Below are 52046 nucleotides of genomic sequence, written 5' to 3' on the forward strand. Positions count from 1 at the left end.
TATACATGCTATGCAGACTGCTTCTGTTACTTAACAACAAATCTTTGACAGTTTCCCAGGCTCTGGAGCGTGAGGTACAAACCCAAGCTGTCCTGTTCTCTAACTGTGTAGTCCTAGGCCAAGTTCTCTCCGTCCCTCAGTTTTTCATCTAGAAAATGGGGTTGAGCAACTGTATCTACCTCTTAGGGGTGCCTGGAGCATTAAATGAATCAATACAGTAAAAATCATTAGGAGTTTAAAAATTTAGCCATATTTATTTTTTGCATATATCTTTATTATCATTACGATCCCCACAGGCACACACAAAGACACAGGATACAGAGTGGTGTTTATTCACAATCAATGACATTTGGGGTATACGGTTAGTGAGTGTGTTTGTTTCCTAGGGCTGCTGTTACTAATTAACAGGAACTTCGTGGCTTAGAACAACAGAAATGCATTATCCCATAGTTTTAGAGACCGGAAATCTGAAATCAAGGTGTCGGCAGGCAGCGGCCATGGCTCACGGGCCCAGCAGCTCCGCGGCATGTGGGATCTTCCCGGACCGGGGCACGAACCCGCGTCCCCTGCATCGGCAGGTGGACTCTCAACCACTGCGCCACCAAGGAAGCCCCAGAGGAGAGTTCTTCCTTTCCTCTTCCAGCTTCTGGTGGCACCTGGCTTCCCTTGGTTTGTAGCAGCATAACTCCAGTCTCTGCCTCTGTCTTCACATGGCCTTCTTCCCTCTGTGTGTGAAATCTCCCTCCTTTCTTTTATAAGGACATTAGTCATTGGGTTTAGGGACCATCCTAAATCCAATCATCTCTTGAGATCTTTAACTTAATTATATCTGCAAAGACCCTATTTCCAACTAAGGTATGGGGGTGTTATGATTTGGAAATATTGGGGGGCACCCAATTCAACCCACTACAGTGAGATAAGTTATAAAATTAAGCATAAGATGAGATCTTATGATTTGTATGTAAATATATAAATGTATGCATACATGTATAAATATATAATACCTGCATAAGTATAATTCCGGAGGAATATAATGCAGATGAAAACATTAGAAGGGCTTTTTTAAAATAAAATATTTATTAATTTATTTAAAATAACAATGATAAAACCATTATATTCAACCCATAAAATTAACAGAAATAACATTTTTATGAAAATAATTATACTTCTAAAATGAAAATAGTAAGAAGAGTAGCATTGTTTTATACTTTGGGCAGATCTCTTTAATGTCTGGCGTAATAGGAGATAGTGGAATTCTCATACCTGCTTCTACAGTCAGACTATTGTTATATGTTGCTTTGGTTGAGTCATATAAGAAAATCTAGCCTCACACAAATATGTAGCTGGAAAAGGGGAAAGTATTTTAACAGCCTTGTTAAATAATTGTGGATTTTCTTCTTTGCTGCTACATGAAAACTCAGCAAGAACTTCCTTCCAAAGAGTTCACTATGGAAAGAGGGGGAAAAGAGTAACTTTATAGTGGAGACAAACACTACCTCAGACAAGTGTGATCAAGGTTAACATCAACAGTGTTAAGTCACATTGATCTTATGTGCCCTTGATATGATCTGATGAAAATAGCACTTGACCTCTGTGGTCTTCCTCCCAAAGCCCACAATTCCAGTCAAATCATGAGAAAAACATCAGACAAATCCCATTCGAGGGACAGTCTACAAAATAACTGACCAGTATTCCCCAAAACTGTCAGGGTCATCAAAAAGAAGGAAAGTCTGAGAAATTGTCACAACTAAGAGGAATCTAAGGAGGCATGATGCCTAAAGGTAATGTGGTATCCTGGATGGGATCTCTCTCACATAGCTCTTCAAATGTGCAGTCGGCAACGGTTCCACAGGCTTTATTCAGCCGCAGCTCTCTGCCTTGCACTTTTAGAATCCTTGGTCTAGTTAAATCACTTTGTTTCTGAGCCAGCTCATCAAACAACTTATCCATGACAGCCTCCACATCAGCTTCACTTGTGCGATAGTAGAGTTCTCCTGCAGCAGGAAGTTGCCTTTTCTGATAATCTATCCCAGAATCTAGCTGGACCATATTACAGTATTCCAGAAAGAAATACAGCATTGCCCACATACATGCATTCCACTCTCTCATTGCCTCAGAGACCTTCAGGACAGCTATGAATGGTACAAAGTTAGCTCTTTGGGGTCCATTTTAATAGAGAACATCTGGTGGCCTGTTGGATGTTGCCACAACAACGACCCCATTTTTTTTTTTTTTCGGTACACGGGCCTCTCACTGTTGTGGCCTCTCCCGTCGCGGAGCACAGGCTCCGGATGCGCAGGCTCAGCGGCCATGGCTCACAGGCCCAGCCGCTCCGCGGCATGTGGGATCTTCCTGGACTGGGGCACGAACCTGTGTCCCCTGCATCGGCAGGCGGACTCTCAACCACTGCGCCACCAGGGAAGCCCGACGACCCCCATTTTTGAACAGATTTTCAAAAAGCTGTTTCAGAATCATGGCATCAGCAATGTCAGTGACCTGAAATTCATCAAAGCATAAGAGACGTGCTTCTTCACTGATTTCTTCAGCTATAGGAGCTATTGGATCGTATGATTTAGCCATGAGTCCTGGTTTCCTTTATGGCAAACTCTGTTTAAGGCGGTGTATTCTTTTGTGAACATCTAGCATGAAACCATGAAAATGAGCCCGTTTTTTCCTCTTCGTTTCCACATAAGCATAAAACACGTCCATCACCATTGTTTTCCCTGTACCTTAGAAAGAAAAGGCCTTCTGCCGCTATACTGTATCCTTTAAGGTCCTCATGTAATTCCTGCAAACACTGTATGACTCTTCTGTGATGTTCATCGTCCTTTAGCTCACGAGCTTTGATCAGAAAGTCACAGAGGTCCAGTGGTCCATGGCAAACAGCTAAAGCTTTTGAATAAACCTCTGTAGCAGCAGTTGGAGACATACTCTCGGGGGTCTGACTGAACTGTATAGGCTTTACAAAAGGGGTTTCCAGGGGCGGTGACCGAAGGGGCGAGGGCAGCAGCCCAAGCCCTGCACCCAACACATCTTCCTCTCAGCCGGCTCGGCGCTAAGCGCCTAGAAGGGCTTTTCTTCAGATGGTGGGCTTTGAGGTATTATTATCTTATTTCCCTTTGTATGTTATCTATTTTTAACTGTAATAAATTCCCATTGCCCTTGAAATTATACAAAATATTAAAAAGGCTGGAGAAACATAAACATTTTCCGCTCCAAGCACAGGGAAGTTATCCACTTTAATAGGGGAACATCCCTGAGGCACAGGAAAGGAGACAGAATGTTGGAGGAGCCCCTTCCACAATATAACGGGACACAGGTCTCCAAATTCCAAACCACACTGATTAAGATCTGTTGTTTAAACTTTTGCCCAGCTAACCAAGAAAAAACCATGGGACGTTAGTTTTATTTCGCTGTGCCCTGATGAACAGTAATGTTATCAGATGAGAAGCACTAGTGTGCACTAGTTAGGTGTGGGGCTCAGCTGCCACGCAGAATTGGTTCATATCTTAATCTTGTGACTGGCTAGCACTGCCATCACTGTGCCTCAGTTCCCTGATGGTTACAGTTCAGAAACAGTAGCTTCTCCTCACAGGACGTGGTGGGAATTAAATGACCAAGTATAGGTTTAGCACTTACAACACTGTAGGGCCAGAGGAAGTCAGTAATAATATTAACCATTCTTATTATTATCATACCTAAATTGACCATGAGTGCTTAAGGCTATTTTATTATTATGTGGGCTTATACTGATTGGCTTGAATTGACCTCCATAATATGATGTTTGTAGAAAAAAAGCAGTTTACAAAACCGTATGTAGGGTATCATCTCATTGCTCATCTTAAAACTGCAGGTTATATTTGCATAACAAAATTTCTGAAAACAAATATACACTCACCTCTTAAGAGTACTTATCCATGAATAGTAGACACCAAGGTTTTCTAATGATTTTTGCTCTTTTTATCTCTTCTTGAGATCCCCAAAGTAACATGGGGTTATAGATAGTTTAAGAGAAAGGGACATTTGACTAAATGGGATCACAGATCATTATGGAACAATACTTAATTATCTATTTAACCAAAGTGACAATAAAAGAATTTAAAAGCAAATACAGCAGGTTACATAGTTGTGAGCAAAACTTAGCTATTTTAATACTGAGAAGACAGTTTTCTTATGTAATTAAAGACATGATAAACACAACATGAAGCACAGGAAATTATTTTGGAAAGAGAAAAACGATCACCTTTCTAGGCAGATTATTTAAAAGGTACAGAAAAACCTTTCCCAATCTCTTATCAAGAGCAGACCTACAGTCAAAGAAACCCTGTCTTCATAGCAGATGAAAGAAAATTAAGTTTTATTTTAACATAAATATACTATTGATATTAAAGCTTATTATTTAAACATTTATGGAAGATTGGCTCAAGATGGGGGAGTAGAAGGATGTGTGCTCACCCCTTCTTGCCAGAGTACTGGAATCACAACTATCTTCTGAATAACCATTGAGAGGAAGACGCTGGAACCCACAAATAAAGATACCCCACATCCAAAGACAAAGGAGAAGCCACAATGAGATGGTAGGAGGGGCACAATCATGAAAAAATCAAATCCCATAATTGCTGGGTGGGCAACTCACAAACTGGAGAACCATTATACTACAGAAGTTCTCCCACTGGAGTGAAGGTTCTGAGCCACGTGTCAGGCTTCCCAACCTGGGGGCTCGGCAACAGGAGAAGGAATCCCCAGAGAACAGGACTTTGAAGGCCAGCAGGATGTGATTGCAGGACTTCCACAGGACTGGGGGAAACAAGAGACTCCACTCTTGGAGGGCACACACAAAGTCTCATGCACACCAGGACCCAGGGGAAAGGAGCAGTGACCCCACAGGAGACTGAACCAAACCTACCTGCTAGTGTTGGAGGGTCTCCTGCAGAGGTGGGGGGTGGCTTTGGCTCACCATGGGGACAAGGACACTGGCAGCACCAGTTCTGGGAAGTACTCTTTGGTGTGAACCCTCCCGGAGGCCCCCGTTAGCCCCACCAAACAGCTTGCAGGCTCCAGTGCGGGGTTGCCTCAGGCCAAACACCAACATGGAGGGAACACACCCCTCCCATCAGCAGACAAGTGGATTAAAGTTTTACTGAGCATGCCCTGCCTACCCACCACCAGTTCCACTCATCAGGAAGCTTGCACAAGCCTCTTAGATAGCCTCATCCACCAGAGGGCAGACAGAAGAAGCAAGAAGTACTACAATCCTGCAGCCTGCAGAATGAAAACCACAACCACAGAAAGTTAGACAAAATGATTATGTCCTAGATGAAGGAACAAGATAAAACCCCAGAAAAAGAACTAAATGAAGTGGAGATAGGAAACCTTCAAGAAAAAGAATTCAGAATGGTGAAAGTGAAGGTGATCCAGGATCTCGGAAAAAGAATGGAGGCAAGGATGGAGAAGATGCAAGAAATGTTTGAAAAAGACCTAGAAGAACTAAAGAACAAACAGAGATGAACAATACAATAACTGAAATTAAAAATACACTAGAAGGAATTAATAACAGAATAACTGAGGCAGAAGAACGGATAAGTAACCTGGAAGACAGAATGGTGGAAATCACAGCCGTGGAACAGAATAAAGAAAAAAGAAATGAAGACAGCCTAAGAGACCTCTGGGACAACATTAAACACATCAACATGCGCGTTACAGGGGTCACAGAAGGAGGAGAGAGAAAGGACCCAAGAAAATATTTGAAGAGATAATAGCTGAAAAATTCCCTAACATGTGAAAGGAAACAGTCAACCAAGTCCAGGAAGCGCAGAGTTCCAGGCAGGAAAAACCCAAGGAGGAACACGCCGAGACACATAGTGATCAAACTGACAAAAATTAAAGACAAAGAAACAATACTAAAAGCAACAAGGGAAAAATGACAAATAACATACAAGGGAACTCCCATAAGGTTATCAGCTGATTTCTCAGCAGAAACTCTGAAAGCCAGAAGGGAATGGCACAATATGTTTAAAGTGATGAAAGGGAAGAACCTATAGCCAAGATACTCTACGCAGCAAGGCTCTAATTCAGATTTAATGGAGAAACCACAAGCTTTACAGACAAGCGAAAGCAAAGAGAATTCTGCACCACCAGACCAGCTTTGCAACAAATGCTAAAGGAACTCCTCTAGGCGGGAAAGAGGCTAGCAACTTAAAACAACCCTGTACATATATAGACGGCTATATCAAAACCTCATGCGAACAGCAAACCCAAAAACTACAATAGATACACACACAAAAAAGAAAAAGTAACCCAAACACAACACTAAAGATGGTCAGCAAATCACAAGGAAAGAGAGCAAAAGAGGAAGGGAAGAAAAAAGACCTACAAAAACAAACCCGAAACAATTAAGAAAATGGCAATAGGAACACACATATCGATAATTACCTTAAATGTAGATGGACTAAATGCACCAACCAAAAGACCCAGACTGGCTTAATGGATACAAAAACAAGACCTGTATATATGCTGTCTACAAGAGACCCACCTCAGACCTAGGGACACATACAGACTGAAAGTGATGGGATGGAAGAAGGTATGCCATGCAAATGGAAATCAAAAGAAAGCTGGAGTCGCAATACTCATATCAGAAAAAAGTAGACTTTAAAATAAAGACTGTTATAAGAGACAAAGAAGGACACTACATAATGATCAAGAGATCAATTCAAGAAGAAAATATAACAATTGTAAATATATATGCATCCAACATAGGAGCACCTCAATATTTAAGGGGAATATTAACAGCAATAAAGGGAGAAATTGACAGTAACACAATAAGAGTGGGGGACTTTAATACTCCACTTTCATCAATGGACAGATCATCCAGACAGAAAATCAATAAGGAGATACAGGTCTTAAATGACACATTAGACCACATGGACTTAATTGATATTCATAGAGCATTTCATCCAAAAGCAGCAGAATACACATTCTTCTCAAGTGCACGTGGAATATTCTCCAGGACTGATGACATGCTGGGCCACAAAGCAAGCTTTGGTATATATAAGAAAATTGAAAATATATCAAGCATCTTTTCCAGCCACAATGCTATGAGATTAGGAATAAACTACAAGAAAAAAACTATAGAGACCACAAACACATGGAGGCTAAACAATATGCCACTAAACAAGCAATGGTTCACTGAAGAAATCAAAGAGAAAACTAAAAAATACCTAGAGACAAATGAAAATGAAAACACAATGATCCAAAACCTATGGGATTCAGCAAAGGCTGTTCTAAGAGGAAAGTTTATAGCAATACAATCTTACCTCAGGAAACAAGAAAAATCTCAGATAAACAACCTAGCCTTACACCAAAAGCAACTAGAGAAAGAACAAAGAAAACCTAAAGTTAGTAGAAGGAAAGAAATCATAAAGATCAGATCAGAAATAAATGAAATAGAGACAAAGAAGACAACAGCAAAGATCAATGAAACTAAAGGCTGGTTCTTTGAAAAGATAAACAGAATTGATAAACCTTTAGACAGACTAATCGAGAAAAAAAGGGAGAGGACTCAAATCAATAATATTAGAAATGAAAAAGGAGAAGTTACAACTGACACCACAGAAATACGAAGGATCATGAGACATTACTACAAGCAACTCTATGCCAATAAAATGGACAACCTGGAAGAAATGCACAAATTCTTAGTAAGGTTCAGTCTCCCAAGACTGAACCAGGAACAAATAGAAAATATGAACAGACCAATCACAAGCACTGAAATTGAGACTATGATTAAAAATCTTCCAACAAACAAAAGCCCAGGACCACATGGCTTCACAGGCGAATTCTATCAAACATTTAGAGAAGAGCTAACACCTATCCTTCTCAAGCTGTTCCAAAAAATTGCAGAGGAAGGAACACTCCCAAACTCATTCAAGTGAGGCCACCATAACCCTGATACCAAAACCGGACAGAGATACCACAAAAAAAGAAAATTACTGGCCAATATCACTGATGAACATAGATGCAAAAATCCTCAACACAATACTAGCAATTCGAATCCAACAATACATTAAATGGTTCATACAACATGATCAAGTGGGATTTATCCCAGGGATGCATGGATTTTTCAATATCAACAAATCAATCAGTGTGATACACCACATCAACAAATTGAAGAATAAAAACCACATGATCATTTCAATAGATGCAGAAAAAGCTTTTGACAAAATTCAGCACCCATTTATGATAAAAGCTCTCCAGAAAGTTGGCACAGAGGGAACATAGCTCAACACAATAAAGGCCTTATATGACAAACCTACAGCTAACATCATACTCAATAGTGAATAGCTGAAAGCATTTCCACTTCAATCAGGAAGAAGACAAGGATGTCCACTCTCACAACTTTTATTCAACATAGTTTTTGGAAGTCCTAGCTATGGCAATCAGAGAAGAAAAAGAAATAAATGGAATCCAAGTTGGAAAAGAAGAAGTAAAACTGTCACAGTTTGCAGATGATACTATGTATAGAAAATCCTAAAGATGCTACCAGAAAACTACTAGAGCTCATCAATGAATCTGGTAAAGTTGCAGGCTACAAAATTAATACACAGAAAACTGTGGCATTTCTATACACTAACAATGAAAGATCAGAATGTGAAATTCAAGAAACAATCCCATTTACCATCACATCAAAAAGAATAAAATACCTAGGAATAAACCTACCTAAGGAGACAAAAGACCTGTACTCCAAAAACTATAAGATGCTGATGGAAAAATCGAAGAAGAGACAAACAGATGGAAGGATATACCATGTTCCTGGATTTGAAGAATCAATATTGTCAAAATGACTACACTACCCAAGGCAATCTACAGATTCAATGCAATCCTTATCAAATTACCAATGGCATTTTTTCACAGAACTAGAACAAAATATCTTAAAATTTGTATGGAGACACAAAAGACCCTGAATAGCCAAAGCAATCTTGAGAAAGAAAAATGGAGCTGGAGGAATCAGGCTCCCTGACTTCAGACTATACTACAAAGTTACAGTCATCAAAACAGTATGATACTGGCACGAAAATAGAAATATAGATCAATGGAACAGGATAGAAAGCCCAGAAATAAACCCATGCACCTATGGTCAATTAATCTATGACAGAGGAGGCAAGACTATACGATGGTGGAAAGACAGTCTCTTCAACAAATGTTGCTGGAGAAACTGAACAGCTACATGTAAGAAAAATAAAATTATATCATTCTTTAACACCATACACAAAAATAAGGTCAAAATGGATTAAAGACTTAAATATGAGACGGGACAACTCCGAGAGGAAAACATAGGCAGAACACACTGACATAAATTGCAGCAATATCTTTTTCAATCTGTCTCCCAGAGTAATGGAAATAAAAAGAAAAATAAACAAATGGGACCTAATTAAACTCAAAAGCTTTTGCACAGCAAAGGAAACCATAAATAAAACGAAAAGACGACCCACAGATAGGGAGAAAATGCTTGCAAATGATGTGATTGACAAGGGATCAGTCTCCAAAATATACAAATAGCTCATGTGGCTTAATATCATCAAAACAGACAACCCAATCAAAAATGGGCAGAGCACCTAAATAGACATTTCTTCAAAGAAGACATACAGATTGCCAACAAACACAGGAAAAGATGTTCAACGTCGCTAATTATTAGAGAAATGCAAATCAAAACTACGATGAGATATCACCTCACACCAGTCAGAACGGCCATCACCAAAAAGTCTACAAACAATAAATGCTGGAGAGGGTGTGGAGAGAAGGGAACCCTCCTACACTGTTGGTGGGAATGTAAATTGGTACAGCCGCTATGGAGAACAGTATGGAGGTTCCTTAAAGAACTAAAAATAGAGCTACCATATGATCTTGCAATCCTACCCCTCGGTATTCATCCAGAGAAAAACATGGTCCAAAAGGATGCACACACCCCAATGTTCATTGCAGCACTGTTTACAATAGCCAAGACGTGGAAGCAACCTAAATGTCCATCGACACAGGAATGGATAGAGAAGTTGTGGTACAGATATACAATGGAATATTACCCAGCCGTAAAAAGGAATGAAATAATGCCATTCGCAGCAACATGGATGGACCTAGAGACTGTCATACTGAGTGAAGTAAGTCAGACAGGAAAGAGAAATATTGCATGATATCGCTTATATGGGGAATCTAAAAAGAAATGATACAAACGAACTTATTTCCAAAACAGAAACAGATTCACAGACTTACAGAACAGACTTATGGTTACCAGGAGGGAAGGATGGAGGGAAGGGATAGTTAGGGAGTTTGGGATTGACATGTACACACTGCTATATTTAAAATGGATCACCAACAAGGGTGTACTGTATAGCACAGGGAACTCTGCTCAATGTTATGTGGCAGCCTGAATGGGAGGGGAGTTTCGGGGAGAATGGATACATGTATATGTATGGCCAAGTCGCTTTGCTGTGCACCTGAAACTATCACAACATTGTTAATGAGCTATACACCAATATAAAATAAAAAGTTAAAAAAATATATCCAAAAAAATAAAATAAAAAATTAAACCTTTATAATAAATTCATTCAACTTTAGCCAGCTCGACCATACAAAGTAAATTTCTCTTTCTCTCTCCTCTACTTTCTATATCCATTTAGTGTGTCCTGTATTCTCCTCTTTCTCATTCTGAAACAACAAGTCCTTCTACTGTAGGACAAAATTACCTTTTCCTTTACCAAAAATGCATATCCATACCTCACACCTTTTCTTATCCCCAAACATCCTACTTTTCTTACATACAGAGATGAAATAATTTCCCATAGTAATTTTAGCAGTTTTAATTATATGTATTAATTAGAATTCTTAATGCTTACAAACCGTAAGCTCTAGTGAAAACTAGGAAGTAAGCAATTGTGAACTGTCTGTTCCATACCAACAGTTTGTAGATTGGCAAATTTATGAATACATTTGATAATTTTTAAAAGCATGTGCTTCCTCATAGTACAAACTTTCAACGTGGCACAAGACATTTTTGCTAACAAGACCAAATATCTTTTGTTCCTTTTTAATAAGGGGACAAAAGTAGGTAAACCTAGACGTACGTTTAGCCATTAATGTTTCAGTGTATTATTTTGAAATGATCTAGATATTACAAGAATATCCATAATTTAACTCAGCAAAAGTCTAAGGTTGTAAGTTACTAAAAGTTACTAATTTGGGAAACTATTTTTAAGGAGACATTATAAAACATAATTACTCCACAACTACAGAGCCCACACACTCTGGAGCCCATGCACCACAACTAGAGAGTCTGCGCACCCCAACTACTGAGCCCACGTGCTCTGGAGTCAACACACCACAACTAGAGAGAAGCTCGCGTGCTGCAATGAAGAGCCTGCGTGCCACAACGAAAGATCCCACGTACCACAACTAAGACCTGACACAGCCAAAAATAAATTAAATAAATACTTTTTAAAAAAATAATTACTGTTTGAAAGTTCTTTTATACACTTTTATCTTATGTACATTTACTTAATTCACTTGCTCTTAACAATTATGTTGAGATCACTCATGAAATTTTAACAAGACATTAAGCAGCTAGCCATAATCTTGTTATTTTTCTTGCTGGCAAATATTGTAAGACATAACGTGAACTTATGGCTCGTACATCTAGGTAGAACAAAAGTTGTATCTGCATTATATTTAATGTTGATACCTCTGAAGACATGTCTGTCTTAATTAATCCAACAAACAAACTAGTTTTTATTTACTTTAGATTATCTCAGATCATGTGAACTTGAAAAACATTTGTGTTAGTTTCTATTTTATTTCTGAGAGTTTAGCGATACTTAATTTATATAAGTACTTATTTTACTTTAAGCCAATCAAATAGAGATCTTTTACAAATCTTTTACCATTTGGAGGTAGAGAAGTATCACACATCTCTAACATACACATAGACATACAGACAAATAAAGATATAGCTTTCATTTTAAAATTTAGCAATGATATAGGTACAATAGTTTAAAACTCACTAATTTATAATAAAACACTTGGATTCAAACTGTGTTTCTGGCAGATGGAAAAGTTAAGGTTATCTGCTCAGGTGGCTAAAGCTTTTTACCACTATTTGTAGAGAAGACTTTTAAGATTTTTTCATTTGTCTAGTTTCCAAATAGCTCCTTTTTTATTTCTTTAACTTCTGACAAGAATCACCTCCCTGAACTTTGCATTTAAAAGGGATGCCCTCAGGTCCTAGAGAAGACAGAGTTGAAAGTCAACATCTCAAAGGCACTGAGAAAAGATGTAAATTTTCTCTAAGAATGAGTTTTGGTGCATATTTGCCTATTATCAAAGGCCTAGGATAATTATTGTTTAAATGTTCCTTCTTTTTCTTTGTCATTTGTTTCTATGTATTTTTTTAATTTCCTCTTTGATTTCTTCAGTGATCTCTTATTTAGTAGCATATTGTTTGGCCTCCATGTGTTTGTGTTTTTTATATATATTTTTTCCTGTAATTGATTTCTACTCTCATAGCATTGTGGTCAGAAAAGATGCTTGACATGATTTCAATTTTCTTAAATTTTCCGAGGCTTGATCTGTGACCCAAGATGTGATCTATCCTGGAGAATGTTCCGTGTGCACTTGAGAAGAAAATGTATTCTGCTGCTTGTGGGTGGAATGTCCTATAAATATCAATTAAATCTATCTGGTCTACTGTGTCATTTAAAGCTTGTGTTTCCTTATTTATTTTCTGTCTGGATGATCTGTCCATTGGTGTAAGTGGGGTGTTAAAGTCCCCCACTATTATTGTGTTATGGTCGATTTCTTCTTTTATGGCTGTTAGCATTTGCCTTATGTATCAAGGTGCTCCTATGTTGGGTGCATAAATATTTACAATTGTTATGTCTTCTTCTTGGATCGATCTCTTGATTATGTAGTGTCCTTCCTTATCTCTTGTAACAGTCTTTATTTTAAAGTCTATTTTATCTGACATGAGTATTGCTACTCCAGCGTTCTTTTGATCTCCATTTGCATGGTATATATTTTTTCCATCCCCTCACTTTCAGTCTGTATGTGTCCCTAGGTCTGAAGTGGGTCTCTTGTAGACAACATATATATGAGTCTCGTTTTTGTATCCATTCAGCCAGTCTGTTTCTTTTGGTTGGAGCATTTAATCCATTTACATTCAAGGTAATTATCGATATGCCCCCTAAGAGTAGGCAACAGTCAGTAGGACACTAGCTGCAAATGGGGTGCAACCCACATTTCTTTCTGACTATATTCTTGGGGCCTACATCCTGACATTCGAGCCACCTGCACACACAAGAAATGACAACCTATGTGCCCTGGGCAGGCAGAAAGCCAAGCCAAGTTCTCAGAACATACAAGACAAACAGGAAAGTGATAGCTGTCCCTGGGAGGAAAAGGATCAATAGCCAACGGGTACCTAAAACCAAATTCACCAGTCACAATTCAAAGAATTAAATCTTACAAATGTCTTTCTTCTGCCAATTGGAATTTGGAAATGAAGAGACACTGTAAGATTTTAACCTTCCCCTCTTGACTGGACACTACAGGCAGAGATCCAAGAGAGCTGACTTTGGTAAGAATTCTTACCCTTAGCCAGCTTCTGCCAGTTTTTCAGGATCCCATCTGTAGACTCCAGAGCAAGTGAGGTGCCCCAGTGGAGCCCTTCATGGTTGCCAAAATGGTAGGAGAGGAAAAATAATTTTCCCTTTACCCTTCAGAGCTCTTGGCTGAGACCCCCTGTAATAAAAGACATTAACAAGAGAAAAACAAATAAGTTTGTTAATATGTATACCTCATGTACACATGGGAGATACCCAGGGAAACTGAATAACTCCTTGAGATGGCCCATGCCACCACCTTAAAAACAATCTTCAGCCAAAGGCAAAGAAAGATGTTGGGGGTGGGAGGAGAGGCCAGTTATTCGAGGTTACCAAGAAAAGCAAGGTTAACAAGGGTAAGGTTTGTTATGCCGATTAAAGTTGGTGCCTTCTCCATTGACAAGTGTTTCATGTGATTTCAAGTCCTCCTTCAGAGGGAAGAACAGAGAAGGAGACACTTACTAGTGGAGATTTCCGTTATAAATGTAAATGTTCCTTACAAAAGGGTAACTTCTACTCTGTTTTTAGAGATTTTCTTGTGTCTGCTGTTTCTTAAAATAATCAGCTCAAAATATTCCTTACACCACAGAAGCACATTTTGGGTGGCATGTTCTGCTACCCTTCACAGCAATGGATAGTACAAATATAAATGGAGTATTCATGTAAAGAACAATATATATACCAAGTACCATTTGAAGACACATTAGCTAACAAAATACATGAAAACATAAAGAGCTGTTATTTTCAATGAAAAAAAGGCAAGTTGCAGAATATGAATAATGGGATTCTATACTGAAAAAGAAAACATGTATGAATAAATATTTTTGTGTATCTCTGATTACGATAATATTTCACCTACAGACAAACACATCTGGAGAAAATGCACCAATCTATTGAGAGTGGACACCTTTGGGTCAAAGGCCAGGTATCAAGCAGAAGGGAGAGTCAGGGTAATTTCATATTATAAACATACATTTCTGTATTGTTTGAAGAATTGTAAACAGGAAAATTTATTAAGAGAAAAATTTGAAAATAGAAAATACTTTTTACAGATAAATAAGTTACTTGAGATTTTAGTGTTTTGGAAATATATTCAAGGAGTACCCATTTATGGAGGAAAGAAGCTGAGTACAATTTTTGATAATGCATTTGTATGTGTAAGTGTGTCTCAGTTTGGGTTTATGTGGCTGAAACTTGATAGTTAATCTGTGTGCTTCTGTGCCTCAAGTTCTATCACCCTAAATATTCATGGGCTCTGGAGCCATGCTATTTGGGTCCAAATCCATGATGTGTCACTTTCTAAGTATGCTAGCTTAGGCAAAGTACTTAACCTCCCAGTTCTTTACTATCTTCATCTGTAAAATAAGGATGAAAAATGTCACACTGCAATTCTGAGAATAAATGTTACTTGACCCAAAACAAATGTTGGCTAATTTTAATACTTTCATGTTTTTATGGGCCATTAGTATTCTTGTAAGCACTGAAATTATGATGCAAATGGATGTTTATTGACATTGAATGACATTCAATTTGTGTTGCTAGTGAAGAAAGGCAGGGTATAACACTGTAAGAAAGATGAAATTTTATTTTTAGACAGAAGTATGACTATACCTGCAGAGGAAAAGGAACAGGATGGTAAATATCTGGGAAAAGATAATAGACTATTCTTCTTTTCTTGAGTTCTGTTAAAAGATAAACTGAGGCATATTAAAATTTTTACAAATTTAATTGAACAAAGATTGATTCTAATTGAGCACCAAATGGGAAGTGAATAGGAGTGCTCCACTGACAGGAGCCAGGAGAATGGGTTACTTAGGAAAGGTACGGAAACAAAGAGAAGAAATTATTTGGCTGGCAACAGCTTAAAGCTCACTTGGCTGTTTGTGGTTGGTTGTCCTTGGTTTTTGATTTTGTAACCTTGAGGCATTTACAGGCTTAGATTTTGGTTTGCTTACATGGGCCACCATGGCATTAGGGCCACCTCTAATGGCCCCCTTGTTTAATTACTTTAACAATTCCACCTTTTGGTATGAGTGGCACTCTCAGTCACCATCAGAATTGTTCCTGTCTCACCATGAAAACTTGTAGATTATCATATCAGGTCCACAGAAGAATTACTTTTGCTATTTATCTCATTGTTCATCTTGTTCCTGTTTCTTCAAGCACAGTGAGACCATCTGATGGCTGTGAACATGCATTTAAGACCTTTGAGAGAACACAGAGCACCAGGGAGACTACAATGATGACTATCAGGAGGATAATACCAAGAGAGTAATGTATACTCTTTAGCTAGGGCCCCCATGAACCAAACCAGTTGGCATCAAATAAATCAAAGAATGTACCTGGAAAGGCATCAACTTGTTTTAGCTAAGTGTCTTGTTTGTTAATTCCTTGTATTGGCTACAATACCAGAGGTGTTTATCCAGGTACCATAATAGGTATTTGTCATGGCACAGACTGCTCCTTGTTCAGCCAATAAGTAATCTAAAGGAAGTCTCTTATCTAAAGCCATCTTAGCAAGAAAAGTCTAGGGACTCTGTTGTATAACTATGGCCTTTCTTTTGTATTCAGCAATAGTTGCCAGAGTTAAGAGGCATTGTCTTCCCATGCATTAACAGAGAGAAAAAGCAAGTACCAAAAAGGCAAGAGGAATAAAAGTTTCATATTGGAGATGAGGATCTTGACCTGTGATCTTGGGAGAGCTGTCCACCTCTAGATGCCTCAAGATGCTGAGGAACCTCCCTAGTCAATTTTAAGTTTAGATCTCCAGCCCTTATGCAGTTTCAAGAGTCTGGAAGTGATTCCTGAAACTTGACTCTTGAATCTTGGGTCAAGATCCGAGTGCCTGCAGTTTGGCTGCTATCTGGATAGTGAGGGGGACATGGTATGATCCCTTTCAAGGAGGTTGAAAGGAAGTCTTTGTTCTTATTGATTTCAGGTCAGAAGGGTGGGAGAAAATTGGAAGTGTTAGTTTGGAGAGTTGTAGCCAGTATCTGAGGAAACTGGAAGAATTCAGGATCCAGTCCAATTTACAGGTAGATAACAAAACCTCAAAGATAATGAACATGAATAGAACCTGATATCCACAAGGATGTCTTATACGTTTTTACTAAACATCTTCTTCTCTCTACAACCACTCTCTCACTTCTATTAAAGATAATCACAGTAAGACCAATTTGTTTGCAAAACAGGTCTAGTCTCATTAATCTCGGCCTGATGTTTACATAACTGTAGCAAGAGTAGTGACTGACCACAGAGGCTATTTTAAATTTTTCTTTGCTGGAACTTTTTATAAATTCCTTATGAAATTGGAATTTTGTAAAATCTCAGTTGGACATTTAAAAGCCTCTTGAGGCTAAGAAGCCAAGCCTAAGACTTGCCATCAAACTTTGCCTACAATACCTATAGATCTGGGTTAATTCCTTTCTTCTTGAAGTCTCCTCAATTTCTTGAGGTTTCCGGGCCTGCAGGAAGAGACCTTCCTTCCTTACCTGGGAAAGCTGCTGGGAACCCAGCAAGCAAGGTAACAGGCTGGTTTTCCAAGAGGCTTTACTGGCTCCATAAAGTCAGCCTCAGTTCCTTAAAGTTGTGTGGTCTATATTCTATGCATATTCTGAATTATGATATTCTGTCAAAGCCATAATATAAACAATGTTTCAAATTGTATTCTAAAAACAGATTCTTACTGAATTTATACAAGTAACTAAATAGCCATGAAAATAAGAACACTCAACAAATTTCCTAATTCTGGAGGGATCAGATATGGAGAAAAATGAAATGTTTCAATTCTGTTTACAAAGGTATACTTTATCAAATTGCTATACATCATAGACAGCTTAAAAGAAAAAGGTTTCTTTAAACTTGTAAATAAAAACATTAAAGAACCAGCAGTGTTTCACATAAAAAGTCATAAAAATTATAATCATCCCCATCAGTTCATTCAACCCATGTTATTAATTCTTGTTCTGCTTGAATCTAGTTTTTCCATTAGAGCTCTGGAAATTCTTACCCAGTCAGTAGTATGTCCTTAAAGTTTTCAGAAACCTGTATTCTATAGTACTTTTCAGAGTTTTCTCCATGAATCTCTCTGAAGATGAATCACTTTTGCAAAAGCATCAGAGTAAAACAACAACTGTCTGTAAATGACAAAAATTTTTTTAAATGCCCATGATTAAATACCTGATGAAAGTTTATTATAATGAAATTGACTATGAAATTTGGTTATTTATGTGACATAAAACATATCAAGATAATAACCAGAATTATGACTGATAACATTATACCAGGACATACTAGATTTCTAGGACTTTCATACAATTTCTGGAACACATATTAGAAACATATATCCATACAGATATAACCTAAGAAGGTTTAGTATCACTTATTTGACAATGCTTCCCATGTATTTCACCATATCCAATAAACCTAATAATTTTAACATCTTACCAGGTGAGAGACAAAACCTTTGAAATTTTCCAGAAGCCCTCTGGGAAATCTCAAAGTTAATTTAAGGTTAAAAAGATTCCATTCATAATTTGGTTTTGGGAAGTTGTCAAAAATGTCAAAAGGTTTGAGCATTTGATTAAATAGGATCATAGATCATTATGAAATAACTAATTATTTATTTAACCAAAGTGACAATAGAAGATTTTAAAGGCAAATACAGAAGGTGACATAGTTGTGAAGAAAACGTCACACTTTTAATATCGAGAAGACTCAGTTTTCCCAAGTAACCAAAGACCTGATAAAGACAACAAGAAGCACAGGAAATCATTTTGGTATGACATAAAATCTTTGTTGACCAGGCAGACTACGAAAAGGTAAAGAAAAACCTTTCCCAACAGCTATCAAGATAAGACCAATAGTCCAAGAAAATGTTTTTTTTTAACAGACAGAAAACCAAATTCTGATTTTACACCAATGTAATTTTGATATTAAGACTCATTCTTTAAAAACAAAAATAAATTCATTCCAATTTAACAAGCTTGACCACACATACAATTATTTTCTCAAGATTCCTTTTCCACAAACCTTCTATACATTCAGGTTTTGTACTGTATTTTCTCTTCTCTTTCATTCTGGAACAGCCAGCCAGTCTACTTTAGGACAAAATTACTTTCCTTTTCCCTCAGGAAAAAAACATGTCCTTCATACCTTTCCTTATTCAAAAAACACGTTCTAATATCCTTACCCACTTTTCATAAACAGTTGTTTTCTTTTGCCCTTATTACTTTGAAAGTTTTAATTACATACACTGATAAGAATTCTTAACCCTTAGAATTCTTAATTTCTAGTTAAAACCAAGAAGTAATCGTGGACTGCCTGTTACATTACCATTCTGTGGATTAGCAAATTTATAGATACATTTCATAATTTCTAGAAGTATATTCCTCTTTATAGTAAATTTTTTAATTTGCCATAAAATATATTGACTAATTGACCCAAATATCTTTAGTTCCTCTGTAATAAAAAGTAGGTAAGCCTGTGTTCAGTAACCAATGTTTCAGTATATTATCTTATATGGAAATTATCTAGATATTCAATGAATATTCATCATTTAACTTAATTTAGTTACTTTAAGGTTTCAAGTTACCAAAAAGATTTTGGAGACTATTTTTAAGTAGATATACCATAAAGCATAGTTATTCTTGAAATGTTCATTTGTAAACTTTTATCTTACTTACCTCTATTTATTTTACTTATTCTTAACAATTAGGTTTAGATCACTCATGAAAATTTCATGAGGCATTAAACAGCTAACCATCATCTTGTTAAAAAACAAAATTCAACTGAATATATTTTAAAGATCTTATTGGCTTTATTCAGTGATTTATGAATTGGGCAGTATCCAATCTAGCAGATAGAAAGTAGCTCTGAAGAGCTGTAGAAAATGACTTATACATGGAAGAGAGTAGGAATAAGGAGGTTATATAGGCAACAAAGTAGATTGGTTATTGCCAGATTACTTTTCTTCAGAGGACAGAAGAGATCTATTAGGCAGATTACCAAACAAGTGCTGATCAGGCAAGTCCTGATTGACTGGTATAAGGTTCCATTTCTGGGAAAGCCAAAACAGTAATGAAGTCTTGGTTTGGCGGGGCTTACCATAAGTGACTCCATTTTGGACCTGTTGCCACGTTTTAAAGAATTTTAATTTATTTTTCTTGCCAACAAATTCTGTAACAGATAACTTGAACTTATGACTACTATACCCAGATAAAATGAAAGTTGTATATCTGCATTATATTTAATAATGATTACTCTGATGTGTTTATTTTAATTAAACCAACAAATTTAGCTTTTTATTTACTAAAGATTAACCTAGATCACTTGAATTTGAAAAATATTTCAGTTAGTTTCTATACTTCTGAAAAAAGTGTACTTAATTTATATAAGTACTTTTTTCTGTTTGTTTTTTGTTGTTGTTTTAGTATTTGTTTACTTACTTATTTATTTACTTTTGGCTGCATTGGGTCCTCATTGCTGCATGCGGGCTTTCTCTAGTTACGGCGAGTGGGGGCTACTCTTCATTGCGGTGCGTGGGTTTCTCATTGCAGTGGCTTCTTTTGTTACGAAGCACATACTCTAGGTGTGCGAGCTTTAGCAGTTGTGGCACACGGGCTCAGTAGTTGTAGCTCGTGGGCTCTAGAGCGCAGGCTCATTAGTTGTGGCACATGGGTTTAGTTGCTCCGCGGTGTGTGGGATCTTCCTGGTCATGGGCTCTAACCCATGTCGCCTGCATTAGCAGGCAGATTCATAACCACTGCACCACCAGGGAAGTCCCTGTTTTCATATTTAAAAAAATTTTTTATTCAGTCTTTTGAGATCTTTGTGTTTTATAACATATTTTAATTTTTTATATATTTCCATTTCTACTTTCCTCTTCTGTTGTTCTGTGTTTTTTCCCTTTTCATTTTATTTTATTTTTTTAAAATCAGTTTTATCAGATCGTTCTGTTTCCTTGTTTTATTCTTCAATTGGCACACTGCTATGGTTTTGTTTTTAGGTTTTGTGTTTTTCTGAGTTCTGACTCAAATTGTTTGATTTCGTTTGGGGGTTCTGTTTGTCTGGTGGTTCTCTCGCTTTTTGTCTTATTTGGTTCTGTTTTTGTTTCTTTTGCATGTGTGTGTTTCCTTGTTTCTCTTTTTGTTTGTTTGATTTTGTTTTTACCATTTCTCTGGGGGTTTTTTTTGTCTTTTTTTCATTCTTTAATATATATATTTTTTAGTTTTTATGTTTCTATTTCTACATTGCTTTTCTATTGTTCTGTCTTGTTTCCCCTTTCTCTTTTTTTGATTTTTTAAAATCATTTTTGTCAGTTTGTTTTTTCTTAGCTTCACATATCAGTTGGTACTCTGCTTTGGTTTCGTTTTTGGTTTTGTTTTTTTTTTACTTTTCTTTTAAATTGGTGATTTTGTTCTTTGGTTCTTTTGTTTTTGTGGTTGTTCTCTTGCTTTCTGTTTTATTTGGTTCTGTTTTTGTTTCTTGTGTGTGTGTGTGTGTGTGTGTGTGTGTGTGTATTTCCTTGTTTCTGTTTGTTTGATTCTACTTTTTACCATTTGTCTGGGTTTTTGTTACTCATTTTTTTTTAATCCCCTTTACTGCCAGGACGAGTGACTTTTGGGGTGTTGGTTCCTCGACCGGAAGTTGGGCCTGAGGATCTGGGGTGGGAGCACCAAGTCCAGGACGCTGGAACAGTAGAGAATTTCTGGCCCCAGGGAAGATTAATCACTGAGGGCTCTCATGGAGGCCTCTCTCTGAATCCAAGACCCAGCTCCACCCAACTGCCTGCAACTCCCAGCGCTGGACACCTCACACCAAACAGCAAGAGAGAGAGGAACACAAACACACCCATCAGCACACAGACTACCTAAAGTCATACTAAGCTCGCAAACACCCCAAAATGCACCACCTGACACGGGCCCTGCTCATCAGAGGGAAAAGACTTAGCTCCACCCATCAGAACACAGGCAGCCGGCCCTCCCATCAGGAAGCCTACACAACACACTGGGTCAACCCCACCACCGGGGCAGAGAACAGAAGCAAGAGGAACTACACCTCTGCAGCCTAGGGAAAGGAGACCTCAAATACTGTAAGTTAGGCAAAAAGAGAAGACAGAGAAATATCTTGCAGACAAAGGAGCAAGATAAAAACCCACAAAACCAAATAAATGAAGAGGAAATAGGCAATCTATCTGAAAAAGAATTCAGAGTAATGATAGTAAAGATGATCCAAAATCTCGGAAATAGAATAGAGAAAATACAAGAAATGTTTAACAAGGAACTAGAAGAACTAAAGAGCAAATAAAAAGTAATGAACAACACAATAAATGAAAAAATACTCTAGAAGGAATCAATATCAGAATAACTGAGGCAGAAGAACGGAAAAGTGAGCTAGAAGATAGAATGGTGGAAATAACTGCCACAGAGCAGAATAAAGCAAAAAGAATAAAAAGAATGGACGACAGTCTAGAGACCTCTGGGACAACATTAAGGGCACCGACATTAGCATTATAGGCATCCCAGGAGAAAAAGAAAAAAGAAAGGGTCTGAGAAAATATTTGAAGAGAATATAGTCGAAAACTTCCCCAACATGGGAAAGGAAATACTCAATCAAGTCCAGAAAGTGCAGGGAGTCCCATAGAGGATAAACCCAAGGAGAAACACACCGAGACACATATTAATCAAACTAGCAAACATTAAACACAAAGAAAAATTATTAAAAGCAGCAAGGGAAAAGCAACAAATAACATACACTGGAATTCGCATGAGGTTAACAGCTGATCTTTCATCAGAAACTTTGCAGGCCAGAAGGGAGTGGCAGGACATATTTAAAGTGATGAAAGGGAAAAACCTACAATCAAGATTACTCTACCCAGCAAGGATCTCGTTCTGATTCGATGGAGAAATCAAAAGCTTTAGAGACAAGCAAAAGTTAAGAGAATTCAGCACCACCAAAACAGCTTTACAACCAAAGCTAAAGGAACTTCTCTAGGCAGGAAACACAAGAGAAAGAAAAGACCTATAAAAACAAACCCAAGAGGCTTCCCTGGTGGTGCCGTGGTTAAGAATCCGCCTGCCAATACAGGGGACTCGCGTTTGAGCCCTGGTCTGGAAAGATCCCACATGCTGTGGAGCAACTAAGCCCGTGCACCACAACTACTGAGCCTGTACTCTAGAGCTGGCGAGCCACAACTACTGAGCCCATGCAACACAACTACTGAAGCCCAAACGTGCCTAGAGCCCATGCTCCACAACAAGAGAAGCCAACACAATGACAAGGCTGCACACCACAATGAAGGTGGACACCCCCCCCGCAACTAGAGAAAGACCATGCACAGCAACAAAGACACAACACAGCCAAAAATAAATAAATTTAATAAATTAAAAAAACCCACAAACCCAAAACAATTAAGAAAATGGTAATAGGAACATACATATCAATAATTACCTTAAATATAAATGCATTAAATGTTCCAACCAAAAGACACAGACTGGCTGAATGGATACAAAAACAAGACCCATATATATGCTGTCTACAAGAGACCCACTTCAGATCTAGGGACTCATACAGACTGAAAGTGAGGGGATGGAAAAAGATATTCCATGCAAATTGAAATCAAAAGAAAGCTGGAGGAGGAATACTCATATCAGACAAAATAGACTTTAAAATAAAGACAAGAGACAAGGAAGAACACTATATAATGATCAAGGAATCAATCCAAGAAGAAGATATAACAATTGTAAATATTTACACACCCAACATAGGAGCACCTCAAAACATAAGGAAAATGCTAACACCATAAAAGGGGAAACCGACAGTAACACAGTAATATTTGGGGACTTTAACACCCCACTTTCACCAATGGAAAGACCATCCAAACAGGAAATAAATAAGGAAACACAAGTTTTAAACGACAATTAGACCAAATTGACTTAATCAATATTTACAGTACATTCCATCCAAAATCAACAGAATACACTTTCTTCTCAAGTGCAAACGAAACATTCTCCAGGATAGATCACACCTTGAGTCACAAATCAAGCCTTGGTAAATTTAAGAAAATTGAAATCATATCAAGCATCTTTTCCAACCACAACACTATGAGACTAGATATCAATTACAGGAAGAAAAACTGTAAAAAATACAAACACATGGAAGCTAAACAATAAGCTACTAAATAACTAAGAGGTCACTTAAGAAATCAAAGAGGAAGTCAAAAAACACCTAGAAACAAATGACAATGAAAACACGATGACTCAAAACCTATGGGATGCAGGAAAAGCAGTTCTAAGAGGGAAGTTTATAGCAATATAATCCTACCTCAAGAAAGAAGAAACATCTCAAATAAACAACCTAACCTTACATCTAAAGCAATTAGAGAAAGAAGAACAAAAACCCCCAAATTTAGCAGAAGGAAAGAAATCATAAAGATCAGATCAGAAATAAATGAAAAACAAATGAAGAAAACAATAGCAAAGATCAATAAAACTAACGTCTGGTTCTTTGAGAAGATAAAGAAAATTGATAAACCATTAGGCAGACTTATCAGGAGAAAAAGGCAGAAGACTCAAATCAACAGAATTAGAAATGAAGAAGGAGAAGTAACAACTGACACTGCAGAAGTACAAAGGATCATGAGGGACTACTACAAGCAACTATATGCCAATAAAATGGACAACCTGGAAGAAATGGACAAATTCTTAGAAAAGTACAACCCTCCAAGACTGAACCAGGAAGAAATAGAAAATATGAACAGACCAATCACAAGCACTGAAATTGAAACTGTGATTAAAAATCTTCCAACAAACAAAAGCCCAGGGCCAGACGGATTCACAGGTGAATTCTATCAAACATTTAGTGAAGAGCTAACACCCATCCTCTCAAACTCTTCCAAAATATAGCAGAGGGAGGAACACTCCCTAACTCATTCTACGAGGCCACCATCACCCTGACACCAAAACCAGACAAAGATGTCACAAAAAAAGAAAACTACAGGCCAATATCACTGATGAACATAGATGCAAAAATCCTCAACAAAATACTAGCAAACAGAATCCAACAGCACATTAAAAGGATCATACACCATGATGAAATGGGGTTTATCCCAGGAATGCAAGGATTCTTCAATATATGCAAATCAATCAATGTGATACACCATACTAACAAACTGAAGGATAAAAACCATATGATCATCTCAGTAGATGTACAAGAAGCTTCTGACAAAATTCAACACCCATTTATGATAAAAACTCTCCAGAAAGTGGGCATAGAGGGAACCTACCCCTACAGCCAAATTCATTCTCAATGGTGAAAAACTGAAACTATTTCCACTAAGGTCAGGAAGAAGACAAGTGTGCTGACTCTCACCACTATTTTTCAACATAGTTTTGGAAGTTTTAGCCACAACGATCAGAGAAGATAAAGAAATAAAAGGAATACAAATAGGAAAAGAAGAAGTAAAACTGTCACTGTTTGCAGATGACATGCTGCTATACATAGAAAATCCTAAAGATGCCACCAGAAAACTACTATAGCTAATCAATGAATTTGGTAAAGTAGCAGGATACAAAATTAATGCACAGAAATCTCTTGCATTCCTTTACACTAACAACGAAAAATCTGAAAGAGAAATTAAGGGAACATTCTCATTTACCATTGCAACAAAAAGAATAAAATACCTAGGAATAAACCTACCTAAGGAGGCAAAAGACCTGTATGCAGAAAACTTAAGATACTGAGGAAAGAAATTAAAGATGATGCAAACAGATGAAGAGGTATACCATGTGATTGGATTGGAAGAATGAATACTGTGAAAATGACTATACTACCCAAAGCAATCTACAGATTCAATGTGATCCCTATCAAATTACCAATGGCATTTTTCACAGAGCTAGAACAAGAAGTTTTACAATTTGTTTGGAAACAGAAAAGACCCCGAATAGCCAAAGCAATCTTGAGAAAGATAAACAGAGCTGAAGGAATCAGGCTCCCTGACTTCAGACTATACTACAAAGTTACAGTAATCAAGACAGTATGGTACTGGCACAGAAACAGAAAGATAGATCAAGGGAACAGGATAGAAAGCCCAGAGATAAACCCACACAGTATGGTCACCTTATCTTTGACAAAGGAGGTAAGAATATACAATGGAAAAAAGATAGCCTCTTCAGTAAGTGGTGCTGGGAAAACTGGACAGCTACATGTTAAAGAATGAAATTAGAACACTTCCTAACACCATACACAAAAATAAACTCAAAATGGATTAAAGACCTAAATGTAAGAACAGACACTCTAAAACTCTTAGAGGAAAACATAGGCAGAACACTCTATGACATGATTCACAGCAAGATCCTTTTTGACCCACCTCCTAGAGAAATGGAAATAAAAACAAAAATAAACAAATGGGACCTAATGAAACGTAAAAGCTTTTGCACAGCAAAGGAAACCATAAACAAGACAAAAAGACAACCCTAAGAATAGGAGAAAATATTTGCAAATGAAGCAACTGACAAAGGATTAATCTCCAAAATATACAAGCAGCTCATGTAGCTCAATAGCAAAAAAATCAATCAACCCAATTCAAAAATGGGCAGAAGACCTAAATAGGCATTTCTCCAAAGAAGATATACAGATTGCCAACAAATACATGAAAGGGTGCTCAACATCACTAATCATTAGAGGAATGCAAATGAAAACTACAATGAGGTATCACCTGACAACACTCAGAATGGCCATCATAAAAAGTTCAGATACATATATTATGCAATAGCCACACGATGTAATAATATACTATACACTAATGAGAATGAATGATCTACAACTCTAGATGACAGTAACGTAAATCACTCATACATACATCATGTTGATTAAAAGGAACCATACTCAAGAGTACATGCTGCATATTTCCAGGAAATTTTCCTCTGGCCTCACCTATCAGACCATCCCTGCCTCCCAACCAGTGAAGCCTAGAGCACAGAGCAATGTGATTCCCATTTGAAAAGCACCTTGAGTTCATAAAAGGGAAAATAATTCATAATGGAAGTCCAAGTAATTATTTTAACATCCAAGTTGTCTAATGCATAGGAACTATAATTATTATTCCCTTTATCCATTTGTTTTTATAATTATTGCCCTTGACAGAAGACGTAAATAGACATTTCTCCAAAGAAGACATACAGATGGCCAAAAACCACATGAAAAGATGATCAACATTGCTAATTATTAGGGAAATGTAAATCGAAACTACAGTGAAATATCACCTCACTCTGGTAAGAATGGCCATCATTAAAAAGTCTACAAATAATAAATTCTGGACTTCCCTGGTGGCGCAGTGGTTGAGAGTCTGCCTGCCAATGCAGGGGACACGGGTTCGTGCCCCGGTCTGGGAAGATCCCACATGCTGCGGAGCAGCTAGGCCTGTGAGCCATGGCCACTGAGCCTGTGCATCCGGAGCCTGTGCTCTGCAACGGGAGAGGCCACAACAGTGAGAGGCCTGCATACTGCAAAAATAATAATAATAATAATAAATGCTGCAGAAGGTGTGGAGAAAAAGGAACCCTCCTATACTCTTGGTGGGAATGTAAATTGGTGCAGCCACTATGGAAAACAGTATGGAGCTTCCTTAAAAAACTAAAAATAAAGCTACCATATGATCCAGCAATCCCACTCCTGGGCATATATCCAGAGAAAACCATAATTCGAAAAGATACATGCACCCCTATGTCCATTGCAGCACTATTTTCAATAGCCAGGACATTGAAGCAACCTAAATGCCCATTGACCTATGAATGGATAAAGATGTGGTACATATATACAATGGAATACTACTCAGCCATAATAAAGAATGAAAAAATGCCATTTGCAGCAACATGGATGCAACTAGAGATTATCATATTAAGTAAAGTAAGTCAGAAAGAAAAAGACAAATACTGTATGATATCACTTATATGTGGAATCTAAAATATAATATAAATGAACTTATTTACAAAACAGAAATAGACTCACAGACATAGGAAACAAACTTATGGTTAACCAAAGGGGATGTTGGGGGAGAGAGATAAATTAGGAGTTTGGGATTAACAGATAAAAACTACTGTATATAAAATAGATAAACAGCAAGGTCCTACCATATAGCACAGGGAACTATATTCAATATCTTATAATACACCATAATGGAAAAGAATATGGAAACAAATATACACATATATATATGCATAAAACTGAATCACTTTGCTTACACCAAAACAAACACAACATTGTAAATCAACTATACTTCAATAAAAATAAATAAATAAATAATTATTGCCCTTGAAAAAGATTCTCTCCTTGACCAAACACTAGTTACACTCCTCTTAGCTCTCTTTTGAACCAGGCCTCAACCTGGCCAATAGTCTTGAACAAAACACTAACGTAGTTTCTAACAGCTCAAGGCTGCATCCCTAAGATGACCCTAAATTCCCTTAAAGTGATTGCCTGAGAACACTCAAGCCTTCCAGGACAATTTACTATTTGTTCCAGCTAACACAGGAGGAGAGGACCTTCTCTCCCAGACTCTGTGGGAGGGTAGAAATCTAACTTGAATTCAAGTGCCAGTTAGAAACCCAAATGGGTTTCACATGGATGAACACCCCTTTCCTGTTTTTTGTAATTTTTACTTCCCTGGCTGTATTAGCCCCTACTTACCCCCTCCCTTTTCCCTCATGCTCACTTTGAAAAGCCTAGTCACCTCTGTACAAATTGAAGTTGGGGTCAGTTCACGCTGGACTCTTTTCCCTGTCATAATAGTATATTACTGATTAAAATATGTCCTTACCACTTTAACTAGGGTCTGGCTTTGTTCATCTTTGACATTTTTTTCCTATAATCATTACCTTTTTATTAAATAAATACCATCTGGTACACAGCAAAATGCCTAACAAAGCATAGTTTCCACCCAAAGAGATATGGATGGCCCTAACCTAACATCACCCATCATGGGCTGACATAGTTCAACAAATGTCTCCTTCTTCCTAAGTGTATTGGTTAGGAGTGTGGGCTATGGAGACAGACCAGGTCCAAACCGTCCTTCTGCCACTTATAAACTGTGTGAGTTGGAATACTCTTACTTCACCTTATAGTCACTCAATGTATGAAATTGCCTTATGTATAAAATTGGGATTGTGCAGTACTTACTGTAGAAGACGAAATGTTTCTAAACAAATATGGCTTTGTGTTTTGGTCTTTACAATGATAAATGGCCCTGAATACCAATATTTTAAAAATTCTACTGCAGAGATATTGGGATACCTGGCTCTCTGTGATCTTGGGAGATTGAAAGAACCACTCTGCGCTTCAGTTACCGCTTCTGTAAAAGGGGGAAAACAACCATCCCTACGTCATGGGCTGCTGCTTTGAGAACTGAGTTAATACATAACCATTAGAACAGTGCGAGGCACACAATAACAGCTCACTAAATGCTAGCTGCTTTAAACAAATACTGAAAATATGATATTTTTATAGTTTTATAGTTTACACATATGTTTAATAAAGCTTAATAGTCTTACAACTGAATCCTATTCATCAAATGTTAGATTTTGTGTATCATGAACTTTCACTGTTAACCACTGTTGGATACCTAACTAATTATGAGAATATCTCAAAGTACTTGGAACAACTGATTTCAGGAAATATACCACCATTTCTGCACATGGCCAAACATAAAGCTGAGGTCCCATGCAGGATCCTGCCTTATCCTCACATACCTCCCGTGCACACCCACTGCAGGTCCCTCCTGCCCTACCTCCAACAGGCCCTGTCCAGGCCACCCATCCTCTGCACACCACTGCAGCTCAGGGCCGATCCACCCTCGTCTCTCCCCGGACCCTGCAAATTCTCCTAACGGTTATCCCCATAGCTATCCTGTCCCTGTCCAGTCCATTCCCCACACAGCAGCCAGAGTTGCCTTGAGAGCACGTGAATCAGAGCATGTCACTAGGGACCTTGCCTGTCTTGTTCTATGTGCTGTGTCCCTGGTGCCTAGTTCAGTGCTTCACATATAAATCTCTGAATAAATATTACTTACATGAAGGAACTGTTACCTATTTGACATATAGGAGCAGAGACAAATATTTAAGACTGAGGTACAGGAGAAGTTGACAAGGAAATTAGACATTAAAGGATTCAAAATTTTAAGAGTGTTTGTTGCAAATCTGCAGCAGAGCTGTTTAAAATGGGATGAATACCAGAAACACTGGAGTTGTTACTCAAAATGTAGACACCTCGCATTCTACCTCCCTGGTTTTGATTCAGCAGACCTGGGGTGGACCCAGGAATCTGGGATTTTTAACAAGACCCCAAGTGAGTTTAATGAAGTGCTTTGAGGATCCCACTTGGAGAAATCCTGACCCAAACAGCTAACATTTGTGTAGCATTAATTTAATGCCTACCATGCAGAGTTCTATGATATCTGGGGTGTATCTGTTAATGTTATTACTTGAAAGTGCACTGGTCCTTCCCTCCCACCTATGAGCACAGATTGTTTTCCCACATGGGCTCAGACCTAAAGCCCACAATACTCCTGGGTGGTCAGAAACATTGAGTACTGTTATCCTGATGTATAGAAGACAATGGAGGGAAGGGTGGTGACTTACCTTACACTCTTGTTCCAGGAACCTGTCTAGTAGACTCGACATCACACTTGGTTCTTCTCTATTGGATCCTGCTCCTGGGACTCGAAGTCCACACCCTTCTCTGATGTTCCACTGTAAGGAGACAAGACAGCACATGAAATAGAGAGGAAAGAGAGATGAAGGGAAAGTACATGAAACACAGGGGAAGAGGTGAGGATGTTCTGCCTGCTCCCTCTCAGTTCACTGGAAGCTGTGCAGTGATGCTTTTCCTCTTCCCCAGCTCCATCACACAGCCCCCTCTGCACACACAGCAGTGACACTGAGGCTCACAGGTCATGGGCATGTGCGCTTATCCCTGCTTATGTTACATGTCCAAGTACTCTCCCTGGAGGTCATGCTACTATGGTAATGCCAGAGGCATCATATTGACAGAATGAAGTAAGCAAAGTTGGAATGGGGAACTAACATTGCTGAGGGCCTAATAGGTGCCACACACTGAAGGCTGTAATTATCAGACTTTTTCTCTTCAGTTCCTCAAAGGGATGTTCTGAGGTGGGGATCATAATTTTCTTTCTACACATTAGGAGATACTCAGGTTTAGAGAACAAAGTACATGTTCAAAGAATTCTAAGGAGGTGTCAAATAGACACAGAAGCCAACTTAAAGCAGCCTCTATTGGCCGATTCCGGGACATTTTGGGCATCAAAATAAATATAGCATCAGATGGTAGCCCTCTGAGCAAAATAGGAATCTATGAGTCATACTGATATAAATATTAAAACAGAGAGAAGAGAAAGCTCTACCTCCAGTCAAATTTCAATGAACAAACGGAAAGGAATGAGCAAATCAGAAAAGCAACACTTGACAACTATAATAGTAATAAATAATTCAGGTTAGAATTATAAAATGATGTTCAATCTGCGCCAAATCCCACAGCAGTCACTGAGTCACCATGGTAACCATGCTGGCCAAGTGAAGCTGGAAAAAAAACGAACAACAACCACTGTGATTTGGTTCCAATTATGTGCTAGGAAGTTAACAGGACTGACATGACCACAGGATTAATCTCAAGTATTCCTTATAATAAAGATTCCTGGCAGCTTCCCCAATATACATACAAACGTACATGCTCATATACATACATGCTCTCTCTTTCTGTCTGTTTCACCACCCGATAACCCAGGAATTCATTGAGGAAGACTTGCTGGGGGACAGAAAAGAAGAACCCCACAATTAAATTGGTTCAATTCTAACCACACACATGAAGTTAAAAGCTACCGTAACTATTTTCTTTCAGTGGCTAATTTTTCTGGAGATGTCATGTAGAATTATCTCCATGACATTTTCCTGCCTAGTTTCAGCACATTGCCAATAACGTCTAAAAGCTGATATAGAAACACAGTCAAAAGCATGTTATGCATTAAGTAGCTTTTCCACCCTAGGGTAGCCTGTGCTTTCAACCAAAAAGTTCCTGCAATGGCTATGGTTAAGCATCTGGCTGCTGACAGTTCAGTGAAAATATAGTAATTGAAAACTGTATTTACAAAATAATGCTCTTTACAATAGCATCAAAAAGTCTGAAATACTTATGGATAATCTGTCCACAAATGTGCAAGGCCTGTACTGAACACTACAAACCATTGCTCAGAAAAATTAAAGAAGACTTAAATAAATGGAGAGACAACTGTCTTTAAGGGTCAGAAGATTCAGTATTGTTAAGATGGCACTTCTCCCCAAATTGATCTATATACTCAGTGCAATCCCAATAAAAATCTTAGAAAATATTTTTTAAAAGAAATTTATGGGCCAATTCTGAAGTTCATGGGGAAATGAAGAGGCCATGAACTATGAAAAACAACTTTGAAAAAGAATAAGGTTGAAGGATAAACACTCCCAGATTTGAAGACTTACTATAAACCTACGGCAATCAAGGCAGTGTGGTATTGGAATCAAGGTAGATAAGCAGATTGAAGGAAAATAATAAAGAGTCCAAGAATAGATGCAAACATACATGGAAAACTGATTTTTGAAAAAGAGGCAAAGGCAATTCAGTGGAGAAATGATAAGTCTTATCAACAAACGGTGCTGGGACAAGTGGATATTATATACACAAATATAAACTGTGACGCACATATAACATTATACACAAAAGTCCACTCAAAATGGATCATAGACCCAAATATACTCTAAAGCTATCAACCTTCTAGATGAAATATAGGAGAAAAATCCTTGTGACCCTGGGTTAGGTGAAGATTTCATAAATGAGACACCGAAACTATAATCCATAAGTGAACTAATACATACACTGGACTTCTAAGTTAAAAACTGCCCTTCCTAAGATACTGGTGTGAAAATGAAAAGTCAAGGCACTGAGTGGGAGAAAATATGTGCAAATTACATATCTGACAAAGGACCTATAGCCAGAATATAGAAAATCTATCAAAAGTCATTTAGGAAAACAAAGACACTACAATAAATAAATGGGGGAAATTTTTGAATAGAAATTTCACCAAAGAAGATATAGAATTAGCAAATAAGCACATGAAAATATGCTCAACAACATCATTAGGGAATTGCAAATTAAAACTACAATCTGATACCACTACATCCACATGAGAGTGGCTAAAATTAAAAAGACTGATCATCCCAAGCATTGGCAAGGTTGTGGAGGATGGAACTCTCACACACTCCTGGAGGGAATGAAAAATGGTGCAACCAGTTTGGCAGTTTCTTAACAATGTTCATCTTACATCTACCATATGATCCAGACACTGCACTCTTAAGTATTTACCTGAGGGAAAGAAAGCATATGTCCATGCAAAAACTAATACACAAATATTCACTGGAGGTATAATTAAAAAACAACAACAAATTTCAAACAAATTGCAGTATATCTGTATACTGGGATACTAGTCATCAATAAAAATAATGAACTATTGATACATGCAACAAAAGGGATAAATCTGAAATAAATAGGCTGAATGAAAGAAGCCAAACCAAAACCAATGAACTAAAAAAACCTTTATGATTCCATCTGAATAAAATTCCAGGATATGAAAACTAATCTATAGTGAGAGAAGTTCAGTGGTTACCTCGGTACACTGCAGAGGGAGGGGAGGGAGGCCAGGTAATAAAGAGCTGAAACTGTTATGTACTGGGAAAGTAAACGTAACTATATTTAAGAGTATTTGGTTATTTTAGCAGATTAATAAGACACTCTAAAGTATTTATTTAAAAATATAAATTCTTAAAACATATTTTAAACTTACATTTGGAAATTTTCTGCCTTCTTAAAACTTTTCATTATAGAATGGATAAAAACATGGCTTCCAGGGAAGAAACTATATTACAATCTCAAATCGCTAGGAAGACTTTCTAACCAAATGCATATTTCAACAACCACCTGATAGAAACATGGGAATCACTGAATAATATTTACCCAGTGAGAACAATTTAGGTATATTTATTCCAAATGCATGTTAAAGATCAAGTTCCTCCCTCAGACTGGACAAATAATTGCTTTCAGACAAAAGAAGACATTTCTAATGGACCTCAAGGGCTATTACAAAGCATGCAGCTGCTGATAGAATGGAGTTCCACCTGCTAAAACTCTTCTTCCATGATAAGATCAAAGTAGCTTCTCTACTTTTAGGCTAGTTTGTGAACCTCACAGGAGCTATTCCACAGCATGCTTTTATCAGATCTGTGAACTCACTTGAGCCAGGCGGCATAACCAAATAAAGATGTGAACTGTTGGGTTCTCCTGAAGACTGTTGCCTTTGAATCTGGAGTAGAAGCTCCAGCAGCCATCAGGACACAGATGCTCGGAACCTGCCCCCTTCAGACACCTGATATGCGCAAGGCCACCGGCATGAGGAGCTGCACAGGGAGAGACAGATCCAGCAATCACCGTGCTTTACTGGTGTAACTGTGTGCCCCGCACCGTGCTAGGCACTGCGTTAGAGACAAGGACACTGAAACAACTGGGTAGTGATTGTAACAACCCAATGTTACAATGGGCCTCTCATCAGGGCTTTTTTTTTTCTCAGTTATTCCTCTATCTACTACTTAAAAACAAAAAACAAAAAAATATTGAAAAGGAATAAGGAGTGGCCTGAATTCATACCCGCACTCATGATCCTGCAACAACCACAGGGCCGCTGGCTTATTCATGTGTTATCACTGAATGTTCACAGCGACCCTGTGGGGAGGGCATTCTTATCTCCATTTTACAGAGGGGAAAGCTGAGGCTCAGAGAGAGTCGTTACCTGTTTCACCTCCCGCGCCCCTGCCTTTAGAAGGAAAGTGGCTCCAGGACACCCCTGGAGCAGGACACCGCACCCACTGGGGCCAGGAGGGACCCCAATGGCTTTACCTACGAGACAGCGGAGGCACCAAGCCCCAAAGCGGGAAAGAGGTGACTTGGATGTGGATCCCTTTATCTCCCCACACCCCAGGGCGGCCCAGCCCCCACCTCACGGACCCACACTCTCAGCTGAGTCCCAAAAACCTGAAGGCGGGACCTGCTTCTCTCATCAAACAGCGTCCGTCTGTATTAAAAAATCGTCACGGTCGCCATATTGACGTCAGGTTTCTATGGCAACCGCGAGGCGCAGGCTTGTTTCTCCACATCGGAAATGCCTCTTCACAGCCATCCATCCACACCCTGGATTTCGCCGAAAGCAGAGTACCTTTGCTCTTCAGGCTGCCACCGGAGAAATAGAGGCACTAGACTGGGACCCGGGCGTTGGCGAAATTCTGCCCACGTTGTTGTAACAAGGCATGTGCCTGTCGTCAGGAATTTTGTGTTAAAATGAGACAGGAAGGAAGTATCAGTATAACAAAACTCAGGGAGGTGTCCTAGGGTTATTGAAGGTGAACTAGCCCTCGGAGGGTGAACGTGTAAAATCACAGTCCATGCTAAGCAGTTAGCCATCTGTGGCAGAAAACTAAGAGACTGACTGTAATCATGTGACTGACTGATCGAGGAACACACAAAATAAATGCCATTTAGGCAATTTGGGAATTATTTAAAGAAAGCAGGCCTAGAATATTATAGTTATTTAGTAGGCAGAAACTTAGTCAGTTGGACCATACATTGGTTTGTCCTGGGGAATTCTAATCCTCCATTCCTGTTAACTTCTTCTATATGAAGGGGCATCCATGACCAAAACACTTCTAGCCTCTCCATACACTCATTTCTTCTCTATCACAGGAACGACTTACCTGATTAGTGACACTGGAAGGAGAAACTAATTGCACAGCTCAGGCCCACTCCCTTCAAAACTCTTGGTGGTGAGTTGCCCTTATGGAGCATATGTTCTGCTCTGCCCTCATAGGTGGGTCTTATAATTGTCCCACAGTTCTCTCCCTTTTCTGTGTCTTGCTGGCTCCCAATTATTCCTATGGTCTTGCTCCAAAATGCTTGGGCTTCTAAAGGCTTCCCCACCCCTAATACATCACTGCTCCACATCTGAGCTCTAAACCAATTAAGAAATATGAAAAAAGAATAAGAACAATATATCAACTTTACTCCTTATAAAAGTGATATTGAGAAAGTGGCTTAGATCTACAGGCACCACATTTCCTATTAATGAACCTAGAATCAGATAGACTTATCCACCCAGCAGTACTACATTGGAACTGTCACAAAGGTCAAGGACTACAGTGCATATCTGTTGGCTGTCTGGTGGCTGTCAGCTCAGGGTGCTCTCAGTTCCTAGAGGCAACTCTAATTCCTTGTCATGTGGGCCCCTCTGTCTTTGAGCCAGCAACAGCACATTTAATCTTTCTTGTGCTTTGAATCTCTGACTTCTCCTGTAAACAGCCAGAGAAAATTATCTGCTTTAAATGGCTTGTCTGATTAGGTCAGGCCCACCCATATAGTCTCCATTTTGCAATATAACATACCATAATCATGGAATTGATATCTCTTCATATTCATTGGTTCCACCCACACTCAAAGATGAGGGGATTATACAAGTCTGAGAATCATTGGAGATCATCTTAGAAACCTGCCTACCACATGGAGCTTCAGACCAAAAAATGTTGTGCAACCTTTAATCAGTGATATCCAGCTTTAAACTGAGTTTTCTGACCCAAAGCTCAGGCTACTGGTATAGAACATCATATTGTTAGGGCTGAGGCCAGAACAAAGGGAGTGCCTCAAACGAGGTTCTATAGTCAGGGGTATGTCTGGTCTCCTGACTCCAATTTCCTCTCCAGCATCCACATTATTTTGCTCTGTACTATCTCTTCTACCTCAGAATCATTGGGAAACTTCTCTTCCTTTAGTGTCAAACTAGATGATAAACTAAGGGGACAGGAAAGCATACACTTTAACAGGAGACGGAATGGTGATTTTCTTCTCTTTCCCCAACTTCCACAAGTAACTCATCCCATAATTCATAACTGGCACTAAAGCTAATACATTATGATATATTTCAGCTCTTGCTACTACCTTTCCAAATGCTCTTTATGGCAGTAGTGCTCTTTGGATTAGGATAATTTCACCTCCTCTCTGGAAGGGAGGAGCCCAGTTGGCCAGAACTGATATGTGATACCATAATCTGGTTGAAGTCTTACTATGTCCCATATGTACTTTACAGGTTTTCTCATTTACAGCCCAGGACAGCACTGTGAGAAAGGTATCATGATAAGTCACAGATAACCAAGCTCAGGCTGACAAAGCCTATGTCACCTTTTCCGATAAATGGCAGGATGGGGTGAGGTCCCATCTCTTTCTCTCCCCACAGTATGACCAGGAGCTTCCCATTTAGAAGATGACAGTTTTATACTTCCCCAGTGTTGTGCCTTCATGGGTACATACTCAACAACTTCTCTTGTTGAGGAAGAAGACAGATGATTAAATACTGCTCCTTGGACCAAGATGCCTAGCAGTGGGGTCACACAGATTGGCTGGTCCCTGAGATCACTCCCAGGCTCACTGATCCCACCCCACTGACATCAGGCTTGGGCATGTGACTAGATGTGGCCAAATATAAGAGGAAATCAAATATGCCCCTTGAGTGGAAGTGTTAAGAACCATTGAGAGGTTCCATCAGCACTCTTTTTTCCCTCTGCCTCAGAATGTCCCAGATTTCTTGTAAAGTAGTTTCACTCATCTAATCTTTCAGTAACACTAGAATATGAGAATTTAAATGATGACAGGAATGCTTGTGAAGAGAGAAGCTAAATGGCTTATACCCAAATTTAGCCTGATAGAAGATCAATTCAAATCTTATGCCCTAAAACTGAGTCAAAAGCCAGGAGAAGTTACGCATCTTAGCCAGGGTCATACAGAAAATAGTTAGGGACCAACATTTCCTTCCTTTTGCTCCATTGCTTTCTCCAGAACACCCATCATCATGCTTGTGCTTCTCTGGGTGTTTATGTTTACTGAGCCACAAGATGAACTCACATACCCAGTTAGTGGGCATTCCTGATGTTAACTCTCCAAGAGGGCCTCATAAGAGCTCAGTAAAGGTACACTGATTCCATGGAAATGGGGTGACAATTTTTCCCCTAGCCCACCTCCATTAGACAACTTTACAACACAAAAGTGGCACCAACTCTTAAACACAAGGTGGGTCTGTGTGAGTTATATTCCTTCTTGTTGTCATAGTTCCAGAAGCTCTTTAGGACATAGTTATGCTGTTTAGGGCTATGTAGTTTAGGTTAAAGTAATCTTGGAAGCAGAAGTTAGGAAGTGGGGTAGGAAGGAAACTAACACTTCAAGGGCCTACTACTGACCAGACAGTGTGTTAAGAACTCTACATACTGTTTTTATAACTTCTTACAATTGTTCTGTAAGTTAAGTATCAGTATTCCCTGTTACAACTCATTCCTCCTCCAAGGCACACTCTACCGAGGCTCAGAGAGGTTAAATACATTTTCCAAGGACACACCTGATAAGAGGCAGCATAGTTATTCTAATCCAGGGTTGTTGGATTCCAAAGTTGGGTTCTACACTGAATCTGTGCACATAGGGTGGGTAGTAACGTTTACCTTGCTCTAGAGCAGGTTTTCTCAACCTCAGCACTGTTGACACTTTGGGTCAGAGAACTCTTTGTTGTGAAGGCTGTTCTATGTATTGTGGGATGTTTAGCCTCTACCCACAAGATTTCAGTAGCACCCCCAGTTGTGACTACCAAAAATGTTTTCAGACATTTCCACATGTCTCCTGGAGCTGGGGAACAAAATCACCACCATTTGAGAACTACTGCTCTAGATACACATTTCTGACAGGTAATTGGATACATGGGTCTGGAGACTAGAAAAAAGTCCTGAGATGAAGACAAGATTTACAGGCTGAATGGGGCCTGGCATGTAGTAGATGCCCCATAAATATTTGTTAAATAAATGCAAATGGCTTATAAAATTGAGAGTCGTCAAGCCTTTTTATATCCTTATACCAGTTCTACAAACTGAAGTAGGATCATTCTTATAAACTTTATCAAAATCTGCATTTTCAACCCAACATTTATTGCTTAGCTTTTGTTTCCCTGTGTAAAAGAAATGTATTTGAAATGGTAGAACATGTTTAAGTGAGTTACACTACCACCAGGTAAATCCAGAGCCAGAACTCAACATTAAGATGGTGGAACAAGAGACTGAAGGTCCAGTGTAGCCTATATTTCTGTGACAGACGCCATGCTAACTACTTTAATGACATTAACATATTTGATCTTCACAACAGCCCTTTAAGGTTTTATCACCATTTATGGATCAGAAATTCAAGGCATGGAGAGGTTAAGGAACTTGTCTAGGTCACACGGTTAGTAGGAGACAGAGGAAGGGCCCTTCCCAGGACTGTATGGTATTAAAGCCCATTGATATTAACCACAAAGATATCCTACCATGCATCAACAGATATCTCTAAAGCCTTGCCCAGGGTCTGGAACTCAGTGACTTTTTAACTGAATTGAACTTAGATATAGTGACTGAATGTAGAATTCTTCTGAGCCTGCAGCATGACTCTTAAAATAATTCCTTGAACTTACATGGAAAAATATCTCCCTTCTAGAAACTCAAAGTATTTTTCTGAATAGAAAACTTTATTCTCTGGCCCAGACCTAGCTGGCTGGGAGAAGAGGCTGGTGTGATCCTCTTTGACAGGTGAGACCACCTCCTCTTTGGGCAGTGACTTACCCAAGGTCATCCCAGAGTTTTGAGGTGAGGTCTGCCCCCGGGACCCAGGGAGATCTCCTGGATGGTACTGTAGGGTCCTGTACAAAATACACAGAAATAGTTTTTGATCCTATGCAGCACCCTACCTTTCAAAGGTTCAATGGAAAAGTATTTTCTTGAAGTTATCCGCAGCCAGAAGTAAGGGAATATGACAGCACATGGAACGAGAACAAACAGGATGATGACTTTCTTCCTTTTCCCCAGCTTCTCCAGGGGAGGAGAGCAGAAAACAGCAGGTTTTCCAGGGGCTCTCTCTTTACCCCCTTTCTTACCCCTTTGCTCCAGCCCAGCCCTTTGTGACATTAGAGTAATGTAGACAGAAGCCAGGAACCTGGGGTGCCCTGACAGTGGGGACAGAAAGATGGGAGGTGCCTGACAACCAGAATGGTGCATCAGGAAACACAGGTACTGAAGCCCATGCCATGGCCATTGGTTCATCCATCAAGCTCTCAGTTTCCACCTGTTTGTTTGCAGTGCCATCACTCTACCCCAAAGCAATGAAGCTCACACATAACACAAATATGTATTTTCCAAGTGAGACTAAGAGGAGTGAAGTGACTTACAGACATGAACAGGGAGGTCTCCTGTCTCTCTTGATCCAGTGTCCAGTGTCCTGTCTGGCAGACAAGTGGCTTTGATCTCACCCCTCAGGATCTCAAAGGAATCACTCTTCTCTCATGTGAAACAAGGAAATAAGGGGACAGGAAAACATGGGAAACACGGGAAACAGAGTCAGTGGTGAGTTCATTCCCTTACCCCAAACTCCATTCATGGGGCACATGACTCAATTGAATGGAAATGGTGCAAACACCATTTTTCCCCAGCCCTCAAGGCACTTATTCCACTGCATGAAACGGCGTTGACTCACAGTCAAAATGGAAACGTGTATTTTCCTTCTTCTCTCCACATGCTCTCCAGATCATGCTGCCCCTCAAATATATTCACATCTGTAGTTCACACTCTCTTGCCCCCTCCACTACTAGTAGGGTAAAGCTCCACCAGATTCCTGACTCTCACCAGATCTGTCCTCAAAAATTGTGAGTCCCTCTTCCTTTTTCCTTTGAATGTATGGCTCGGCTTCTGTCTTCACAGGCCCATTGAGGCTGGAAGGGAATGGGACCAAGGCCCTAAGTCAGACAGTGACTGTACCATCCTCACATTCCCAGGCTGCTGGATGCCTCCTGATGAGCATCTTTCTGATCCCGGTAGATCACTCCAGGAGAGCAGGGAGGTGGCGGGATCCTCCTTTGGAAGAAAGCTGTTTCTAGGCAAGAATTATAACTCAGAGGTTGTATTCAGTTCCATCAGTTTTAGACATGGAGAGAGTCACAGAGTAAGGTTGTTCATGTGGTAGATTCTTTTAAAGGAATTAATTTAGGCCTCCTGGCAAAGTGAAGGGAGCTGCCTCTGATGAGAGCCAGGCAAAGGGCTTCTGAGAAATGACCTCCTCTCCCTGAAACTAATTGGGGAGGAGGGTGGATGAGGTCTTTCCTTGAGGGCCCTGGGGGACAAAGAACCCCATGTCTAGCATAATCCACCCAAAACAAGAGTAAGGATTTATAGTGAAGCCCAGAAGGAGATAACTACATGTGACAAACAGTGGCTGGACACTTTTGATGAGTGCTACAACATTTCTTTTCCCACCCCATATACTGGCAGAAAAGAATCACAAGTCATTTTTTCAGTACAAAATGGGAAACACCAAATAAATTAGTCAGTGAATAAAGTTTCTAGGAAAACTAGCAGTAGCTCCTCCACCCAAGGCTGAACTGGCAACCAAGACTCTGATAAGCAGCTCTGCATGCTAGGGTAATAATGGAAGTTTCAGAGGAGAAAAAAAAGAGGCAGGTAATAATGGAGCCACCCCGTTGCCAGGTCAACAGACACTGAACTGCTCTGGCCAGCCTCCCTTTAAGCCTCTTGCCCACATCACCCATCACTGTGAACTTAGACTGAGTGAAAGAGGAGACGACAACCCAGAGAGTTTGTGACTGTGGGACAGCTCCTCTTCCAACACTTTAAAATTATGGACTCCTTGCTGTTGGCAGAGTGAAGAGAGGGCCCTCTCTGAGTGAAAATCTGTCCATCACAATGGGTGGTTGGTCAGACATGATTCCCTATCACTTTTTCATGTTGCAGCTGATTCTCTCTCTTCTGCTCCTCATCACATTAGTGTCCTACAGGGCTTTTCAAATGTGGAAACAACTTCGGACAACTTAACTCCAGGAGATTCAGCCTCTCTAAGATGAAAGATTCTCAAACTCCATTGGTGTCTGCAGCTCTCAGAAGAAAAGAACAAAGAACAGGCTGAAAGAGAAGATCATGTAGTCCATTACCATCACCTTTTGGTATTGAATAGCTGGCTGTGGCTTTGCTCAAAGAACCACGGATCTCCACGCCATGTGACATAAGAGCAGAAAATATAAAGATCAGCAAATATGCCTCTGTATATTTTTGTTATTATCTCCTGAAGTTTCTCATTTTGTACAGGTTTTGTAAGTAGCCTTTACTGTAAATACCCTATACTATGTGACAGGGATTGTGTTAAGTGCTCTACTTGCGTCATCTAATCCTCAGCACAAGTCTCTGAGGTAGGTACCACTTTTATACCTGTTTTACCGAAGAGGAAGTAGAGGCTGAAGGGGTTTGTCTGCAGCACCAGCTAATTATAAGTGGCAAGGCTGGGACTCAAACCCACACCATATGACCCCCAGACACTCACTATCCCCTTTGATGTTCCCTGGTGGGCATAGAGTGTGACAGTCCTTTGTGGTCCTGGGTGAACAACTTGGTGAGATGGAATGATTTCTCCTGGCTACTTCAAATTTCCCCTAGCTTAACATGAAGTCCTTTGAGGCTATAGCCTGGTGGAGAGTCAACACAACCAAGCCTCTTAACATTTCATAAGTAGCCTGATGACACACTTGTATAGAATAGAGGAATCCTTTACACGTCAGCAAATAATGGTCTTCTTTCATTTTTTGAATATATTCTTCTTTGAAACACATTTCTTTGCAAGTTCATGTGGGAGTTATTTAAAAGATAACAAAATGTAGTTTCCTTGGGATATTCTACAATATATAGGCAATCATGCATGTCATCTGCAAATAGGGACAGTTTTATTTCTTCCTTTATTTCTTCTTTTCTAATTTGTATGCTTTTCATTCCATTTTCTTGCCTTCCTGCAATGGCTAGAACTCCCAACACTATGTTTAATAAGAGTGAAGAGAGCAGACATTCTTGTCTTGCACCCTGTCTTAGGGGGAAATTATTCAGTCTTTCAGCATTAAGTACAGTGTTATCTGTAGGTCACTGTCAATACTCTGTATAAAGTGGAGGAAGTTTCCCTCTATTCTTTTTTTTTTTTTGCGGTACGCGGGCCTCTCACTTTTGTGGCTTCTTCCGTTGCAGAGCACAGGCTCCGGACGCGCAGGCTCAGCGGCCATGGCTCACAGACCCAGCCGCTCCGCGGCATGTGGGATCTTCCCGGACCGGGGCACGAACCCGCGTCCCCTGCATCGGCAGGCGGACTCTCAACCACTGCGCCACCAGGGAAGCCCCAGTTTCCCTCTATTCTTAACTTACTGAGAGTTTTTAATCATGAAAGGGTTTGGAATTTGTCAAATGCTTTTTTTATAGTTTATTTATTATTATTGTTATTTTTATTATTTTTGGCTGCGTTGGGTCTTTGTTGCTGTGCACGGGCTTTCTCTAGTTGTGGTGAGTGGGGGGCTACTTTTCGTTGCGGTGCCCAGGCTTCTCATTGCGGTGCCTTCTCTTATTGCGGGACATGGGCTCTAGGCGTGTGGGCTTCAGTAGTCGTGGCATGCGGGCTCAGTAGTTGTTGCTTGTGGGCTCTAGAGCACGGGCTCAGTAGTTGTGGCGCACGGGCTTAGTTGCCCTGCAGCATGTGGGATCTTCCGGACCAGGGCTCGAATCCATTTCCCCTACATTGGCAGGAGGATTCTTAACCACTGCACCACCAGGGAAGTCCCTCAAATGCTTTATATGCATTAATTGAAATGATATATATTTTTTATTTGGTGGATTACATTAGTTGATTTTTGAATGTTGAATCAGCCTTGCATCCCTAAAATAAACACCACTTGGTCATGGCATGGACACATCTACATCCCACATATTTTGATATATTATGTTCTTTTTTTTTTTTTTTGCGGTATGCGGGCCTCTCACTGCTGTGGCCTCTCCCGTTGCGGAGCACAGGCTCCAGACGCACAGGCTCAGCGGCCATGGCTCACGGGCCTAGCCGCTCCGTGGCATGTGGGATCTTCCCGGACCAGGGCACGAACCCGTGTCCCCTGCATCGGAAAGTGGGCTCTCAACCACTGCACCACCAGGGAAGCCTGATATATTATGTTCTTATTACTCAGGTCAAAGTATTTTATAATTCTCTTTGTGAGGTCTTCATTGATCCATGGATTATTTATAATCATGTTGTTTAAAATTCAAGTATTAGAGGATATTCTGATATATTCCTGTTATTCATTACTAACTTAATTCAGCTGCCAGCAGTGACCATACTCTGTATGATTTTAATCCTCAAATTTTTTAAAACTTGTCTGTCTTAAGAATATGGTTGAATGTTTTTGAATATTCCATGTTTACTCAAAAATACTTATTCTGCTGTTGTTGGTTGGTTGAAATTTGTTCTACAAATTTCAATTAGGTCAAGTTAATAGTGTTGTTCAGGTTTTTTTTTTAATTGATAGGCTTAATTTTTTTAGAGCAGTTTTAGGTTTACACAAACAGTAAATCAAAAGTACAGAGTTCCCATACACACCTTCTGCCCCCAACAGTTTCCCTAATATTAGCATCTTGCATTAGAATGGTACATTTGCTACAACTGATGAGCCTATATTTTTTTTCATTTTATTATTTTATTTTTTATTGAGAGATAATTGACATTTAACATTATATTACTTTCAGGTGTACAACAATGATTATATGTATATACTGCAAAATGTTCACCACGATAAGTTTAGTTAACATCTGCTGATGAACCAACCAATATTGATGCATTATTATTAACTAAAGTCCAGAGTTTATATGAGTCCACTCTTTGTATTGTACACTCTATGAGTTTTGACAAACGTATAATGACATTTATCCACCATTGTAGTATCATACAGGATACTTTCAGTGCCCTAAAAATCCTCTGTGCTCCACCAGTTCATCCTTGCTTTCTTCTCCCTGGCCCCTGGCAACCACGGATCTTTTTACTGTCTCCATAATTTTGCCTTTTCCAGAATGTCATATAGTTGGAATCATACAGTATGGAGCCTTTTCAGTTTGGCTTCTGTCACTTAGAAATATACATTTAAGTTTCCTCCATGTCTTTTTGTGGCTTCATAGCTCATGTAGTTTTATTGTTGAATACTGTTCCATTTATAGATGAACCACAGTTTGTTTATCCATTCACCTGTTGAAGGACATCTTGGTTGTTTCCACACTTTGGCAGTTATAAACTACTACAAATATTTGTGTGCAGATTTTCATGTGTTAATATCAGGATTTTATATCCTTAATTTTTTGTCTACTTGCTCCATCAATTATTGAGAGAGGAGCATTGAAATCTACAACTATAATTTCAGATTTGTCTATGTATCTTTTCAGTGTTAGGATTTGCTCAAGCATTTTGAAGTATATTATTGGGTGCAGCATATTTAGGATTTCTATGACCTCTTGATGAATTAATCTTTCTATCATTATAAAAATGTCTTTGTTTTTCTGAATATTGCTTGTTCTAAAGTATACTTTGTCTAATGTTAACATAACCACAAGCCTTTCTTGTGATTAGAGTTTTTCTTAATATACTTTTCTACCCATTGAATTTAGCCTATTTTTGTCTTTATATTTAAAGTCTATTTCTTTTTTTTAAGATTTTTTTTGATGTGAACCATTTTTTAATGTTTTTATTGAATTTGTTACAATATTGCTTCTGTTTTATGTTTTGGTTTTTTTGGCTGTGAGGCATGTGGGATCTCAGCTCCCCGACCAGGGCTTGAACCCGCAACCCCTGCACTGGGAGGCAAAGTCTTAACCACTGGACCACCAGGGAACTCCCTAAAGTCTATTTCTTGTAGAGCAAATATTTGAGTCTTGCCTTTTCATCCGGTCAGACAAGCAAGCCTTTTAATTGGAGTGTTCATAACACTTATGTTTAATGTAATTTTCAACAAAATTTGGTTCAAATTTGATATTTTGCTATTTGTTTTCTATTTGATTGTGTCTCTTTTTAAATTTTTCCTCTTTTCTTGCCTTCATTTGGATTACTTGAACATTTTTAGTAATTTATGTCATCTCCTCTGTTGGCTTGTTAGTACACTTTATTTTTACTAGTTTCTGTGGAATTTGCATAATGTATTTTTAACTTCTTACTATCTACTTTCGAATACTGATTTAGCAATTCACATATAAATGTAAGAATCCTACAATAATCATATTCCATTTTCTTCTCCCTTATTGTGGTATTTTTGTCATGTATTTTACTGGTGTATATCATATAAATTCCATAATGTATTTATCTTATATTCGTTTTTTGGGTTTTTTTGTTTGTTTGTTTTTTGAGGTACGTGGGCCTCTCACTGCTGTGGCCTCTCCCGTTGTGGAGCACAGGCTCCGGACACGCAGGCTCAGTGGCCATGGCTCATGGGCCCAGCCACTCCGCTGCATGTGGGATCCTCCCAGACCGGGGCACGAACCTGTATCCCCTGCATCGGCAGGTGGACTCCCAACCACTGCGCCACCAGGGAAGCCCAATCTTATATTAGTTTTAAAATAACCTTTTAAAAATATTTAAAACTGAGAAAAATTATATTTACTTACATATTTACCATATTTAGTGTTCTTTAGTCCTTTGCCCAGATTTAGTGTTCCATCTGGCATCATTTTCCTTTAGTCTCAAGTACATTTTTAAAAATACTTTTTATATTGCTAGTCTACTGGCAACAAACTCTCTCAGGCTTTGTTGAATACTGAAGTATTTTATCATTATTTTCAAGGATATTTAAATAAACATCAAATTCTAGTATGACAGTTGTTTTTTTTTAAGCACTTCAAACATGACTTTCCCTTGTATTCTGGCTTACACTATTTCTGATAAGTAATCCATGCATGGTGACTTTTACCTTTGTTTTTCTTTCTGTTTCTTTGTCAACTTCTCCAGCTGCTGTTAAGATTTTCTTTTTATTACTAGTTTTCAGATATTTTGTCATTATATGCTTTGGTGTGGCCTTATTTGTTTTTATCCTGCTTGGCTTCATTGAGATTCTTGAATCTCTGAGTTTTTAGTTTTCCTTAAATTTGGGAAATGTTCTGCCATTATTTTTTCAAATATTTTTATTGTTCCCTAACTATATATATATATATATATATATATATATATATATATATATATATATTAGACATCTTGGTATTGTCCCACAGATCACTGAGGAAGCTCTTAGTTTCTATTGCTAGGCCAGCCAACTCAATGACCTTTTATTTTGCAGTGTCGAGTCTACCATTAACCTCAATGAATAAAATTTTCATTCAGAAATTGTATTTTTAAATCTCTCAAAGCTTCACTTGGTAGCCTTTATATCTTCTATTTAACTCCTTATTATATTAATATTTTCCTTTAAATCCTTGGGAACATTTATAATAGCTCTTTAAAGTCTTTGGATGTTAACCTCAACTTAGATGCTGCTATAATTTCTGGGCTGTTTATATTGACTATTTTTCCCTCTTGATTATTGGTCATATTTTCCTACTGTTTTTGTATTGCTAGAAATTTTTTATTAAATGCTGGACATTGTGAATTTTATGTGGTTGAATATCGGGATTGCTTTCTTCCTTTAAAGGGTGCAGGATTTTGTTCTAGTAGGCAGATCATCTTAACTCTTTTGAGGCTTATCTTTAAATTTTATCAGGCATGTTTACGGTACGTTTTACTCTAGGGTTATTTTATTACTAATACTAAAATATTTTCCTTCCGAGGACTCTACTGAATGCTCCCAGTATTCAGGAGGACTCTGCAATTTGGCTGATGACAACTGAATGATTTCCCACCTGTGCAAGCTCTGAAAATGTTTCAACCTGCAGCTCCCCAGTTATTCAACAGTTGTTATTTGCTGGGTTCTATATATGTGATAAGGTCAAATATGTTAAGAATTTTGTAAAATCTTTGAGGTCCTTACTGATAATTTTTGAAAACACTATTAGTTACCAAAAAAATATCCCTTGTATTATTCTTTCTCACTATAATTATGAATTTTTCTACTTGTCCTGGTATTCTGATTTATATATTTTGCTTTATGCCTTTAGGTGCATATAAATAAAGGATTAGGATACCATCTGGTGGATTGATCTTTTCTCTTTATTAAATGTCCCTCTTTATCTATACAAGTGAGTGTCCATTGCCTTGAATTCTACCTTGTTTGATATTTTAAAAGTGGTACCAGAATTCTTACAGATACAATTTGCATAATATACCTTTCAACATTCTCTTGGTTCCACCCTTTCTCTGTTCTTATATTCAACATGAATCTTATATAACCATCTCGTAGTTTTATTTTACTGGAATACTGAGGGGCCGAGTGGAGATTTAGACCCAATTAGAAGTGACAAGTTCCAACACCTGGACTCTTAGAGCCTGAGCTGTATTGCTTCCCTGAATATTGCAAGTCCTCTCTCTTCTTGGTCTCCATGCTCTCCTTGGCTGATCCCATTCACTTCTGCAGTTGTCACTACAATTCCACATGTCTAGCCCAAACTACTCTTTGGCCCTACAGACTTGTATTCAATTCTCTAGTGGAACTTTCCTCCTGAATGTCCCAAACTTACCTCAGTCTCAACAGGTCCAAAATTTGTTCCACCATTAATCAAGATTAACACTGTTTCTCTGTCCCAGGCTTCCAGCTCAGTGATGTTCAAGGTGCAATGCTGGCTCTGGTCACAAAGGTGACCCTTTACTTTTTAAGTTTCTTCAATAGACATCCAAGTTTTGCTAAAAGAGAAAAATAAATCTGTCATTATTTTTAAAAACAAGTTAGGAGATATTATCTACCCCACAGTACCTATTCAGTTTTGAAAATGTATATGAATCAAAGAGATTGACAAAGTCTACTTGGCACGTTCTTTCCCACAAAATATGCATTCGTACAACAAATGCCTATCTTCACGCATTGCTGACAGGTGACTTAATTTTCTCCTGGAAAGCTTTTCTCTGTGTCCTTGCTTCTACTTCTTCATAGTTTCTGCTCTCCCCTAATTTCATCTTCCTCACAAGTTGGACTTAACATGATTACCTCTCCAGTCAGAGATTCCCATTGTTTTCCTTTTTGCTTCCCAACATCGATTGTCTGATTATCTCTACTATGCCCAGTTTTATTCAATGTGAGAGAAAATACAATTCCTCTTAGAAGAAACAGTGGGATTAGGATTTGCTGTTACTAAAATATGTTTCAAAACAACAAAATTTTAAAATTAAGAAAATAAGTGGCTGTCTCCAGGTGTTCCTTAACTCCTTGGACTTAACATGATTACCTCTCAAGTCCTCAATCTTAGGGACTCCTTTTTTTTTTTGCAGTACACAGGCCTCTCACTGTTGTGGCCTCTCCTGTTGCGGAGCACAGGCTCTGGACGCGCAGGCTCAGCGGCCATGGCTCACGGGCCCAGCCGCTCTGCAGCATGTGGGATCTTCCCGGACCGGGGCACGAACCCATGTCCCCTGCATCGACAGGCGGGCTCTCAACCACTGATCCACCAGGGAAGCCCTAGGGACTCCTTTTTTTTCCTTTTGCTTTTTTTCCTTTTTGGTTCCCAACATCGATGGCCTGATTTTCTCTACTATGCCTAATTTTATTCAATGTGAGGGGAAACCCGTCTCCCTTTAGAGGAAACAATAGGGGCTTCCCTTGTGGTGCAGTGGTTGAGAGTCCGCTTGCCGGTGCAGTGGACACGGGTTCGTGCTCCGGTCTGGGAGGATCCCACAGGCCGTGGAGCGGCTGCGGCCGTGAGCCATGGCCTCTGAGCCTGCGCGTCCAGAGCCTGTGCTCTGCAGCGGGAGAGGCCACAGCAGTGAGAGGCCCGCGTACTGCAAAAAAAAAAAAAAAACCATAAAAGAGGATACAATAGTATTGGAATTCGCCACCACGAAGATATCTAAAAAACAGCCATTTTAAAATTATATTTTAGAAAATAGGTGGCTGTTCCAATCATTGCTTTAATGGATTAGGTATTTGTTTTATTGAAAGGCTGAGAGCAATGATTCTGGACCCAATAGTTTGGGCTATATCCTGGTTTTAAAATTTACTAGCTATACAACTACAGGTGATCTGTTTAATCTCTATGTGCCTCAATTTCCTCCTATATAAAATGGGTACATTGATAGTATAGCCCTCACAGATTTCTTCTAAGGAACGGATTGATTAATACCTGTAAGTAGCTGAGAACACCGTCTCTAATATGGTGCACGCTAAAAGTATGTTATGAATATTGTTATTATTACCATTTTTCTGCATAGCCCAAATTAATATGATGACATATATATATTCAGAATTGTTTTAATGGCAATAAGATTATAACTGTACAAAAAAATAAAAATCTAATTCAGATTTGATGGAGAAATTAAAAACTTGACAGACAAGCAAAAGCTGAGAGAGTTCAGCACCAGCAAACCAGCTTTACAACAAATCCTAAAGGAACTTCTCCAGGCAAGAAATACAAGAGAAGGAAAAGACCTACAATAACGAACCCAAAACAATTAAGAAAATGGGAATAGGAATATACATATCGATAATTAACTTAAATGTAAATGGACTAAATGCTCCCACCAAAAGACACAGATTGGCTGAATGGATACAAAAACAAGACCCATATATATGCTGTCTACAAGAGACCCACTTCCGACCTAGAGACACATGCAGACTGAAAGTAAGGGGATGGAAAAAGATATTCCATGCAAATGGAAACCAAAAGAAAGCTGGAGTAGCAATACTCATATCAGACAAAATAGACTTTAAAATAAAGACTATTAGAAGAGACAAAGAAGGACACTACATAATGATCAAGGGATCGATCCAAGAAGAAGATATAACAATTGTAAATATTTATACACCCAACATAGGAGCACCTCAATACATAAGGCAAATACTATCAGCCATAAAAGGGGAAATCGACAGTAACACATTAATAGTAGGGGACTTTAACACCCCACTTTCACCCATGGACAGATCATCCAAAATGAAAATGAATAAGGAAACACAAGCTTTAAATGATACATTAAACAAGATGGACTTAATTGATATTTATAGGATATTCCATCCAAAAACAACAGAATACACATTTTTCTCAAGTGCTCATGGAACATTCTCCAGGATAGGTCATATATTGGGTCACAAATCAAGCCTTGGTAAATTTAAGAAAATTGAAATTGTATCAAGTATCTTTTCCGACCACAACATTATGAGACTAGATACCAATTACAGGAAAATATCTGTAAAAAATACAAACACATGGAGGCTAAACAATACACTACTTAATAACGAAGTGATCACTGAAGAAATCAAAGAGGAAATCAAAAAATACCTAGAAACAAATGACAATGGAGACACAACGACCCAAAACCTATGGGATGCAGCAAAAGCAGTTCTAAGAGGGAAGTTTATAGCAATACAATCCTACCTTAAGAAACAGGAAACATATCGAATAAACAACCTAACCTTGCACCTAAAGCAATTAGAGAAAGAAGAACAAAAAAAACCCCAAAGTTAGCAGAAGGAAAGAAATCATAAAAATCAGATCAGAAATAAAGGAAAAAGAGACAAAGAAGACAACAGCAAAGATCAATGAAACTAAAAGCTGGTTCTTTGAGAAGATAAACAAAATTGATAAACCATTAGCCAGACTTATCAAGATAAAAAGGGAGAAGACTCAGATCAATAGAATTAGAAATGAAAAAGGAGAAGTAACAACTGACACTGCAGAAATAAAAAAGATCATGAGAGATTACTACAAGCAACTCTATGCCAATAAAATGGACAACTTGGAAGAAATGGACAAATTCTTAGAAATGAACAACCTGCCAAGACTGAATCAGGAAGAAATAGAAAATATGAACAGACAAATCACAAACACTGAAATTGAAACTGTGATTAAAAATCTTCCAACAAACAAAAGCCCAGGACCAGATGCTTTCACAGGCGAATTCTATCAAACATTTAGAGAAGAGCTAACACTTATCCTTCTCAAACTCTTCCGAAATATAGCAGAGGGAGGAACACTCCCAAACTCATTCTACGTGGCCACCATCACCCTGATACCAAAACCAGACAAGGATGTCACAAAGAAAGAAAACTACAGGCAAATATCACTGCTGAACATAGATGAAAAAATCCTCAACAAAATACTAGCAAACAGAATCCAACAGCACATTAAAAGGATCATACACCATGATCAAGTGGGGTGTATTCCAGGAATGCAAGGATTCTTCAATATACGCAAATCAATCAACGTGATACACCATATTAACAAATTGAAGGAGAAAAACCATATGATCATCTCAATAGATGCAGAGAAAGCTTTTGACAAAATTCAACACTCATTT

At 38.7% G+C, this 52046-nt stretch overlaps 1 pseudogene; it reads right to left on the reverse strand.

Moving 5' to 3' along the window:
- Nucleotides 1-1722: 1722 nt before the first annotated feature.
- Nucleotides 1723-34386, reverse strand: LOC149744225 (AFG1-like ATPase; annotated as a pseudogene).
- Nucleotides 34387-52046: the final 17660 nt, after the last annotated feature.

This window comes from Delphinapterus leucas, chromosome X, assembly GCF_059928025.1.
Source record: "Delphinapterus leucas isolate spDelLeu-1000000601 "Yukka" chromosome X, BTC_Dleu_Yukka2, whole genome shotgun sequence".
NCBI lineage: Eukaryota > Metazoa > Chordata > Mammalia > Artiodactyla > Monodontidae > Delphinapterus > Delphinapterus leucas.